Here is a 72089-nt window from a genome sequence, read left to right as displayed (position 1 = left end):
ACAGGAACCGTCCGGTTGAAATATTACTGAATCTTCACATTCTAAAGGCCCTAAAGATTGATGTTTTACAACGTTTGACATGTTTGAACGAACGTAAATACAACTTTTTTTTACTTTTCATCGTGACATTGCCCGCGCGCTTCCTACATTTGGAGTAGCTTACTGAACGCGCAAACGACAAGGAGTTATTTGGACATAAATTATGGACTTTATCGAACAAAACAACATTTGTTGTGGACCTGGGATTCCTGGAAGTGCCTTCTGATGAAGATCATCAAAGGTAAGGGAATATTTATGATTTTAGATGACTCCAAGATGGTGGCTATTTGTATAGCCTAGTGTATTTTTCTGAGCTCAGTACTCAGATTATTGCAAAGAGTGCTTTCCCCGTGAAGCTTTTTTGAAATCTTTCATAGCGTTTGCATAAAGGAGATGTTCATCTATAATTCTTTGAATGACAGTTTAATTTTGTATCAATGTTTTTGTATTTTTGTATATTGTGGCGCTGATTCACCGGCAGTATTTGAGGGAAAATGTTTTCTGAACGTCACGCGCCGATGTAAAATGCTGTTTTTATATATAAATATGAACTTTATCGAACAAAAAATGCATGTATTGTGTAACATGATGTCCTAGGAGTGTCATCTGATGAAGATCGTCAAAGGTTAGTGCTGCATTTAGCTGTGTTTTTATTTTTGTCGATGTACTCTCCTAACATAATCTAATGTTTTGAAGCCTTTTTGAAATCGGACAACGTGGTTCGATTCAGGAGAAGTATATCTATAAAATGGTGTAAAATAGTCCTATGTTTGAGAAATAGAAATTATTAGATTTGGTTTTGAATATGGCGCTCTGATTTTTCACTGGCTGTTGATCCCGCTAACGGGATCGGAGCTGTAATTTTAAATGTAAAAGGCTTTCAAAATAAAAAGATTGGGTGCGCTCAGTGCTTCCTTGACATTTCACAGAGATCCGCTTGATTTTGTGATAAGTCTTTGGAAAAATAACAGGAATTTTGCATTAATATGACTGCCGTATACTAAAATAGAAAAATACTACGTGTCTAAAAATCAATATCTATCTTACCTCTATATTGGATTCAAGAAGGAAGATTACAAGTTTAATAGTGAGCCTGTCAGGTAGACTTACTGACGTTATCCTATTTTCCTGATTCTTGACCACCTTTTTTCTCTGGCCTCCATTGATTTAGTCACCCTAATCTTGGCCATCCTACAATGGTAAAAACTCCAATAAGTTTTGAACGGGTTATGATAGAAACATGAGGTTTGGACTATTGGTTTTATTACAGGAGTATCTGCACAATTATTATTTCCACAATAAGTCAAAATATACATTTTGATTGGACACCCTATAGAGAGAGTGGAACCCACCTTTCAGCATTATAAGTGGTCAAATGACTCCTAAGCGGCTATGATAGAAGTAGGAAGAGAGATAAAGAACATTTATGAGATATCTTAACAATCAATCCTCCACTTTATACCCGGCTTCTGCCCTGTGGAACAGACAGATAGCAGACGGGAGACAGCAGATAGCGATTGGTAGTTAGCACAGGGTCTGTGGTGTTAGTGGACAGTAATGGGTCTCTCTGAGAAGCGTAGGGAGCTTGTCAGAATGGCCTAACGAAGACAAAGCCTAGGGCTGGGACTGGGTTATGGGGGAGGAGTGGGTTGGGGGGGCTAATGTGGTATTAATGGGGACCTCTACTGTCCTTGGCAAATCATGAGGTTTTGGTTGGCGCACAAACACACACACAGTAGTGTACACACACTAATCACACACACAATGAGAGAACACACACACACCCACCTACACAGTAGACCCGCAACAAGCCCCAAACTAAGCACTTGCCACCATGTACGAGTTTAGTAAGAGTAGTGACAAGCGGCATTAGTGGCTCTCATTTGCGTAACATCATCTATGTCTGTCTGTCTGTCTCTCCACATCACATTTAATAGCACTGGTAACGGTTCCATAATGGCAAATGAATGTCAAAATGGCACAGCGTACCCCCATTGCCTTGTATCAGGGGAATGTAGCGTGCCAACAACATCTGATGCTTTTAATGCTCTGCATCCCTAATGGCCATCTGGTCAAAAGTAGTGCACTACATAGGGAATAGGCAGCCATTTGGTACACAGCTTGAGTTTCCCCTCAGGATAAAACCCTGAGTGTACCGCGATCACTTTACAACCACAGACACAAAACAACAATCCTCTGACAGAATCAAAAATGTATGTTAATATGTGTTCAGCATGACGTTATTGGATGTGGATGTTGGCGTTGTGTTCAGCACTCCGGGTGGTCCAGCGTGACGTTATTGGATGTGGATGTTGGCGTTGTGTTCAGCACTCCGTGTGGTCCAGCGTGACGTTATTGGATGTGGATGTTGGCGTTGTGTTCAGCACTCCGGGTGGTCCAGCGTGACATTATTGGATGTGGATGTTGGCATTGTGTTCAGCACTCCGGGTGGTCCAGCGTGACGTTATTGGATGTGGATGTTGGCGTTGTGTTCAGCACTCCGGGTGGTCCAGCGTGACGTTATTGGATGTGGATGTTGGCGTTGTGTTCAGCACTCCGGGTGGTCCAGCATGACGTTATTGGATGTGGATGTTTGGCGTTGTGTTCAGTTCTTGTATCACAATAAAGGAGAAGTACTTTATTTAGATGCAATGACATACAATGGCATCAAGGGAAGTACTGAGCTCCCCCCCACTATCCATCTCTCTCCCTCCCTCCCAATTTCTCTCCCTCCCTCCCTGTAGTGGTACAGTCGCCCTCTGGTCCTGTGAAATGAGTTGTAAATTCCCGTCTGCCATGAAATGGCTCTAAAGAGCTCTGAGCGGTTGAGCGGAGCTATAAATTGAAGACAGTGGATCCTGGGGTAAGTAGTTGTACGCGACATGCATTACCCAACACCAGTTTAATGCACTTGGAGATTAATTGATTTAAAGCTATTTGAGAAGTTAATGTTTCAGGTATTATTCTGCTAAGTGGGTAGTAATGTCCCTGTGCTCTCCAGTGGTTAGAATGTAATTGTATAGATAGAGAGCATTGGAAAGGTATTGCAACTGATAGAGGATAATTGATTTTGGAGTCATACCATATTTCACACAGAAAAACACATTCTCACTCAGACGCACACACACACATACATGCACACACACACACACACACACACACACACACACACACACACACACACACACACACACACACACACACACACACACACACACACACACACACACACACACACACACACACACACACACAGCTCCTGGATGCACACGGACACACACACACACACACACAGAGTGAGGGATGCTGGATGCACGTATTCACACTCTCACACAAACACACACACACCACAAAAACACACACCGCCACTCCCAGCTTATCCTTGGCCCAGAGCAGAGGTAGAGGTAGAGTGATGGTTGTAAAGGAAAACAGACCATTAGCTTCATTGGCATCTGCCAAGAGGCTGACAGAGGAAACGCTGTCACAACGTTGTAAAGATGTACCTGAGACACCTCCAGCCCTCACAGTCTGACAGCACAGCATCACTCACCCTGTGTGTGTGTGTGTGTGTGTGTGTGTGTGTGTGTGTGTGTGTGTGTGTGTGTGTGTGTGTGTGTGTGTGTGTGTGTGTGTGTGTGTGTGTGTGTGTGTGTGTGTGTGTGTGTGTCAGGCCGTCATCATTCCCCCTGTCTTCCTCCTAGAAGTGGCCGTCACAGCCAATAACCCTGGCCTCTCTGTCACTGAGGACTGTGGGTGCCATGGGAATGAGCCAGGAGAGAACCAAGGAACTCCAACACCACACCCGTAACGAAAGTATAATTTGGAATTAGAAAAATACTCAAATTCTCTTGCAATCCAATGAGGGCTATGGAAAGAACTGAGTTTTCTTCAAAAAATACATGTTTAAATAAATAATTGAACAGTGCACCAGAAGTACTTGCTGCAGTGATTCCTGAAATGCAGAGCCTGTTAGAGTATTTTTCTAATCCCAAATTAAACTTTTGTTGTTTGCTAGCTCAGCAGGCTAGCTAGTTCAGTCTCATTGACCACCAAACGTTGCCAATGCTAGCTAGCTAGCCACTTAATGTCACTTGTTTTCTCAAAATGTATGTTAGCTACCTAAGTTATCCATGTTACTAATACAACTCCCATCTGCTGTCAACATCAGGATATGATTCGAGAGCATGAGTTACCTCCAAAAGTGTGTATAGCTTTGACTGCATGCTGACAGTGAATTCAGCACCATTCAGTGGCTAGCTAGCTACAGTACAAACATCATTTGACCAGGTTCCCATGAAGGAATTGTAATGACAGTCCACCACAACATACCCAAACGTTTCCTGATTAGCAAGCCATTGTGTATTAGAAACACAGTTTGAAATCATTGTGAGGGGATTTCGCCAGTGGTTCAATGGGGAATTGGGGAAAATGTTGTTTGAGGTTGCATCAGTAACCAAGGGGGGCAGGGCTTAGCGAAGGGTCGATGTTTACGCCAGGGATCATCAGCTAGACTTAGCCGCAGGCTGATTTTTCTTGTGTGGATAGTCAGGGGGCTTGAACATAATTACAAATCATTTGTAGACTGCAAATTGACCTCAAGAAACCCATGCAGACATAACATTTCACTAAAACATATTCATTTCAAACCTTGCTAACATTCGCATGGGATCACATATCTCTCTCTATTACGTATGGGAATACTTTGGAACAGATTTCCAAAAATAAAATCACTTGGAGCTGATTTGTTGGTGTTTTTACAGTCTCTTATGTCCAACAATATAAACAAAAATTAAATAAACTGTTATTTTGCTCATAAAACTTGGGGGGGAAATACAATCACCCGCAAGCAAAAATTCAGCCCACGGGCCACCAGTTGGGGAACGCTGGTTTATGGTATTCACCTTATGGTGCCCCACCCACTTGACCCAGTTCCTGATCGAAAGTGATTGTTTTCTTCCTTCCGCCCCATTCACAAACACTGCATGAAAAGCAGAGTTCCTGGGTGAAATCGGATCTTCTATTGTATATTGGAGTCTAGAGGAGTAGAACGAAAACAAGACGTTGAATTCCACCCACCGGAATTCCACCCACCTGAGTGGCTGCTAACCCCCGTAGTTCAATTAATCACTGATTGCTGTACTTTGTTGTAAACACTAATTGCTTCTGTAACTGCATGGACTGTTTCACTGAAAATAACAGTAATCATGAGCTTGGTACACGTTTTGGCACAAATTCTGTTTAATACTCTAGTCCACATGCCTGTAGCTCTGTGCACTGACAGTATCAAATGAAAAACTTGTAGCTGGTTTGATAATAATGACCTTTGGGTAGGTGTTTGTGGGAGATACATTGAGTGTATGTAGCCAAAGGCTTGTGGACTGTCTTCCAACCTGGTGGATGGAATTCAACTGTTGTTTTCACAGTAGTCCCATATTACTAATAAATACAGTAATTTCACAACATATTAAAAAGTGTTGGGGGAAATTCAAGGTTAGTGATAAAGGTCAAAGGTGAGAATTCCTCTTTACTATATCTCAATCTGTGGGTTGGATAAAGGTCCCGATTTTATATTAATTATATAAATATTCATGACTTGAGACTGATGCAAATGGTACCGTGTTCTATCGGTCGTAGATGCACGGTCGAGAGTGCCTGCAGAGAATGAGAGCGACATCTGGAGAGGAGTTCATGTGGACCTGATAGAGATGAGGAGGATGGCCTGCAAACCGGCAAACTAATGTGCCTTCAGAAAGCGTTCACACCCCTTGACTTTTTCCACATTTTGTTGTGTTACCACAGCCTAAATTTAAAATATACTGAACAAAAATAAACACAACATGTAAAGTGTTGGTCCCATGTTTCATGAGCTGAAATAAAAGATCCCAGAAATGTCCCTTATGCACAAAAAGTACATTTCTCTAAAGTACTGTGTACATACTGTGTACATATGTGTTTACAATATGTACAAAGGAGCATTTCTCCTTTGTCAAGATAATATATCCACCTGACAGGTGTGGCATATAAACAAGCAGATTTGAATATTTTACCTTTATTTAACTAGGCAAGTCAGTTAAGAACAAATTCTTATTTACAATGATGGCCTAAGAAAAGTGGATTAACGGCATTGTTCAGGGACAGAACAACAGATTTTTACCTTGTCAGCTTAGGGATTCAATCTTGCAACCTTTTAGGTTACTAGTCCAACGCTCTAACCACTAGGGTACCTGCCGCTACCTGTGGAGATTGATCATTACACTGGTGCACCGTGTGCTGGGGACAATAAAAGGCCACTCTAAAATCTGCAGTTTTGTCACACAACACAATGTCACTGATGTCTCAAGTTTTGAGGGAGCGTGCAATTGGCATGCTGACTGCAAGAATGTCCACCAGAGCTGTTGCCAGATCATTTAATGGTAATTTTTCTACCATAAGCCACCTCCAACGTAGTTTTAGAGAATTTGGCAGTACGTCCAACCGGCCTCCAAACCGCAGACCACGTGTAACCACACCAGCCCAGGACCTCCACATCTGGCTTCTTCACCTGCGGGATCATCTGAGATCAACCACCCGGACAGATGATGAAACTAAGGATTATTTCTGTCTGTAATAAAGCTCTTTTGTGAGGAAAAACAAATTCTGATTGGCTGGGCCTGACAAGCCAGTGGGTGGGCCTGGCATCTTCACCTGCGGGATCCATAGATTAGGGCCTAATGAATTTATTTAAATGTACTGATATCCTTATATGAACTGGAAATCAGTAAAATCATTGAAATTGTTGCATGTTGCGTTCATATTTTTGTTCAGTATATGTTGAGAAATATTTTGAAAAAATTGGCCAACCCCCCCCCCACAATCCCGCAGGTATTCTTTATATCGGACTTGTCTCAAGACAGCTATGCATATTCATGAAATGATGTTAGTAGCCTAGCATTTCTCTCCATTGAATACAGGCGGTTGACCTCACAACCCTCATCTAATATTACAATAATGAGATGTATCCACCAATCCAAAGAAATGACAGGCGGGACCTAGAAAGGCCGCCGTGCCGCTTTGTGGACAACGACTCCCATTGTTAGAGCGGAGAGACATATATCTTGTCAGTATAACCATAATCTTTGGTGATGTGAAGCTTGAGACAGGCATTTGTAGTTCTGCAGTTAATAAGCATTTAATTTGGGGGGGGGGGGGGGGGTAAATACAGGTGAATATATTGATAAAAGCCATCTTGTCCCAGAGAGATTTACAAGGTTACCAAAACGTCATGCCAGGGTGAGGCTACATGAAATACAGCCCTTATTTGAAATGTTTCAAAATCCCCTATGGAAAAAATGAATGGTGGAAAAACGATTGGAACCATTTCCGTGTTTGACCACTAGGTTTTATGGGTATTTCAACTCATACTGTGGTACTCTATTGTAGTGGCAGATATTGGCTAGGACCTCACCTCTTTGGTGTACTTACTGTAAATCCACTTTTGTATTGATTGGTGATGTACTATAATGTGAATTATTAAACTTTAAAATATCTGACGCAAAGCTGCAAAATCACTGTCAATTGGGGGGAATGATTGCATGAAAGAATCCAGAGTTGTAAAATAACCTCACAGACCAGTTATCTACCATGACACTACTTTTGAGAAGAGAGTGAAATATTGTTTTGTTCTGCAGCTGAGGATGTGTTCAGTGAATGTCAACAGGGACATGCTCACCAAGGAACAACATTAGCATTCATGTCAGGGTGAAGACACAGGTGTAACATTACTCGAACACGGCCACCATGTTGATAGCAGATTTTTCTCCGCTAACCACTCTAACTCATTCAAACAGACACACTGCCATCTTGTGGAGGTAGATATAATGGCCTGCAGGGGATTGTTGATTACAGGCTGAGCTCCAAGTCTGCATTCGTTATCTCCTTGGGGTGCATCTTAATAATTGTCTGTACTGGTTTCCTTTCCTGTTGCTTAGAATGACTATAAATGAAGGAGAGGAGACGAGGAGTGGAAATCACTTTATACTGTTGTGGGCTGGCTGGTAGCCTAGCTGTTAAGAGGTTTGGCTGGCAACCAAAAGGTTGCTGGTTCATATCCCCAAGCTGACTAAGAGTAATCTGTCAATGTGCCCTTGAGCAAGGCACTTAACTCTAGCTGCTCTGGATAAGAGCATCTGCTAAATATGTGAGATGGAACCAACCATCTAAGGTTCTTTTTTTAATGAGTCATCGCAATAGAGTGTTGGGTAAAGATAGATTTCAATTATTTAGATGTTTGAAAGTGAGTTCATGTGACATTCTACATTCTTGCCGTTCTATTTCTTTAGTACAGTACTGTTGTCTTAGGAGGTTAGGAGTGGTAAAATGTTAAATCATGAACACAGAGGTGTAGAAATGTAATGGCATTCGAAAGTACGCTGAGAATGATCCTTACCAGTTGGTGTCAGAGTAAGGCCCTGAAATAGACTCCAGCCACCCAAGTCATAGACTTGGGTGGCTGGTACCGATGCACCAAGTCTGGAACCAACAAGACCCTGTACAGCTTCTACCCCTAAGCCATAAGACTGCTAATAGTTAGTCCAGGTAGCTATTGGACTATCTGCATTGACCCTTTTTGCACTAGCTCTTTTGACTCATCACATACACTGCTGTTACTGTTTATTCTATATCCTGTTGCCTAGTCACTTTATCCCTACCTATATGTACTTATCTACCTCAATGACCTCATACCTGTCAACTTGGTACTGGTACCCCGTATATATAGCTATGTTATCATTACTCATTGTGGATTTATTCCATGTGTTATTATTTTTCTATTATTATTTGTTGGGAAGGATTTCACAGTTAGTCTTCTTTTTTTATATATATATATTTAACCTTTATTTAACTAGGCAAGTCAGTTAAGAACAAATTCTTATTTACAATGACAGCCTTGTTCAGGGGCAGAACAACATATTTTTACTTTGTCAGCTCAGGGATTCAATCCACCAACCTTTCAGGTAATGGCCCAACACTCTAACCACTAGGCTACCTGCCACCCCAGTCTACACCTGTTAGTTATGAAGCATTTGACAAAGACAATTTGATTTGACCTTGACTCCATGATTTCAGAGCAGTCTTTGATGTTATTGATCATAATTTGTCATTGAAAAAACTCCCTTGCTTTGGCTTTACATCACCTGCCACCACATGGTTGACAGTTACTTATCCAATAGAACTCAGAAAGTGTTCTTAAAAGGAAGCTTCTCTAACATCAGAAATGTACAGTGCGGTATCCCTCTGGGAAATTGTCTTGGGCCGTTACTCTTCTCTAGTTTTACAAATTATTTGCCACTGGTCTTACAGGAAGCTAAAATGACTGCATATGCTGATGATTGCACACGCTACACATCAGCACCTACAGCCAGTGAGCTCACTGAGACTCTTAGCAAGGAGTTACAGTGTCAGAATGGGTAATTAACAGTAAACTGGTCTTAAACCAAAAGCAGTGTATTTGGTTCAAAACATTCTCTAAGACATAAACCTCAACTGGAGTTGTACATAAAGGGTGTGACCATTGAACAAGTTGAAGAAGCTGAACTCCCAGGAGTAACATTGGATGGTCAGTTATCATGGTCAAGTCATATTGACAAAATTGTTGTGAAGATGGAGAGAGGTCTGTCTGTTGTAAAAACATGTTCTGTGTTTTTGACACTAAAATCAACTGGACTATTTGTTCAGGCTCTGGTCTTGTCCCATCTTGATTACTGTCCAGTAATATGGTCAGGTGCAGCAAAGAAAGACCTAGCAAAGCTGCAGCTGGCTCTAAACAGAGCAACACACCTTGCCCTTAACCGCACACAGAACTAACATCACAATAGTATTTCATGGTTAAGGGCTGAGGAGAAATGTACTTTTTTAAAGAAACATTTGTGTGTTGAAAGTGCCTTAACCACTTGTATAATCTATTTGAATACTCTTCAAACAGACATACAGTACAAGTCAAAAGTTTGGACACACCTACTCATTCAAGGGTTTTTCTTTATTTTGACTGTTTTCTACATTGCAGAATAATAGTGAAGACATCAAAACTATGAAATAACACATATGGAATCATGTAGTAACCAAAAAAGTGTTAAACAAATCCAAATATAGATTTTAGTTTTTAGATTCTTCAAAGTAGCCACTCCTTGCCTTGATGACAGCTTTGCACACTCTTGGCATTCTCTCAACCAGCTTCTTCTGGAATGCTTTTCCAACAGTCTTGAAGGAGTTCCCACACATGCTGAGAACTTGTTGGCTGCGTTTCCTTCACTCTGCGGTCCAACTCATCCCAAAACATCTCAATTTGGTTGAGGTCGGGTGATTGTGGAGACCAGGTCATGTTTTGGGTCATTTTCCAGTTGAAAAACAAATGATAGTTCCACTAAGTGCAAACCAAATTGTCACGTCCTGACCCTAGTAAGATGTCATTTTCTATAGTAGAGTAGGTCAGGGCGTGACAGGGGGTGTTTTGTGTTTTTCTATGTTTTCTATTTCTATGTTTAAGTTCTAGTTTTTCTATTTCTATGTTGTTGTTTTTTGGTTGATCTCCAATTGGAGGCAGCTGATCCACCATTGAGCACAAAAACAACACTTGTTACAGAATATTTTACATAGAAATAACATCTATGGTATCGTATACATCAATAAAAACAAAAGGAGGCTATTAAAATAACTATTTATTTTTAAATAGTCTGTCTGTCCCTCAGGTGTCTGTCTTCAGTGTTCCTGCCTTGACAATCACTCATTGCAAATATAAACAAGAACCTTGAACCTTGAACTTTTTCTTCCTGGGTTTTGTGGGTGATTATATTTTGAGTAGTGTGTTTTCTCTCTGCGTCACGGTTTGTTGTTTTGCTATTTCAAGTATTTGGTGTATTGCATTACGTTTCACGGATAAATAAATATGTGGAACTACAACCATGCTGCATTTTGGTCCGATCCTTTTGACAGCCGTGACAGAATCACCCACCACAAAAGGACCAAGCAGCGTGCCCAGGAGGAGCAGGGATCCTGGGCTCGGGAGAAAAGAGAATGGAGGACGTCCTGGACCTGGGAGGAGGTATTGGCAGGGGACAAGACCCTGCCATGGAAGCAGGTGGAAATGGCACAAGCGGAACAGCGATGCTATGAGGAGCTAGCCAAATGACGGAAGCCCGAGAGGCACCCCCTCAAAGAAATTGGGGGGGGGGAGGGCACACGGGGAGTTTGGCAGAGTCAGGGTGGAGACCTGAGCCAACTCCCCGTGCTTACCATGGGGAGCAAGTAACGGGGCAAGCACCGTGTTATGCGGTGATGCGCACTGTGTCGTCAGGGCGCACTCACGGGCCGGTGCGATCTGTGCCCGCGCCTTGCAGTTGTCAAGCTGGGTTGAGCATCCAGCAAAGACGGGTTGTGCCAGCCATAAGCTCCAGACCTCCAGTGCGCCTCCACGGCCTAGTATACCCTGTGCCGCCTCTCCGCACTCGCCCTGAGGTACATGTCATCAGCCCGGTGCCACCTGTACCGGTCCCACGCATCAGGCCTCCAGTGCGCCTCCACAGCCCAGTACGTCCTGTGCCTTCTCCCCGCACTCGCCCTGAGGTGTGTGTTACCAGTCTGGGGCCACCTATGCTAGTCCCACGCATCAGACCTCCAGGGCGCATCCCCAGTCAGGAGCCTTAAGCGACGCTCTCCAGCCCGGAACCTCCAGCAGCGGCCTGCAGCCCAGAACCTCCAGCGGCGGCCTGCAGCCCAGAACCTCCAGCAATGATCTACAGTCCGTTTCTTTCGACGACGATCCACGGTCAGGTGGTAATAAAGCAGAAGGATCAGTGGGTGGAGCGGGGAGTACGCCCCGAACCGGAGCCGCCTCCTATGCTGGAGGTTATGTGGACTGCATTTGAGCCGCCATAGACAATTGTCACCCTCCCTACCCTCCCTTTTGTTTTGTGGTTTATTTTGTTTTTGTTGCATTCGGAGTCTGCACCTTTGGGGGGGGGGTACTGTCACATCCTAACCCTAGTAAGATGTCATTTTCTATAGTAGAGTAGGTCAGGGCGTGACGGGGTGTTTTGTGTTTTTCTATGTTTTGTATTTCTATGTTTAAGTTCTAGTTTTTCTATGTTGTTTTTTTTGGGGTTGATCTCCAATTGGAGGCAGCTGGTCCTCGTTACCTCTGATTGGAGATCATATTTAAGTAGGGGTTTTTCTTCCTGGGTTTTGTGGGTGATTATATTTTGAGTAGTGTGTTTTCTCTCTGCGTCACGGTTTGTTTTGTTATTTCAAGTAATTGGTGTATTGCATTATGTTTCACGGATAAATAAATATGTGGAACTACAACCATGCTGCATTTTGGTCCGATCCTTTTGACAGCCATGACACAAATGGGATGGCGTATCGCTGCAGAATGCTGTGGTAGCCATGCTGGTTAAGTGTGCATTGAATGCTAAATAAATCACAGACAGTGTCAACAGCAAAGCACCCCCACACCATCACACCTCCTCCTCCCTGCTTCACGGTGAGAACCACACATGTGGAGATCATCTATTCACCTACTCTGCGTCTCACAAAGACACGGCGGTTGGAATCAAAAATCTCAAATTTGGACACATCAGACCAAAGGACAGATTTCCACCAGTGTAATGTCCATACTTCATGTTTGTTGGCCCAAGCAAGTCTCTTCTTATTATTGGTGTCCTTTAGTAGAGGTTTCTTTACAGCAATTCGACCATGAAGGCCTTATTCACGTAGTCTCCTCTGAAGAGTTGATGTTGTGATGTGTCAGTTACTTGAACTCTGTGAAGCATTTATTTTGGGCTGCAATCTGAGGTGTAGTTAACTCTAATGAGCTTATCCTCTGCAGCAAAGGTAACTCTGGGTCTTCCTTTCCTGTGCCGGTCATGAAAGCCAGTTTCATCATGGCGCTTCATGGTTTTTGCGACAGCACTTGAAGAATCCTGTTAACCTCACTAGTGGGTGTGGGACGCATGAAACATACAAGTGTTATACATGGGTTTAAAGAAACTTTTTATTAATCCAACCACAGTGTCAGATTTCAAAAAGGCTTTACGGCGAAAGCAAACCATGCGATTATCTGAAAACAGCGCCCAGCAGACAAATCATTACAATCAGTTAGCAGCCAAGAAGAGGAGTAACAAAAGTCAGAAATAACGATAAAATGTATCACTTACCTTTGATGATCTTCATATGGTTGCACTCCGAAGAGTCCATGTTGCACAATAAATGTTTGTTTTGTTCGATAATGTCCCTCTTTATGTCCAAAAACCTCCGTTTTGTTGGTGCATTTTGTTCAGCAATCCATTGGAAAAAAGCGCGGTCACAACAGACAGACGAAAAATCAAAAAAGTAGAATAAAATTTTGTAGAAACGTCAAACGATATTTAAAATCAATCCTCAGGTTGTTTTTGTCATAAATAATCAATACTATTTCAACTGGACAAAAGCTTCGTCAATAGAAAAGGAGAAACAAGAAAAGTGCGCTCCCGATCGCGCTCTGGACTCATGTCTGGAAATTTCCACTGTCCACTCATTGAAAGTGCTGTATCTCCCTCATTTTTCAGACTAAAAGCCTGAAACAATGCCTAAAGACTGGCCACATGTAGAAGAAGCCATAGAGATCGTGAACTGGGTCCTAGTCTTTGTATGGTGGATAGGCTTTCAATGGAAAAACAGCCTTTCAAAATAATAGTACATCCTGGATGGATTGTCCTCAGGTTTTCGCCTGCCATATCAGTTCTGTTATACTCATTATTTTAACAGTTTTGGAAACTTTAGAGTGTTTTCTATCCAAATCTACCAATTATATGCATATCCTAGCTTCTGGGCCTGAGTAGCAGGCAGTTTACTATGGGCACGCTTTTCATCCAAAATTCCGAATGCTGCCCCCTACCCTAGTGAAGTTAATTGAAATGGATTCCAGGTGACTACCTCATGAAGCTGGTTGAGAGAATGCAAAAAGTGTACAAAGCTGTCTTTAAGGCAACGTGCGGCTACTTTGAAGAATCTCAAATATAAATATATATATATTTGGGGGTTACTACATGATTCCATATGTGTTATTTCATTGTTTTGATGTCTTCACTATTATTCTACAATGTAGAAAAATAGTAAAAATAAAGAAAAACCCTTGAATGAGTAGGTGTGTTCAAGTGTTTGATTTGTAGTGTACATACCCCACCAGACACGATAGTATGGGTTTCTTCACTGTACCCAAACCAAAAATAGATTTAATGCGTCAGTCAGTTATGTATTCACACTGAAAAATGTTGGTTCCTCAAGGGTTCTTTGTGAAGGGTGATTGTTCTAAGTGGAACCATAATGACTCAAAGAACCCTTTGAGCTCTTCAATTGTTCTTTACATTTCACAAAAGGGTTCTTTGCTATTTTAGTGATAATTAAAATGTAGGGATGGCGGCTCATTCAAATATTTTGGGGGCGTGGTTTACGCACAGCTCTTTTTATACAACCGTGAGTGTTATCCAGTTTATCTAATACAGGTACTGCAATTTTGGAAAGGAAAGTCTTTACCATATTCTGAAATTGCATTTTTGGTCTGCCCAGTTTTGTCATTAGAATGTGATACAAAATCTGCTAAAATTGTGCTTTAGGACCATGAAAACGCCTGAGTGGTCAGGTATGCTGTTTGGAGTGTTAAACCGACTGAAAAAAATGATATATATGATTTTTTATGTCCCCCCTGTTATGCCATTCTATATGACTATGGCCAGCAATGGTGTCTGTGAAAGATGCACATGTGTCTTTTCTCAATTGTTTATGTTTGATTAGCTCAGTCAGTGGTTCTCAAGTCTCTCCTCAGTGACCCCCAGCTGTTCCAGAGGTAGCTCACTTGATTCAACTTGTCAATTAACACAGTAATACCTATGGAATTTTAACTATTATATGGCTGACCAGAATAAAAAAAACCTGTATGGTTCTTCAAAAGGATCTACAGATAACCTTTCAGATTGAGAAAGGTTCTTCATAGAAACATTTTCCATAAAGGTTCTATAAAGAATCATTAAAAAAAATCAATATAGCCCCAAAAAGGATAGTAAATTTAGCAGAACACTTTTATGGTGCTAAATATACTGAATAAAAATATAAACGCAACAGGCAACAATTTCAACGAGTTACAGTTCATATAAGGAAATCATCAATTTAAAGAAATTCCTTAGGCCCTAATCTAAGGATTTCACGACTGGGCAGGGGCGCAGCCATGGGTGGGCCTAGAAGGGTATAGGCCCACCCACTTGGAAGCCAGGCCCACCCACTGGGTTGTCAGGCCCAGCCAATCAGAATTTGTTTTTCCTCACAAAAGAGCTTTATTACAGACAGAAATAATCCTTAGTTTCATCATCTGTCCGGGTGATTGATCTCAGATGATCCCGCAGGTGAAGAAGCCAGATGTGGAGGTCCTGGGCTGGTGTGGTTACACGTGGTCTGTGGTTGTAAGGCCGGTTGGACGTACTGCCAAATTCTCTAAAATGACTTTGGTGGTGGCTTATGGTAGAGAAATTAACATTAAATTATCTGTCAACAGCTCTGGTGGACGTTCCTTCAGTCAGCATGCCAATTGCACACTCCCTCAAAACCTGAGACATCCGTGGCCTTGTGTTGTGTGATAAACCTGCGCATTTTTAGAGTGGCCTTTTATTGTCCCCAGCAAAAGGTGCAACTGTGTAATGATCATGCTGTTTAATCAGCATGATCACCTGTCAGGTGGATGGATTATCTTGGCAAATGAGAAATGCTCACTAACAGGGATGTAAAGAAATTTGTGCATATGGAACATTTCTGGGATCTTTTATTTCAGCTCATGAAACATGGGACCAACACTACATGTTGCGTTTATATTTTTGTTCAGTATAGAACCTTTTTTTAATGGTTCTTTATAGAACCTTACGAAAGGGTTCTTCATAGCACCATAAACATTCCATTTAGAACCTTGTGAGCATGGTTCTTTATTGAACCTTTAAAAAAGGGTTCTATATAGCACCGAAAAGGGATCTGCTGTGGTTACAAGCCAAATAACCCCTATCTGGTACTATTTACAACCATCATTTTTTTGTGTAGAGCCATGTCATCATGGAATAATCTGCCACCAGAAGTTACTCAATCACAAAGCAAGTTTATCTTGGAAAAAAAAGATTTTAAAAAACATACTGTATCACAGCAACTCCTCTTTCTAAATATCTAATTTAACTTTACTGTATATAAGAATATGAATATCAGTGGTGAAAAAAGTACTCAATTGTCATACTTGAGTAAAAGTAAAGATACCTTAATACAAAATGACTCAAGTAAAAGTGAAAGTCAACCAGTAAAATACTGCTTGAGTAAAAGTATTTGGTTTTAAATATATACTTAGGTATCAAAAGTAAAGGTAAAAGTATAAACCATTTCAAATTCCTTATATTAAGCAAACCAGATGGCACAATTGTCTTGTTTTTTTTATTGACGGACAGCCATGAGCACTCTCCAACATTCAGACATCATTTACAAATGAAGCATTTGTGTTTCGTGAGTCCGCCAGATCAGAGGCAGAAGGGATGACCAGAGATGTTCTCTTGATAAGTGTGTGAATTGGAGCATATTATGGAGTATATTATTTTATTTAGAAATATAGTGAAGTAAAAGTAAAAGTTGAAAAAATATATAAATAGCAAATTACAGATACGCCAAAAAACGACTTAAGTAGTACTTTAAAGTATTTTGACCTAAGTACTTTACACCACTGATGAATATGTATGGATACTGTGTAAATAGTATTTTTGTTGTCCCCTGGTGTCTTTCCAATATATAAATCTTAGAATTTTTTCATTTTTTGAATGTAATATCTTATGTTGTTCTTGTCTATAACTGTTCTGTACTTTGTCATGTATTTGTATGTTTTATGTGGACCCCAGGAAGAGTAGCTGCTGCATGTGCAGTAACTAATGAGGATCCTAATCAACTAAACTAAACTACGACCCTCAGTTTATGGTGATATTGTCGGAGTCACAGATCGAAGTAGGTGTGTGTGTGCGTGTGTGTGCGTGTGTGTGCGTGCGTGTGTGAGTGTCAGCGTGTGTGCTTACAAGGTCACTTCAGACAGCTTGAGAAATATTCACTGCACAAAACACTAAAAACTAAAACTAATTTGAACTGACAAGAAAACAGATCTCTCTCGACAAAGCTTGTTCAGCAATCTGTTAAATTATGGATTCATAAAACGCTGCATTTTCTGGGGGGAGGGGGGCTCTGCACTTTCGAGAGTACAGTACAGAGTTTGCTTACAAGGGGCAAATCACAATTTTGATCACACAGCAATCTCCTCTATTTTACAGTAGTGATCCCTGGCCTGCCAATCACCTCTCTTTTACAGTAGTGATCCCTGGTCTGCCTATCACCTCTCTTTTACAGTAGTGATCCCTGGCCTGCCAGTCACCTTTCTATAACAGTAGTGATTCCTGGCCTTGTAATAATCCACCTTGGACGGACAGAGTTGTTTGCGTATGCAGATTTCATAAAATGTTGTATTAATACTGGGCAACTCAATCAGGGAATAATGTATGTGTCCAACTGGATGTGCTGGCTGCTTCCACAGATTGAGTCTGGCCCCTTATCTGTTAAGATAACATAGAGGAGCTAGAGCTTCCTCCCAGGCACTTTAAATGTCACCTGTAATTTGTCATATAGACCTGCCAGATGATCTGCAACAACCATTAGGCCAACCTTTTCCCCCCGACAACTCCATATCTCTCAATTTCTCTATGGGTGAATGTTTGCTGTTCTCACCCTTCCTGTTATGAATAGTGATACCTTTGCTGTGGTATACAATGATCCCCCTACAGTATTAAAACAGAAACAACTCCCTGCTTACCCACAGTGCACCACATGCTCAATGAAAGATGAGCTCCACGTACAGAGACAGAGCCATACAAATCCCAAGGTGAAACACAATTAAATCCAATTACTCTTCACAGCAACTTCTCCAGTATAAAAAAAAATATATATAAAAAAATAACACTGAGTGTTAAACCAACAGAGAAATGGGTGTTGCAAATAAATCATCCTAGTCCTATGGACTTCACCAAGTGATATCCTAAGATAATATTTTATCATTAGAAAAATATATATTTAACACAATACCATACGTATTTCATAAGGCCTTATTTTGAGGTCCTATTTTTACTCTAATACAGGTAAAGGGGATATCTCATTCAACCAAAATATGTCTTCCACATTTAACCCAACCCCTCTGAATCAGAGAGGTGCGGGGACTGCCTTAATCAACTTCCATACACATCACTTTGAAACAAAACCACGTCCCTTATTATTATATTTCCGAGAGAGAGAAAAAGAGAGAGAAAAAGAGAGAGAAAAAGAGAGAGAAAGAAAAAGAGAAAAACAACACTCTAAAACATTCCATAAAGCTTATTCCACTTTCCCCAACGCACAAGTGGTTATCTCCACCCTGCCACCATACAGCCTCAAAACCTAATGTCTACCTGGACTTGAACAGCCTTTACAACCAGGTCTACAGGATTTCTGGTAAACCTGGGAATTTTCGGGAAAGTTAACGGAATTTTGCAACCCTAACTGCAAGTCACAAACTTCTTGCTTGCAAAGATGTGTTATTCCTATTGGAATCCAGCCAGAGTTAGTATATCCAACAGTTAAAATTTGTATTCACCTGCGACCACATTCAGAATGAGTGCCAGGGTTAGGAGCATTGTGAGGACACTACCTAAAGCATTTAAACTGGAACAAATAAAATAATAAAATAATAAAATCAATAAAATTAAATTAAATTGTATTTATCACATGCTTCGTAAACAACAAGTGTAGACTACCCGTGAAATGCTTACTTCCCAACATATACACAGAGGAACCAGTACCGAGTCGATGTGCAGGTATACGAGGTAATTGAGGTAGATATGTACATACAGTGCGTTTGGAAAGTACTCAGACCCCTTGACTTTTTCAACATTTTGTTACGTTAAAGCCTTATTCTAAAATGGATTAAATCGTTTTTTCCTTCATAAATCTACACACAATACCCCATAATGGTTTTTAGACATTGTTGCAAAAGAAAAACACATTTACAAGTATTCAGACCCTTTACTAAGTACTTTGTTGAAGCCCCTTTGCCAGCGACTACAGCCTCGAGTCTTCTTGGGTATGACACTACAAGCTTGGCACACTTGTATTTGGGTAGTTTCTCCCATTCTTCTCTGCAGATCCTCTCAAGCTCTGTCAGGTTGGATTAGGAGTGTCGCTGCACAGCTATTTTCAGGTCTCTCCAGAGATGTTCGATCGGGTTCAAGTCCGGGCTCTGGCTGGGCCACTAAAGGACATTCAGAGACTTGTCCCGAAGCCACTGCTGCGTTGTCTTGGTTGTGTGCCAAGTCCTGTTAGCACACAGCCAAGGTTCACCTGTTGGAAGGTGAACTTTTCCCCAGTCTGAGGTCCTGAGGCTTATGGAGCAGATTTTCATCAAGGATCTCTCTGTACTTTGCTCCGTTCATCTATCCCTCAATTCTGACTAGTCGCCCAGTCCCTGCTGTTGAAAAACATCCCTACAGCCACCACCAGGCTTCCCCGTAGGGATGGTGCCAGGTTTCCTCCATATGAGATGCTTGGCATTCAGGCCAAAGAGTTCAATCTTGGTTTCATCAAACCAGAGAATCTTGTTTCTCATGGTCTTTTAGGTGCCTTTTGGCAAACTCCAAGCGGGCTGCCTTGTGCCTTTTACTGAGGAGTGGCTTCCGACTGGCCACTCTACCATAAAGGCCTGTTGGTGGAGTGCTGAAGAGATGGTTGTCCTTCTGGAAGGTTCTCCCATCTCCACAGAGGAACTCTGGAGCTTTGTCAGAGTGACCGTCGGGTTCTTGGTCACCTCCCTGACCAAGGCCCTTCTCTCACGATTACTCAGTTTGGCTGGGCGGCCAGCTCTAGGAAGAGTCTTGGTGGTTCCAAATTTCTTCCATTTAAGAATGATGGAGGCCACTGTGTTTTTGGGGACCTTTCAATGCTGCAGACATTTTTCAGTACCCTCCCCCATATCTGCGCCTCGACACAATACTGTCTCGTTATATAGACAGGTGTGAGCCATTCCAAATCATGTCCAATCAATGGAATTTACCACAGGTAGACTCCAATCAAGTTGTAGAAACATCTCAAGGATGATCTATGCAAACAGGATGCACCTGAGATCCATTTTGAGTCTCATAGCAAAGGGTCTGAATAATTATGTAAATAAGATTTATATATATATTTTTTAATACATTTGCACAAATTCTAAAAACCTATTTTCGCTTTGTCATTATGGGGTATTGTGTGTAGATTGATGAGGAACAAAAATATATTTAACCTCTACACGATTGGTGGGTCCCCCACGGGACGGTTGAGCTAACATAGGCTAATGCGATTAGCATGAGGTTGTAAGTAACAAGAACATTTCCCAGGACATAGACATATCTGATATTGTCAGAAAGCTTAAATGCTTGTTAATCTAACTGCACTGTCCAATTTACAGTAGCTATTAGAGTGAAAGAATATCATACTATTGTTTGAGGAGAGTGCACAGTTATGAAATTGAAAATGTAGTAATAAACCAATTAGGCACATTTGGGCAGTCTTGTTACAAAATTGTGAACAGAAATGCAGTGGTTCATTAGATCAGTATAAAACTTTGCACATACACTGCGGCCATCTAGTGGCCAAAATCTATATTGCGGCTGGGCTGGAATAATACATTATGGCTTTTCTCTTGCATTACAAAAATTATGTTACAAAAAATATATATATGCATGTTTTTTTCATTGTATTATCTTTTACCAGATCTAATGTGTTACATTCTCCTACATTCATTTCAAATTTCCACAAATTTCAAAGTGTTTCCTTTCAAATGGTATCAATAATATGCATATCCTTGCTTCAGGTCCTGAGCTACAGGCAGTTAGATTTGGGTATGTAATTTTAGGCAAAGATTGAAAAAAAGGAGCGGATCCTTAAGAGGTTTTAGTCCATTTTAGAATAAGTCTGTAATGTAACAAAATGTGGAGAAAGTCGAAGGATCTGAATACTTTTCGAATGCACTGTATAGATAGGGGTAAAGGGACTAGGCAACAGGATCGATAATAACCAGTAGCAGCAGCGTATGTGATGATTTAAAAAATATATATATATTTCACCTTTATTTAACCAGGAAGGCTAGTTGAGAACAAGTTCTCATTAGCAACTGCGACCATGGCAAAGATAAAGCATAGCAATTCGACACATACAACAACACAGAGTTACACATGGAAGAAACAAAACATACAGTCAATAATACAGTAGAAAAAAGAAAACAAAAAGTCTATATACAGTGAGTGCAAATGAGGTAGGATAAGGGAGTTAAGGCAATAAATAGGCCATGATGACAAAGTAATTACAAAATAGCAATTAAACACTGGAATGGTAGACGTGCAGAAGATGACTGTGCAAGTAGAGATACTGGGGTGCAAAGGAGCAAGATAAATAAATAAATACAGTATGGGGATGAGGTAGTTGGATAGGCTGTTTACAGATGGGCTATGTAGGTGCAGTGATCTGTGAGCTGCTCTGACACCTGGTGCTTAAAGCTAGTGAGGGAGATATGAGTCTCCAGCTTCAGAGATTTTTGCAGTTCGTTCCAGTCATTGGCAGCAGAGAACTGGAAGGAAAGACGACCAAAGTTGGAATTGGCTTTGGGGGTGACCAGTGAGATATACTTGCTGGAGCGTGTGCTACGGGTGGGTGCTGCTATGGGGACCAGTAAGCTGAGATATGGCGGGGCTTTACCTAGCAGAGACTTGTAGATAACCTGTAGCCAGTGGGTTTGGCGACGAGTATGAAGCGAGGGCCAACCAACTAGAGCATACAGGTCGCAATGGTGGGTAGTGTATGGGGCTTTGGTGACAAAATAGATGGCACTGTGATAGACTGCATTCAATTTGTTGAGTAGAATGTTTGAGGCTATTTTATAGATGACATCGCCGAAGTTGAGGATCGGTAGGATGGTCAGTTTTACGAGGGTATGTTTGGCAGCATGAGTGAAGGATGCTTTGTTGCGATATAGGAAGCCGATTCTAGATTTAATTTTGGATTGGAGATGCTTAATGTGAGTCTGGAAGGAGAGTTTACAGTCTAACCAGACACCTAGGTATTTGTAGTTGTCCACGTATTCTAAGTCAGAGCCATCCAGAGTAGTGATGCTGGATGGGCGAGCAGGTGCGGGCAGTGATCGATTGAATAGCATGCATTTAGTTTTACTTGCGTTTAAGAGCAGTTGGAGGCCACGGAAGGAGAGTTGTATGGCATTGAAACTTGTCTGGAGGTTAGTTAACACAGTGTCCAAAGAGGGGCCAGAAGTATACAGAATGGTGTCCTCTGCGTAGAGGTGGATCAGAGAATCACCAGCAGCAAGAGCAACATCATTGATGTATACAGAGAAGAGAGTCGGCCTGAGAATTGAACCCTGTGGCACCCCCATAGAGACTGCCAGAGGTCCGGACAACAGGCCCTCCGATTTGACACACTGAACTCTATCAGAGAAGTAGTTGGTGAACCAGGCGAGGCAATCATTTCAGAAACCAAGGCTGTCGAGTCTGCCAATAAGAATGTGGTGATTGACAGAGTCGAAAGCCTTGGCCAGGTCGATGAATACGGCTGCACAGTAATGTCTCTTATTGATGGCGGTTATGATATCGTTTAGGACCTTGAGCGTGGCTGAGGTGCACCCATGACCAGCTCTGAAACCAGATTGCATAGCGGAGAAGGTACGGTGGGATTCGAAATGGTCGGTAATCTGTTTGTTAACTTGGCTTTCGAAGACCTTAGAAAGACAGGGTAGGATAGATATAGGTCTGTAGCAGTTTGGGTCTAGAGTGTCACCCCCTTTGAAGAGGGGGATAACTGCGACAGCTTTCCAATCTTTGGGAATCTCAGACGATACGAAAGAGAGGTTGAACAGGCTAGTAATAGGGGTTGCAACAATTTCGGCAGATTCTTTTTGAAAGAGAGGGTCCAGATTGTCTAGCCCGGCTGATTTGTAGGGGTCCAGATTTTGCAGCTCTTTCAGAACATCAGCTATCTGGATTTGAGTGAAGGAGAAATGGTGGGGGCTTTGGCGGGTTGCTGTGGAGGGTGCCGGGCAGTTGGCAGCTGGGAGGAGGTGCTCTTATTCTCCATAGACTTTACAGTGTCCCAGAACTTTTTTGAGTTAGTACTACAGGATGCAAATTTCTGTTTGAAAAAGCTAGCCTTAGCTTTCCTATCTGCCTGTGTATATTTGTTCCTAACTTCCCTGAAAAGTTGCATATCACGGGGGCTATTCGATGCTAATGCAGAATGCCACAGGATGTTTTTGTGCTGGTCAAGGGCAGACAGGTCTGGAGTGAACCAAGGACTATATCTATTCCTAGTTCAAAATTTTTTGAATGGGACATGCTTATTTAAGATGGTGAGGAAGGCACTTTTAAAGAATAGCCAGGCATCATCTACTGACGGGATGAGGTCAATGTCATTCCAGGATACCCCGGCCAGGTCGATTAGAAAGGCCTGCTCGCAGAAGTGTTTTAGGGTGCGTTTGACAGTGATGAGGGGTGGTCGTTTGGTCGCAGACCCATTACGGATGCAGGCAGTGAGGCAGTGATCGCTGAGACCTTGATTGAAAACAGCAGAGGTGTATTTGGAGGGAGAGTTAGTTTGGATGATATCTATGAGGGTGCCCGTGTTTACGGATTTGGGGTTGTACCTGGTAGGTTCATTGATAATTTGTGTGAGATTGAGGGCATCAAGCTTAGATTGTAGGATGGCCGGGGTGTTAAGCATGTCCCAGTTTAGGTCACCTAGTAGCATGAGCTCAGAAGATAGATGGGGGGCAATCAATTCACATATGGTATCGAGGGCACAGCTGGGGGCAGAGGGAGGTCTATAGCAAGCGGCAACAGTGAGAGACTTGTTTCTGGAAAGGTGAATTTTTAGAAGTAGAAGCTCGAATTGTTTGGGTATAGACTTGGATACTAATACAGAACTCTGCAGGCTATCTTTGCAGTAGATTGCAACACCGCCCCCTTTGGCAGTTCTATCTTGGCGGAAAATGTTATAGTTAGCGATGGAGATTTCAGGGTTTTTGGTGGTTTTCCTAAGCCAGGATTCAGACACGGCTAAGACATCCGGGTTGGCAGAGTGTGCTAAAGCAGTGAGTAAAGCAAACTTAGGGAGTAGGCTTCTAATGTTAACATGCATGAAACCAAGGCTTTTACGGTTACAGAAGTCAACAAATGAGAGCACCTGGGGAGTGGGAGTGGAGCTAGGCACTGCAGGACCTGGATTAACCTCTACATCACCAGAGGAACAGAGGAGAAGTAGGATAAGGCTACGACTAAAGGCTATACGAACTGGCCGTCTAGCACGTTCGGAACAGAGAGTAAAAGGAGCAGGTTTCTGGGCATGATAGCATAGATTCAAGGCATAGTGTACAGACAAAGGTAAGGTAGGATGTGAATACATTGGAGGTAAACCTAGGCATTGAGTAATGATGAGAGAGATATAGTCTCTAGAGACATTTAAACCAGGTGATGTCATCGCATACGTAGGAGGTGGAACAACATGGTTGGTTAAGGCATATTGAGCAGGGCTAGAGGCTCTACAGTGAAATAAGACAGTAATCACTAACCAGGACAGTAATGGACGAGGCATATTGATATTAGAGAGAGGCATGCGTAGCCAAGTGAACATATGGGTCCAGTGAGTGGTTGGGCTGACTGGAGACACGGCGATTCAGACAGTTAGCAGGCCGGTGCTAACAAGCTAACAGTTAGTAGGCCGGGGCTAAACAAGCTAACAGTTAGTAGACCGGGGCTGGCAAGCTAACAGTTAGCAGACCGGGTTAGCAAGCAAGCAGTTAGCAGACCGGGGCTAGCAGTTAGCAGACCGGGACAGGCAAGCTAGCAGTTAGCAGACCGGGGCAAGCAAGCTTGCAGTTAGCAGACCGAGGCTCGCAAGTTAGCCTTTGGGGGACGTCGCGATGGGGGTAAGTCTGTTTTTGCCTCATCGTGCGGTGACGTCGATAGACCAGTCGTAGAATTAGTAGGGTTCCAAGTAGCTCTAGGTAGCTAGCAGGCCGCGGTTAGCAGAATGGGCCTTCAGCGGACGTCGCGCCTGAGGGGCCTGTTGGAATCCTCAGGCAGATTATGTCGGTATTCCAGTCGTAGAGGATTGGCGGGGTTCCGTGCCCCGTACCGGCAGTAGAAGGGGTCCGGATATTGTAGCCCAGGAGTGGGCTTCGGTGGTAGCACAGGAGCCCTGGCTTCAGGCTAATTGGTGCTTGCTCTGGGATGGAAACGCTAGCCAGGAGTAGTCACCCGGGATTGCGGTTTGCTAGTTTCGAAGATCCAGATGAAAATGTTCAGAGTTTGCTGTAGGAATCTGGGGATATGGAGAAAAAATATTTATATTGGTCCGTTATGCTCTGGTTTGAGTCATGTTGTTCAGTCTGGCGAGAGCTTTCCGAGCTAAAGGTTAGCTGATGGCCGCTAGCAATGGTTTGCTGACTGATAGCTGATAGGTAGTTAGCTGACTAGCTTCAGTTGAGGGATTCCAGATCCAAAGTAAATAGAAATACTTTAGAAAAAAAACAGATCCACGCCACATTGGGTGAGGCGGGTTGCAGAAGAGTATTTAGAAGTGGAGGTTTAGGAAAATATTTAAAAAAGATATGCGAAGAAAAAGATGTAAAAAGATATATACAAGGGACACGACAGGACAAAGGACAAACGTCTGAATGCTATGCCATCTTGGATCAAAGTCATACCAGATACCATACAATTTCAGTAACGGGTGCAAAACATCTAAATATCTGGTTGGATTAGTTTATAAAATATGATATGTTATTTATCTTTGTGTACCCCAATCAATCAATAATGTACATGCACTAACATGACATTGAAACAAACAAATGATGGATGTAGTTTTGGTTCAAAGTGGTGTATGAGTTTCAGGCCCCTCTATTAGGGTAAACTTAGGCCCTGAAAATAAGGCCTTATGAAATATGTATGGTATTATATTAAATAAATAATATTTGCTTAGGATCTCACTTGGTGAATTCCATAGGACCGAAAATGGATGAATGTCTCTGTCACAACCATGTCTCCGTCACTAATAAATACAGTCATTTGTGCTAACTACAATTTTCTGTAAAGGCAAGGCACTCTGGGAAATATTTGAATAAGGCTTTACACTAAGTGTGTTAGTTTAACACTGTTCCGGTGTCTATATGGGTCCACAGACTGAACACTTTCAGTGTTGATTTATCCTAGTTTTTTGACACTGGAGAATTTGCTGTGTACCACTTAGTCTGCCTACTCCATCTCCCCAGGGGAGATTTATAGTAGTCCTAGAAGCCCCCCCCCGAGAAGTGTAACTAGATTTAAGGAGATGAATGAATAACAATTACGATAAACAGGCGCTCCGGAATAGAACCTCACTTAAACATGGGTATTAAACAGTACCACTTGGCTGCAGAGGCTCCTAATCCTGGCCTTAAACGCTGGTAAAAATAGGACTGGGAATAGCAGTCATCCAGGCAGCAGAGAGTCAGGAGATTAGGGGAAGGGATTAGCTATCCAATTGTTCTCTAAGTGCATCCGCTCGGTGAGCGCTGTGGATTGGGAAGGAGAGGTAAGAAAGAGAAAAGGCTTGGAGAGGTTCTGGCTGCTGGTGCTCTGTTCAGCTTGCCTCGCCTGCCTGGAAAGCTAATGCTTGCTATTCCATTAGACATAATGAGCTGAGAGAGAGAGGGAGCTTGAGGAGGAGTAGAGAAGCTGAAAGGGTGATGGTGAATCATGGTTTAGGGATGCAGAGAGACAAGGGAGTAGGAGGGAGGACAAGAAGGGGACTAGTGAGATTTCCACACATAGTTGTGTAGAGAATGGATGTATTTTATGTCACTCCAGGGGAGTGTGTCTGTGTGCACGTGTGTGTGTGTGTGCGTGTTTGTGAGTGTGTAGAACCTGTGTACTAACATCCAATGTTTTTGTATAATTGCACTTCCTCCATCCTCTACCTGTCTAATGACAATACTAAGAGCTCCTCTACCTGTCTAATGATAGCACCAAGGGAACTCCTCTACCTATCTAATGATCACAATAAGAGAGCTCCTCAACCTATCTAATGATCACAATAAGGGAGCTCCTCTACCTGTCTAATGACCATAATAACCACCAGGGAGCTCCTCTACCTGTCTAATGATCAGACAAAGGGATCTCCTCTACCTGTCTACTGATCACACTAACCACCAGGGAGCTCCTCTACCTGTCTAATGATAACACCAAGGGAGCTTGAAAATAAGGGAGAGCTGCACACTCTAGGAGCTCAGATGTAACATTTTTAATATCCAACGTTTCGACAGCCAAGCTGTCTTCATCAGAGCACCTCTACCTGTCTAATGATCACACTAAGGGAGCTCCTCTACCTGTCTAATGATAACACCTAGGGAGGTCCTCTACCTGTCTAATGATAACACTAACCACCAGGGAGCTCCTCTACCTGTCTAATGATAACACTAACCACCAGGGAGCTCCTCTACCTGTCTAATGATAACACTTACCACCAGGGAGCTCCTCTACCTGTCTAATGATAACACTAACCACCAGGGAGCTCCTCTACCTGTCTAATGATCACACTAACCACCAGGGAGCTCCTCTACCTGTCTAATGATAACACTAACCACCAGGGAGCTCCTCTACCTGTCTAATGATAACACTAACCACCAGGGAGCTCCTCTACCTGTCTAATGATAACACTAACCACCAGGGAGCTCCTCTATAAATACTCCCGTCTGCAGAAGCTGCCTTCCTTGTTTAACAGTCAGCCAGCCTGCAGAGAGAGAGAGAGACTGGTCTTAGTAGACATTAGATTACTGACTTGGATGCAAGCCAAGAGCTGGGATGAAAACTTAATGTTTAAAAGTAGATTCCATCTAAGGGGGGGATTTGAGTCAGTATTGAGATATCTAATATTTTTATACTAAAAAACCTCAGGGGAGCTGCTCGACAATACTCAGTCCATTTCCACAGAATTAAGTTTAAGTTACAAGGAGAGGAGATGTGTGTAGATTAATGTAGATCCTATGTAGATCTCATCAAATCTGTGATTAGACTGTTTCATAAGAGGCAGCTTATGAGGATTTCCATCAGTGAAATGTTATTCAATGAGAAATGTAATGACATCATAACTCTTCATAGATTAAATGTCTCTGCACTGAAGCGAGAAATGTCAGATGCCACAAGATTAAATTCCATAAGATTAAAAGCGGTACCCATTTTATGCAGCATTACAGCCTTATATGAAACTAAACTGTATTAAAAACATGTTATAAAATGTAATAAACATGTGATGAACATCATGTAATATGTTTAAAAGTATACATTCTCAGGTGGTGAGTCTGTTTTAGTCAATTCACTTTTAACCATAGAGGACCATCTTTGGAAACAAGTGTTTTAATTAATATTTCTAAGTGATGTCCCCTGGGAATACAATGTACATCTTCCTGTATATGTTTTTAACCAAATAAATTACATTCAATTCACACCATCACCTGACTGAAGTCAGAGAGGTCATTACCTTACAGGATAGCATGGGATGTCTAGCAGGGATCCATTTCAATAGTCTACAATGGCCTCCCTGATTTCACCTGTCCAGCTCTTTCAAACCATTGTAATGTACTTTTACTTAGGAGAGGAGATGAGGAGAGGATGCCACATTAGACTATTGAGATGCAGACATTAGCATCCTGCCAGACTGAGACAGCCCGGTTGGTGACCTAGGCCAGTATCTACAAAGCATCTCAGAGTAGGTATGCTGATCTAGGATCAGGTTCCATCTGTCCATATAGTCTTATTCATTATGATATAAACAGCTAAACTGATCCTACACTCTTAGAAAAAAGGGTTCCAAAAGGTTTCTATGGTTGTCCCCATAGGATAACCCTTTTTGTTCTGGGTAGAACCCTTTTTTGGTTCCAGGTAGAACTGATTTTGATTCGACATAGAACCTTAGGTCAATACAAGTCTGCCTTGGACACATAGTCTTACTGTCCGTAGACTACCTATTTTCCTTGCCTGAGAGTTCATTTTTACCTTCATTTTAATTTAATGCAACATTTTCACCCAATCATGTTTGACTCAAGTCAGTTTGTTTACCTGTGTAATCTATTGTAAAAACATTATAAAGATTGAGTCAAACATTTAGCCTGTTAAAATAATTAATTAATTGGATATCAACACTGGTAGTGGTGCCAAAATGCACCATGGCTTACATGAGACACACATTAAACAATTAGGGTTCCTCAAAGGTTATTGGCCCTTCAATGGTTCTTTCTTCTTTTAGTGATAATTAAAAGGTTAGTGCTATCCGGGATCATTGGGATGTCCCTACCCTAAACCCTAACCCTATCCTTCCCCTAACCTTAACCATAACCCTTACCTAATCCTAACATTAACCCTTACCTTAACCATATTACATTTAAACTTTAATTGGATAAGGTCTCAAGGATCCCATTTAGACTTAAAATGTAGGGACGGCGACTCATTCAAATATTTTGGGTCATAGTTTGTTCACAGCTCTTTTTGTGCAACCGTGAGTGAGAGTGTCATTCCAGTTTATCTAATCTGTTGTGTTATGCTATTAATTATTGTGTATGACTACAGCCAGTGATAGTGTCTTGTGAAAGACTCATGTATGACCTTGTGCTAATTGAGAACTGCTGAATAAGGCAGTAGTTCTCAATTGTCTCCTCAGGGACCCAGCTGTTTTAGAGCTTGCACACCTGATTTAATTTGTTAATATAACACAATCAAACCTATGGAATTTTTTACAATATATGGATACTAAACCAGAATAAAAACATGTTATGTTTCTACAAAGAACCTTTGAGATTTAGAAAGGTTCTTTATAGAACCATTCTCCATAAAGGTTTTATAAACAAAATATTAAAATGGTTCTATATAGCGTAAAAAAAGGGTTTAACAATAGTGGAACCCTTTTTTGGTGCTAATGAAGCTTTTTTTAATGGGTATTTATAGATCTTTAGGAAAGGGTTCTTTATAGCACCATACAGGTTCCATTTGAGCATGGTTATTCATAGAACATTGAAAAAAAAGGTTCCATATAGCACCAAAAAGGATTATGCTATGGTTACAAGCCACTTTAGTATAGAAACATTTGTTTTTAGCGTGTAGCATGCCACAGTTGTCACAATTTTTAAAGACTGCGCACGTAAAATGTGTAAATCGCTCTGGATAAGAGCGTCTGCTAAATGACTTAAATGTAAATGTAAAAGTAGGCTACTTGTTTCAATAATGTTCATATAATCTCAATACTCCCCATACCCATTAGGTTGTTACGACCCACATAAAGAGGGAGGTAGTACAACACGGATAAACAAACATTTATTCGTTATAACTAATGTATTTCGTTGAACCCCCACCTCCATGTATAAAACCAAGAGCCACTCCTAGAATCTGCCTTGGCTTACTGAAAGCACAGCATTAGCGGAAGTAACCCGCCTAGCTCACTGTCCGTCGCTAAGAGAGGCTCAGTCATCAAGGTATAGTACAACTATTTCATAGTCTATATGCTACCTCTTGCGAACAATTTCACTTTCAAATAAATGCCATATCTTCAACGGGTATATTTGAGACCTAATTCGTTTCTATTCAGTGTATATAATCGTTTAATATCGCGGCGAACATGTCGTAGGCTAGTTGTAGCTCTTATAGACAACCTTTACCCTCTCGAATGGCGATATGTCATCTAGCGTGAATGAATTCGGTGAATGATTTTTCCACATCGTTTTAACAGGTTTGCCATTCGGGATATTATCCTACAGAATATATGAATACATTGGTGTTTTTATGACATTCTATGACATTGTATTTGTTCAATGTTGTAAGACAATGTGTTGGAGCGAATCAGGGTGTATTGATGCTTTGATTTATTAGGATCTCATTAGCCGACGCCATAGTCTTACTGGGATCCGACACATAACTACAAATACATTAGTCAAAAGACTCTTGCGCTCATTTGAATGAGTTGCAACTTCCATTTGTAGGATTTTGCAAACATATTACATTGTGTTGTGTTATACAAGTGTTTAACATGAATTGAGCTCTAATACCGATTACAGAAGTGTATATTGAGGTCATAAAGCGAGTGCGCAGAAAGTAGCCTACTTGCTCTTCCTGGTTCATGGCACCACGTTGGGCTTTGGCGATGGTGGGACGAGGTGAGGGATAGCATATTCTGGCACTCCAGTTCAGTCACTTGTATAGGCTTGCACTGTAAAGGTGAGGGAGCGAATTTGACAGTAATTTACAGGCAGCTCAGTGGCAAGTAAGTTACTGTATTTCATATTGCATTACATCTACCCCAATCTAAATACAGTAACAAAGCAAATACTGTGTAATGGTACATTGTTCAAAACCTGAGAAATAACTATTTAACTATTGTTAAAAAAAATAATGCTAGTCGTAATTAATTCATTAATTCATGGATAAAGGAAGGAAATTCATTGAGGGGAAGGGTTTATGTTTCACAGCATTTTACTTTAATTACATAGCATCCAACCTGCTCGCACCAATCCTAAGTAATGTGTTTACACATTACATCATATCCCTGCTGTTTCATTACAATATCAATTAATATTTTGTGTTTTATATCACTTGCACTTGTATAAGCCTTAACCAAGGCTTCCAAACTGGTAGCAACTACAGGGCAAAACATGGCAAAGGACATGGCAAAATGCTCAACCAGTAAAGTTTAAGACTGACACTCCAATCTGTCCTCTAAATTGATGAGGCACTATAACAACAGGGGGTAAATTGGTAGGTATTCTCACTAACTGCTGGCACAAATGTAGCCTCTTACAAGGCACACCTCAAAACAATACTATGCACCCACTAGTGGTCAAAAGGTTTTTGGCTGTCCAAAAACGGTACACTACTGTATTCTGTGGGGTGGAATTACAGTACCATTTGAAATTCAGCAATTCTTTCCCCACCCACAACATTTTCCCAAAACGCACCATAATTGACAGTATGATGCAGTAAAATGTTTCACAGTATTTTTATGTTGATAAAACCTCAAATGACTATAAATTACAATTAAAAAAATTGTATTGTCATATACACCGTATAGGTGCAGTGAAATGTGTTGTTTTACACGGTCAGCCATAGTACTACAGCACCACTGGAGCAAATTAGGGTTAAGTGCCTTGCTGAAAGGCAACCATTTTTTCCCCGTTACAGTGTGGCTACTTCTTGGCGTAGCCAGTAGGTAGCTATTTAAATGTAAAGAGGATTATGTGCATACTGAGCGGCACACTTCTGGTCATGCGCAAATGTGATTTTGATGCAGGTGATTATGGAAGATTACCTTCTGGCAGCGAGTCAAAGACCTTACAGAGCATGACAGTTGTCAGACTTCAAATGCAAAGTTAGAGGGGTTACCTTGCAATGGGAGTCCGGTGTGCAGTGTCTGTGTCTCTATTCATGAGATTGTCCCGTGATGGGGTCGAGGGCCTCGGCACCGCGACTCAAAACCCAATGTGCCAAATGCACGTAAGTAACGTTGTTTGCACTGATATTCAGTGGAATTTGCTTGTTTATTTACTCTCTCTCCTCTACCCCCTCTTTCTCTCTTAACCCCCCTCTCTCTCATCACATTCTCTCTCTCTATTCTCTCTCCCATCACACGCTCCCTCTCTCTATTCTCTCTCTCCTCATCACTGTGTACCTCTCTCTCTTTCTACTGTCATGTTCTGTCCTTATAGCGCCATGTCAAACGAGGAGCGGACTTTCATTGCCATCAAGCCAGATGGAGTTCAGAGAAGGCTTGTCGGCGATATCATCAAGAGATTTGAGCTGAAGGGCTTCAAAATGGTGGGGATGAAATTCATCAAGGTACGTTATTCTACTGACTGTAATCTCTTTTATTTCAGATGTAAACCATATAATCCTTTTCACTTTCAGAACATTATTAACCAATAATTAGGACTGAATGGCAGGCCTGTCCATTATGTAAACCAGCTATCTGACAGATATTCTTTAAAAAAAAAACATGTGTCTTGAACCATGACAAAAGTCAACTATAGTTTGTGTGTATGCATTGATATGTAGGCTACATGTGCCTTTAAAAATATATATTTGTAGTGCTGTTCTTTTCTATTAATGTTCAGTATTATTTCATGTTTTGTGTGGACCCTAGGAAGAGTAGCTCCTGCTTTTGCAACAGTTAATGGGGATCCTAATAAAATACCAACTAAGCAAGAACTTGTGCCAATACACAATGATTGGACATACAATACAGTAGAGTACAGTAGGCTACAGTATAGTAGAGTACATTAGGGTAAAGTCGGGTACATTTGTACATTAGAGTAACTATAGAAAATATATTCACGTCACCAGATAATTGATTAAAATACACTGTTTTGCAATGAAGGTCTACAGTAGCTTCAACAGCACTCTGTATGTAGGGTAGCACCATGGTGTAGCCGGAGGACAGCTAGCTTCCATCCTCCTCTGGGTACATTGACTTCAATACAAAACCTAGGTGGCTCATGGTTCTTCCATCACCCCCTTCCGTAGACTTACACAGTAATTATGACAACTTCCGGAGGATGTCCTCCAACCTATCTGAGCTCTTGCAGCATGAACGGACATGTTGTTCACCCAATCAAAGGATCAGAGAATGAATCTAGTACTGAAAGCATAAGCTACAACGAGATAGCACTGCAGTACATGAAATGTGGTGAGTAGTTGACTCAAAGAGAGAGAAAGAAAATAGTTGAACAGTTTTGAGCAAAAATGAAGGAGAAGCGAGAGAGGGATATTTCGTTGTATTTTTCTTTCACTTAACTAGCGAATGCAGCTAGCTAGTTTAGCCTACTCAAACAGAGAGGGATGCTATGTTAGCTAGCTGGCTATGGCTATCCAACACTGGAACTCTTCCAAGGTAAGCTTTTGGTTTAATTAATTTATTGCCACCGGGGCCGCTGGTGTAACTGACTGTATTCATTCCACAGATTCTGTTGAAAAACTTTCTTAAACGGAAGCAAACAACAAAACGGGGATCAACCAGTGGAGGCTGGTGAGGGGAGGACGGCTCATAATAATGGCTAGAATGGAGTAAATGGAATGGCATCTAACACATGGTTTTCATATGTTTTATACCGTTCCATTCACTCCATTCAAGACATTATTATGAGCCGTTCTCCCCTCAGCAGCCTCCACTTGGATAAACATACCTGAATTTGTCCCTTATAAACTCTCTTATTTGAGACTGTTGGACTAATGATTACACACTGGATCAGCTAGATGCAGGCAAGAGTGTGCAAGGCGGTATTGAATATGTCGCTGTCTGTCACCTTGATTACTCAAATTTCTCTCGACCTGAGTGCACCTACATTGTAAACTTTCATTAACAGGCTAGGTTGTAGCAACCTCATCGTGGGTATAGGGAACATTAGAGTATCATGTAGTAGCCTAAACCTATCATTGTTATGTTGAACTGGGTGAATGGAATATGAATGACCGTCATCCAATATGGTGCATTTAGAAATAAAGCCATGCTCATAAAAACAATGATCGTCCTGCTTCATCTTAAACGACACCAACCACCACTGAGTGCAGTATGGGTACAGTGCAGTATGGGTACAGTAGGGTGCTGTACTGTAGGGTGCTGTACAGTAGGCTACAGTAGGGTGCTGTACAGTAGGGTGCTGTACAGTGGGGTAGACTACAGTGGGGTACTGTACAGTAGGGTAGGGTACTGTACAGTAGGCTACAGTGGGGTACAGTAGGGTAGGGTACTGTACAGTAGGCTACAGTAGGGTAGACTACAGTGGGGTACTGTACAGTAGGCTACAGTAGGGTATGTACAGTAGGGTAGGGTACTGTATAGTGGGTACTGTACAGTAGGGTGCTGTACAGTAGGCTACAGTTGGGTACTGTACAGTAGGGTTCTGTACTGTACAGTAGGCTACAGTGGGGTACTGTACAGTAGGCTACAGTGGGGTACTGTACAGTAGGGTACTGTACTGTACAGTAGGCTACAGTGGGGTACTGTACAGTAGGCTACAGTAGGGTATGTACAGTAGGGTAGGGTACTGTACAGTGGGTACTGTACAGTAGGGTGCTGTACAGTAGGCTACAGTGGGGTACTGTACAGTAGGGTACTGTACTGTACATTAGGCTACTGTGGGGTACTGTACAGTAGGGTGCAGTGGGGTACTGTACAGTAGGGTAGGGTGGGGTACTGTACAGTAGGGTACAGTGGGGTACTGTACAGTAGGGTACAGTGGGGTACTGTACAGTAGGCTACAGTAGGGTAATGTACAGTAGGGTACTGTACAGTAGGGTAATGTACAGTAGGCTACATTAGGGTGGAATACAGTATAGAGGATCTTGCTGACTATTCTTATCCACAGGTGTGATTAGCATTGAGTGTTGTCTCCTGATCCTCTGTGTGTTGGTCTGTGGCCAGGAAGGCTGCCTGTGACCCCCGAACCCAGGGATCAGGAGGGCCCACTGATAATAGTCTCTCTGTTTACGGTGGGCTATTTCAGGGTTAAGCACATGCAGTCAACTGGTTCCTAGTTATAAGCTCTGGTGACTTCCTGTGAATGTACAAAACATTAAGAACTCTTTCCATGACATAGACTGACCATGTGAATCCAGGTGAAAGCTTTTATCCTTTATTGATGTCGCTTGTTAAATCCACTTCAATCAGTGTAGATTAATGGGAGGAGACAGGTTAAAGAAGGATTTTTAAGCCTTGAGACAATTGAGATATGTATGTGTGCCATTCAGAGGGTGAATGGGCAAGACAAAATATTTCAGTGCCTTTGAACAGGGTATGGTAGTAGGTGCCAGGCGCACCAGTTTAAGTGTGTCAAGAACTGCATTGCTGCTGAATTTTTCATGCTTAACAGTTTTCCATTTGTGTCAAGAATGGTCCACTACCCAAAGGACATCCAGCCAACTTGACCCAACTGTGGGAAGCATTGGAGTCAACATGGGCCAGCATTCCTGTGGAATGCTTTCGACACCTTGTAGAGTCCATGCCCCGATGAGTTGAGGCTGTTCTGATGGCAAAAGGGGTACAACTCAATATTAGGAAGGTGTTCTTAATGTTTTGTACACTGGAGCTCTCCAGATATTGGCTGTAGCTTTACCGTATTGAGAGAGTCTGCTAAATCATGAAATAAATGTTGTCGACATGATTGTTACAGGATCCTTTGCTCCAATCGATTCTACAACTGATGTTCAACACAGCCCACTGTATTTTGCCGTGTTATGCCTTGTGTGTGTCACTATGGTTATGATGGGTTATTGACGGTTGTGGCTGTTGTTGTGTCTGACTAACCCAGGCCCCAGAGTCTCTGCTGAAGGAGCACTATGCCGACCTGAAGGACAGACCCTTCTTCCCTGGTCTCGTCAGCTACATGACCTCAGGCCCAGTGGTGGCTATGGTAAGACAAACATTCCTTGTTGTCTTCATTGACATGATGTGTCTAGTTTCTCCTACAAGAAGACAGAGAAGCCTACACATTGTAATGCTGTGGTTCCTAATACCTCCTGCAACAGGGGACTGTGGTTCCTAATACCTCCTGCAACAGGGAACTGTGGTTCCTAATACCTCCTGCAACAGGGAACTGTGGTTCCTAATACCTCCTGCAACAGGGAACTGTGGTTCCTAATACCTCCTGCAACAGGGAACTGTGGTTCCTAATACCTCCTGCAACAGGGAACTGTGGTTCCTATTACCTCCTGCAACAGGGAACTGTGGTTCCTAATACCTCCTGCAACAGGGAACTGTGGTTCCTAATTCCTCCTGCAACAGGGAACTGTGGTTCCTAATTCCTCCTGCAACAGGGAACTGTGGTTCCTAATACCTCCTGCAACAGGGAACTGTGGTTCCTAATACCTCCTGCAACAGGGAACTGTGGTTCCTAATACCTCCTGCAACAGGGAACTGTGGTTCCTATTACCTCCTGCAACAGGGAACTGTGGTTCCTAATACCTCCTTCAACAGGGAACTGTGGTTCCTAATACCTCCTTCAACAGGGAACTGTGGTTCCTAATACCTCCTGCAACAGGGAACTGTGGTTCCTATTACCTCCTGCAACAGGGAACTGTGGTTCCTAATACCTCCTGCAACAGGGAACTGTGGTTCCTAATACCTCCTGCAACAGGGAACTGTGGTTCCTAATACCTCCTGTAACAGGGAACTGCACCATAAATTTCACCATAAACACATTCGCTACCTGTACCAATGTCCGATCATAACTTTGATCCTCCAGGCGTCAACATATTAACCCTCCTGTTGTGTTCGTTTCATGTTAATTCATTCTGTGTTTCCGGTCCAAAATGACCGCCCTATTATAGCTGATTATAAATCCATAATAATACATATATTATCACCTAATGTTGTGTTAGATCTTCTTATCAACTGAAGTTCTTGTGAACATTACAAGTTTTGAACTTCTATTTGCTATTTATGGCCTGTAGGCCTCATTGACCTGAGCTCATACAACTCGTTTTTGAGTTAAAAAAGCATAACGTATGGATTATTTTGACTAACAAATACTCAGATGAAACATATTGTGCCATTTATCACAGACGACTTTGTGTCAAAGTTTAACAAGGACTCTCTCCTCCTCACCAGTGTCATGATCAAAGATATGATCAAGAGCCTCACATACAGTATATCGTTTGGTCATTGTGCTGCCACAGAATGAATTGTGAGCAAGGCCTTAAAAAAGCTTTATATACCAGGGCTGTGAGAAAAGTTCTATATATTATTGAAACAATGTTGTGATTGTTTGTGAGAATGCCAGCAGGTGTGGTTCCCGTGGGGGAATGATTCTGTTGGAGAAAGGTTCCCGTGGGGGTTGCCATGGAAGCCAAGAAGGGGAGTGAGGTGTGTGCTCAAACACACATGCATGTGGGGGTCTGGGAGAGGAAGTGTGTCCATCTGATGAATGGGCATGTGCCTGAACTAAATTTTATACACTAATTGTAGTCTCACCCATTCATTTCTAATGTCTGGTCATTTTTGACCGGGAACACCACATTTGAACAAAAGTTAAATAAAACACCCAAAATGTAATGAAAATCATAAAAATGTATTTTGTGTGTTCAGATGCCCTGCTGGGACAAAGTCATGGAACCTTATGACAATTAGATTAAATGAACTACATTTTTCAGAGAGAACTTGTGAATCGGTCCAATTCGACAGGAACACAACAGGAGGGTTAAGATTTAGTACTTATATTTTGAAATGTTTTTGACCGCTGTGCATAGAAATGGAAGATCAGAAAGAATAATGGGTTAATAAAGTGTTATCCCTCTGTGTGTGGTGGCAGGTGTGGGAAGGGTTCAATGTGGTGAAGACAGGCCGAGTGATGCTCGGAGAGACCAACCCTGCTGACTCCAAACCCGGCACCATCCGAGGAGACTTCTGCATCCAAGTGGGCAGGTGAGAATCAATCGCAGGCCTGTGCGAGACATAACACAATGATCTATAATGTAAAGATTCTATGAAGCTTCAACTTTATGATGGATAATCGGATTATCATCAGGGCCAGGACGATACCAGTATCGCGATACACACTTTATGGGGTATTTTCACATTAGACAGACAGAGAGAGATTTGAAATGAGAGGGGAGACCGAGAGAGCGAGGGAGATGCAGAGCGGTGGCTGGGACAGGATTCGTACCCATTCTGAGGGTGTAGTATTTGTGCTGCAGGGCGGTGGCGTTATCCGTGCAGGTTGACGCTTATTGTCATACGTCTTATCCTGGAGGCAGAATTGAGCCATTTCTCCTTAAATAGGCCGGCTGCAAGGTCAAAATAGTTTATATTGTAAAAATTAATGAAAACATAAATGTGCTTTTTGGTCTTAATGTAAACAGTGTCGTTAAGGTTAGGGTTCAAATCAAATTGTATTTGTCACATGCGCCGAATACAACAGGTGTAGACCTTACAGTGAAATGCTTACAAGCCCTTAACCAACAATGCAGTTTTAAGAAAATAAACTGAAGTAAAATAAAAAATAAAAAAAAAACGAATTTAAGGAGGAAGAATAAAATAACAGTAGTGAGGCTCTATACAGGGGGTACCGGTACAGAGTCAATGTGCGGGGGCACCGGTTAGTCCAGGTAATATGTACATGTAGGTAGAAGTAAAGTGACTATGCATGGATAATAAACAGAGTAGCAGCAGCGTAAAAATGGGGGGTGGGGTGGGGACAATGCAACTAGTCCGGGTAGCCATTTGATTAGCTGTTCAGCAGTCTCATGGCTTGGGGGTAAAAGCTGTTAAGAAGCCTTTTGGACCTAGACTTGGCGCTTCGGTACCGCTTGCCGTGTGGTAGCAGAGAGAACAGTCTATGACTAGGGTGGCTGGAGTCTTTGACAATTTTTTTGGGCCTTCCTCTAACACCGCCTGAAATAGAGGTCCTGGATGGCAGGAAGCTTGGCCCCAGTGATGTACTGGGCCCTATGCACTACCCCATGTAGTGCCTTGCGGTTGGAGGCCGAGCAGTTTCCATACCAGGCGGTGATCCAACCAGTCAGGATGCTGTTGATGTTGCAGCTGTAGAACTTTTTGAGGATCTGAGGACCCATGCAACCGGTCTCCTGAGGGAGTAAAGGTGTTGTCGTGCCCTCTTCACGACTGTCTTGGTGTGTTTGGACAATGATAGTTTGTTGGTGATGTGGACACCAAGGAACTTGAAGCTATCAACCATCTCCACTACAGCCCTATCGATGAGAATGGGGGCGTGCTCGGTCCTCCTTTTCCTGCAGTCCACAATCATCTCCTTTGTCTTGATCACGTTGAGAGAGAGGATGTTATCTTGGCACCACACTGCCATGTCTCTGACCTCCTCCCTATAGGCTGTCTCATCATTGTCGGTGATCAGGCCTATCACTGTTGTGTCATCGGCAAACTTGATAATGGTGTTGGAGTCGTGCCTGGCCATGCAGTCGTGAGTCAACAGGGAACACAGGAGGGGAATGAGCACGGTCCCCTGAGGGGCCCCCATGTTGAGGATCAGTGTGGCAGATGTTGTTACCTACCCTCACCACCTGGGGGCGTCCCATCAGGAAGTCCAGGATCCAGTTGCAGAGAGAGGTGTTTAGTCCCAGGGTCCTTAGCTTAGTAATGAGCTTTAAGGGCACTGATCCTAGACCTGTGTCTGGGGTTATGGTTAGGTTTAAAAACCAGATGTTATGACTTTGTGGCTGTGCCAGCTAGTGCCCACTCTCTGCAGCGCTGCCTTCAGAACAAGCTCTCCTGCGTTATCAGCTATCAGGCACTATTTACATCACTTTGACAACTACAGTACTTTCAAACTCTCCATAGGCCCTAAAGTTAAATATCTGTTTCCTTATGTCATTAAACGATAATAATCGTTCTTTCCTTATTGTTTCAGGAACATCATCCATGGCAGTGACTCAGTAGAGAGTGCTAACACAGAGATCAATCTGTGGTTCAAACCTGAGGAGCTGTGCAGTTACACTAGCTGCTCCAGCAGCTGGCTCTACTGAGGAGCTAAAGGCTACAAGTTGCCCCCAGGCACAGGTCTAGGACCAGTTTACCATCCACAAACCATTAGCATTAGAAGGGGGAATATAAATCTCTTCCTGGCCACTCTGGACCACACCACTTCCCGTTCATCTTCTGTACCCATCTGTAATTGGTCCATCGCTGATTCCATTCATTCCTCTGCACGTACAGTTGTCATAGTGAATATGTTTTTTATTGTCATTTGTTCAACTTTCCAATAAAAAAATAATCACAAGCCCTTATTTTTCCTTGTTGCTGATTATAACACACAATTTTCTATAGATTATATTGTTATTGTACGTTTAATCATGAACATAAACTTTTCTTTGAACATAGACGGTTTAATAGTGCATCCATGTCTTGTGTGCCTCAGTGCTGTGACCAGATTGACATTTCAAACATTAGCAGGCAGGCCTCGTCACTGCCAACATTAAGAGGGATTAGCCGGCTCCATAATCTCAGATTGGGATTAACTGTAGATCTGCTGCTTTGCTCAGTTGAGCTAATGGTGGAGGAGCGGGTGGGACCTGGGATGACACTAAGGTTGGAAGCATCACGCATGCACACAGAGAACAGAGAATATGCTTAGAATAGTGCTGGTGTCATTGGGAAGGTTTGACCTGAGATGCCTATTGTGTGAGTGAGAGTGCTGGAAACACCTGAACCCAGCAGGGTCTTAAAATCATCTGGCGGATCTCCGTAGTCCGTCTCATTGCAGGGGTCTCTAGAGACGCACTGGGTGTCCACTACAGGCTGCAGTGACCTCAGAGCTCCAATCCTCAGGTCTGGCGCTCATCTCCAGGACGGTGCCCACAAGTCCCAACCCCATTTTGTCTGTCTTATCGGCCCGGGAACATCTTCTCATCAATGGCCTTCTCGGCGTTCTGTTGAACCGACTCAAGTTGATGCACGTGTCCATTTCTGATGGATTTATAATGACGAGGCGAAGCCGTAGTTTAAAAGATTTTGGAGTGTGTGCTTCATAATGGACAGTGGTGTAAAGTACTTAAGTAAAAATACTTGAAAGTACTACTTAAGTAGTTTTTTGGGGTATCTGTACTTTAATATTTATATTTTCAACAACTTTTATTTCACTACCTTCCTAAAGAAAATTGTACTTTTTACGACATACATTTTCCTTACGCATTACATTTTGAATGCTTAGCAGGAGAGGAAATGGTCCAATTTGTATACTTAAAGAGAACATCCCTGGTCATTCCTACTGCCTCTGATCTGGCACTCACTAAACACAAACGCTTTGTTTTTAAATTATGTTGGAGTGTTGGAGTGTGCCCCTGGCTATCCGTAAATAAATAAACTGGTTTGCTTAATATAAGGAATTTTAAGTTATTCATACTTTTACTTTTGATATTTAAGTATATTTTAGCAACTACATTTAGTTTTGATACTTAAGTATATTTAAAATCAAATACTTTTACTTTTACTCAAGTATTATTTTACTGGGTAACATTCACTTTTCCTTGAGTCAATTTCTATTAAAGGTATATTTACTTTTACTCAAGAATGAGAATTTAGTACTTTTTCCACCACTGAATTACCTCATTCTACTTCATACGACTTTTCGACCACATCTTTTCATGGCGTCTTTATAGTTTTTCCCAATTGCTAAAACACAATTCTGCAAACTAGGCTGGTTTTATCAAAATACTTAACACAATTCACAAAACCACACACCCAAACTGCAAAATACCTCATATATCCTTCAAAATGAAGCACTGCAACCAAAACTACTACATATAGCATTATCAAAATCAAACATTTGCACGAAATGGCACACACTTCATTCATATTACCAGATTTTTGTCTAACCAACTACACACTGTTGGGCATAATGAAAAGCACTCTCATCTTTAGTATGCTTTGCCATAATACTAAAATAGTTGAAATTGTAGAAAATTATTCAGATGCACAGAAATATTTGCAGATACACACACACATGCTGTTGAAACTTTTTATTTTAAATTTTTCACCAAACAAGTCAGTGCAACATATGCACAGCAGATATATTTACATTGGACTGAACAAAAATATGCTCACAAAAAAACAGTAAACTGAAAAAGAAAAGTGCAGAAAAAAAATATAGAAAACAAAAGAGGCAAGAAAAATAATTAGGCAGCATCTTGCCGCACAGCTGGGTCTGGCCACAACGCCTCGTCCACATCACAGGCAATATCTTCCCTTGCCAGACATCGAGGGAAGAAGCGCATTGAGTGCCTTATCCATCCCTGAATCGCACCCATATCAATCTCATCACATGCCTCTTCCATAGCCTGCACAAGAGGCATGCGCACAAAGGGCTGCCGGTCATATACCTTCTTCCACCGCCATGCCGAAAATAACTCTTCTATGGGGTTCAGAAATGGTGAGTATGGTGGGAGGTATTGCACGAGAAATGGTGGGTGGTCAGCAAACCAGTTTTGGACTGGGGCTGCACGATGAAAGCTCACGTTGTCCCATACTACAACATACCAGGTTCTTTGATGGTCTGCATCATTCATACGCTCTGGTGGTGTGAGAATGTTGTGGAGTCTGTCCAGAAATGTGAGAATATGGGCTGTGTTGTATGGTCCAAGGTTGGCATGACGGTGGAGGACACTATGCGTATTGGAGATGGCAGCGCACATTGTGATGTTCCCACCACGTTGGCCAGGAACATCTATAATGGCTCTGTGGCCAATGACGTTTCTCCCCCTTCTGGTCTTTGCTAGGTTGAACCCAGCCTCATCTATAAAGATGAACTCATGTGGGATTGCATGAGCATCCATTTCCAGTACTCCCTGAAAACAAAGAACAAAAGCAGTCAATATGGTGTTATCCAGTACACTGGGAAACAATGTTGCGTGTAGTGTACTGCAGTCAATATTGTACTTACGTCCACATATGCTCGTCTGACCTCTTTGTTTCTTTGAGAGTTTCTCACAAACGGCACCTTATAAAGTTGTTTCATTCTGATTTGGTTTCGCTTGAGAATGTGAGCCAATGTGGACAGACTGACTTGTTGAATGTTGTTGAATATGATGTTGTCTTGGATGATGTGGCTTTGGATTTCTCGTAATCTGATTTCATTATTTTCCAAAACCAAGTTTACAATGGCAGCTTCCTGTACCCCGGTGAACATTTAGCCCCTTCCTCCACCATGGTTGCGTCTCTCAGTCCTTTAGAAAAACAAAAAAAATAGGGCTTGGACAATGCAGCCTAAAGATATTTCCCCCACAGTAGAGTAAATTCTACAGGAAATTTGTGCAGTTAGTGTATGACAGCCATTCATGAAGTAAACAGGTGTCACCCAACTGATACTCTATGACATTGGGTGTACTACATAGTGTGAAAGAAATGTTGGTTACATACCTGTACTCCAGTCTAAATGTCCAGATGACACAGGCGACAGTAAAACGGCTCAAGTTGGGCTGCACTCTATGTCCAGCCTCTCGCATTGTCAGCCCATGGTTGATGACATGATCAACTAAGGTTGCTCTGATTTCATTTGAAAGTTGTCTTCTGTGGCCATGAACTCCTCTACCAGCTCTACCCCTACCTCTCACCCTCCCTCTCCCTCTCTCAGCAACAGCTTCCATTGTTGTTGTAAAACAAAAGGTGCTCACCTGTGGTCTTTTCATAGTGCTTACTTCCTGATTGAAGTGGTAACAACTAACCATTGAGGTGTTTGGCCAGGTGGCACATGTATTGGCCAATTAGCTCATGTAGTGTCATTTTGAATGGCAGTGTTTTGAAATGGCAAACATGTGACTTTATGTCAGATTGTTGTGTCTTATGCAGAGAACCGTGTGCAGTGCATTTAAAAAGTGCCATGTTGAATTGCAAAATGTGTGTAAAGCAGAAAATGTGTTGACTTTTGGAGACTTGAGAAGAGGTTTTGCTCTCTGTGTGTCAGTTTAAATAATTGTGCTGTGCATGTCATTTTAGTGTGTTAGCAATTGGAAAAAACTAATTTCCTGTGGTGTTTAAACCAAAGGAGGCTGGTGGGAGGAGCTATAGGAGGACAGGCTCATTGTAATAATGGCTGAAATGGAATACACGGAACAGAGTCAAACGTGGTTTTCATGTGTTTAATGTGTTGGAATAAACAGAACGGTATCAATTACTATAGTTTCTCCCACCAGCCTCCTCTGGTTCAAACAGCATAGAGGTGAAGTAACCTATAGAACTACAAAGACAGATAAAAAATAAAAAAAATAAAAAATCGGCATTGACAAATATGGTAATTTATAAGTATCATTTTAATCAGCGTAAAAAAATGTGTTTCTTACAAAAATTGTTAACAGATACCTTTTCACAGCCATGCGGAAACAGTTTGCAATACTTGGAAACAAAAGACAAAAATAATACAACCAATATTATGTCCCCAAACATTTGGTTTATTTACAAATTCAAGGTATTGTCTATCAAACCTCAATCACAGCACAAAATGACCAGAAGAAAGAACGGAAACCTCATGTATCTAGATAGAGATGTACAAACCACATTGCAACCAAATTTCTACCACAAGGGTGTGTTAATAATTTCAATATTATACATTTTTAACAAATCATTGTTATTTGTATCCAAAATAAAACACCAAAACATAACTTAAGCCCCTCCATTCATAATTACAGTTAATGAGAATTATTTCCCCAATAAAATAACTAATAATCACTTTATCAAATATATATGTAGCACCATGATATATAACGGTTGAATATAGAGGGGTTGTCACATACAAAAAGAGACCCGTGTTAGTATTCAAAGAACAAACAGACACATTCTAGATTGACTCACCGCCCCCTACTTCCACTAGACATTTAAGATACGAAAGGTTTGGATAGGTGTAAGCAATATGCCTCAAAATGCCAATAAGCCTATCAAAAGGGCAAAATGGAGCTAGTACCATCTTTCTCATACCCATCCAATCCTTTCGGATCTATAGGATACGTAAGGTTAGTGGCAGGGGTCGATTTAGAGTGAGCGGTAGGACAACCAAAGACCATAACAGCAAAACAAGCTCAGTGTTGATCCACAGAAAGACCTTACAATTTTGCATGCACTAACTCGATTGATCCGGTCCCAAATCAGCCCCTCCCTCTACACACTTCCTGAATCGCCCATTGTATATCTGAACAAATAGGTGTGAGCCTATAATGGCATCCTGTTCTTTCAGGTCTCTAAGGGGGGATTCAGAGGTGTTGATTTTGGATTGGGCATCTCGGTGACATTGGGATATTTCTAAGAATAAAGAGTCATAGTATCACTGAAAAAGAAACCGCTCTCTCCAAAATGTGATTGTGCATTACGAATTATTTGGGTTATTTGGAAGGTAGCAGCAAAGTTAGTCTATAAACAGTTGTGTCTTTTTGTTTTTCTAAGATACGTAATTTGATCAGTTAATTGGTTAAGATTACCACAATCCTTTAACGCTTTCTTCATTCTCATCTAGTTAGTCATAGTCTGTGCCAGATCTGATTTCTTGAGGTTAACAAAAACCAAATCCTGAACTCCAAACCTTTTCCACATAAGAGGATAGTGACACACTACATTTAATTATTCTGCTGGACATTGTATATAACCTTAATTAATATTAACAATTCAATCTAAAATCCAGAGAGAGGAAACGGTAGAAACTATTGATCGTACATCCTTTGGAAAAGGAACTACACATGGAAACAATAATTGGGGGTAAAACCTAGCTACACAAAGCATGGCGTCAAACTGAACACTGATCAAGGGGTTCTCAATGCATTGTTAAATCATTAGAACATGAAGGGTTTATGTAAAATACCTCACCAAATCAACAGAACAATAATTATTGAATACAAGAAACCATATAAAAAACGGGAGAAATCAACATTCAGACATGGACAAGAAGAAACATTAATTTGTGAGCAAGTTATTCCATTAAGACTTTCCTTTGAATAACTTTATGCAATGTCATTCTGTTTAATTTTGACTGTAATGCACTTTGCTTGACCCTTGCAGCCAAGAAAACACCGTAGAGAAAAATGCAAACATTTCCTGAGAAGTTAATTGTCAACCTTACTGGTATAGAAAGAGAGATTCTAGGTAATTTCCCATCCACTGCAACAATAACTGAGCTAGATCAACTTTTCTGTACTATTCTATTTATACATAGTGGGTTCAAATGACATCTATTATATTCTGTTTATAGACCATAGTTCACATAGTTGCCATAGTTAAGCAATAGAATGTAGGTCAATTGAAGCCAGTAAAATATATTGCATGTACCTTAATATCACTTCAGGGTGTTGTAATTCAGCGATCTGACATAGCAAAATACAGAAAACATTATTGCATATTATTCCATTTCGAGGACTACCTCAAAATGTGCTGTTACAAATATCTGTGTTCGGTGTCTAGTCAAACATATGAGGATATCATTATTTTTATTTGCATATGGTATATCAAGTTGCCCAAACCGGCATCTAGGATTAGAGACAGGTTATGATGTCACCATGACCCCCAACCCTGTCTCTATTTGACTGCCAAGCTCATCAGGAGGTAGTACAACAATATAACATATCACTGCGAGGGAAGAGAGGAAGTCTAGATATAATTGTCACCACTCACTACCAGCTGCAATGCACAAGCAGATTCAGGAAGTCGGGAGGATCTCCAACCAATCAGGAATCTAGCAAAAATGTATGCGGTCTAATTGGTGAATAAAGAAGCCAATGGGAAAGGTTTTCTCCTGCTATAGCCTACTCCAATCAGATCCCATTGGTTTTGTGAACGTACACTTACAAAGGCTATCAACAAAGCAATGTTTAATAAATGGAGACATTAACACCGACAAAGTTGTCATCCAGTGGCTCAGTTGAATACTTAACCAGTACACATCCATTTGGCTCTGAAATAAAGAATGACCCATAAACAAGAGGGGGGGATCCCTAACCAAACGGTTTTGCAAACCTTGATGTCATTCTTGACATGTAGTCTACATTGTTTTATTTCTGATTGACATCATTTTAGGATTAAACTTTGCTCGATTGATAGAAATTCTCTCTCTTTTAAGAGACAGATTTATGAAGAGTTTGCACTTGTTTTCTTAGAAGAAAATAGGTTATGACAAGGAATAAGACATTATGGTTGAGTCTAATAACGAGTATCTAATGTGGTTTAGCTTTGTTTCTGGAGTTGTTTCCCTAGTAAAAAAAACAGATGCAAACACTAGATAAGTCTGGTCTTTCTATTCTAAAGCTGCTGACATGCTAGAGGTAAGGATGGTTTCAACAAGCCAAAGAGACTGGCTGTTTGTTCCTGTAGTGCAATCTGTGACCGTGTTTATCTAGTGTATCCCAATACACACACTAGCATACTACATAGTATGCATAGCCAATACTAAGTAGTATGTCAGTTAGACTAGATGGGGTTTGTGCCCCAATAGGTTAAGAGATTCAGTCCTTTCACAAGGTTTCAAAACCCACTCAGGCCAAATCACAATCCTTATTATCGATATTGAATAGGTCTCGTCTATGAATATGTATCCTTATTATAATATCCACACCACTCCCCCAAAGAGCTGTTGATAACAAATCAGCATTTAAGACAAAATAACAACCCTCCAATTTAAAAGTACAAAAACTAACAAAAACAGAAACTCTACCAAAACTTCAAGTACTATTAGCAAATCAAAGCAAGTCCACCTGGCAAAACTGTTGGGAAAACAATTCCTGTTTTATACAGCTCTTTCTTTCCCTCCCTCCCTCCCTCCCTCCCTCCCTCCCTCCCTCCCTCCCTCCCTCCCTCCCTCCCTCCCTCCCTCGCTCGCTCGCTTTCAAGACCGCGTGAAATAAAATCCCTCCCAAGACCAAGTGAAATTCAATCCCTCCTTCCTTAGCTCTCTTACCTGAAAGAAATAAACCAAGACCTATATATCTGTCACAGTTAGTGCAGGTGTCTGTGTGTGTGTCCCCGAGTTGTGTCAGAGGTCCTGCCTGGCCTACGGCAGGGTGGTGGGAGAGACAGAGTACCCAGAGAACAGGCTTCTGTTGTGGGCATCCAGAGCTCCAAGGCCCCCTGCCTAGATGCATTTATGGAGGAAGACAGAAAGCCATGGTCGTATCCAATCATTCAGGGATGTGGGATTCTGATCAGGTTGTCCAGGTATCATAGCCCTCTTCTGGGCCAGTGGCTTTAGGAAGTGTCCAGTTACCCGTTGTTTATATGGTATGTCGGTCTGACTGAATGAGTGACTGTCCATCAGGGCTCCAGGGTTTGATGTTGTAGCTTCTCAGAAGTGTTCTTCTCCCCTGGATGGTTTTGGGGAGACCTAAGTAGCTCCCTGTCTTGATTTTGTGGAGTAAGGGTTTGGGTTTCAGGGCATGTAGTCACTTAGTGTTTTTGGGGTACCAAGTCCCCCAGCAGTATTCTCCCCTAATTGCAGTGTTAGAGGCCATATTTTCTGGATGAGGTTTTTTAGAGCTCTCCATGCTCCCTGCCCTGTTGCTCTTGTCTTGGTTTAGGGATGTGTCTTGTCCTAGTTGGGGGTTGTAGGCAGTGTCTCTCTGGATGTTGGATTTCAGGGGTTTCTATTGTCCGGCTCCCCATACCCTTCCAGGCTTAGCCCCCGATCCCCTGTCCCCCCTGTCAACAGGGCTCCTGTTTGATGTAGTAGCTGCCAGAGCCGTTGCTCTCCTGGTCTGAGACGCCCTGGGAGAAGGTGAACTCATCCACCTCAGCCTGTTCCTCCTTAAGACGTAATAGAGACTCTAGGGTGAGGGAGAGAGAGGGGGAGTTAGCAAAATAGAGGGTTACATAATTTTGAAAGAAACTGTCAAAACCCTGTCCAGCATACCAAGACAGATAATAAATGTTTAACACCAAGACAGAACAAAATAGCTAAACAACCATTATATTTTTATTTATTATTTATCTTCGGGGGTAAACAACCATTTTTAGTCACAAAACGTTTTTCAGCACAGGAACAGCTATCCTTGTTAATACCTAGCCCTCCATCTGAGCCTGTAGTTCCTGTAATGAAACCAGACTTCTACAGTATATCACCACTTTTCCTCCTTCCTGCAGACGTCCTGCTCACCTACTATGCATCATGAGGTGAGAGGAGAAATTGCCATTTCTCACATTAGTACTTTAACTTCAATAACATGACACAGAAACAGGTGAATAGAACTTGCTTTCATGATGGTGTATCCAACACACTGCGATCGCCCAGCAGGGTCAGCACCTACAGTGGCTGAGGACTGAGCCCTGTTAGTCCCTCTGTCTGTGTGGAGGTCTCAGTGGTTATTTATTGGTAGTGTTACCTGGTTTGTGGGTGTGATGGTGGTGGTGGTAGTGGTGGTGGGTGCGGGACCGGGGGGCCAGAGTGGGGGCCTGGCTGGAGTAAGGGGGCGGACTCTGCTCTTCGTCCTCCCCTGATAGGCTCCTCCTCCTGCCTGCCTGACTGAAGAGCCGACGACCAACCGGAACCTTCCGCTCTAGACACCAAGTTAGACTCAGGTAAGCTGCTAAGGGTGCTTTCAGGTTGCTACCGTTCCCAACAGTGTTCATTTGAATGTTCGGTTGCATAGGGTTACTTTATATGTATTTTGAATAATAAAATAAATGCTAACTTATTAATTAATTATAGATCCTATTGAGTGTGTATATAAAGGTAAATGACCTAGATAATCACATGATTTAATGAATTATAAAGCATGTACAGTTTAAGTGGGAAGTTTACATACACCATAGCCAAATACATTTAAACTCAGTTTTTCACAATTCCTGACATTTAATCCTGGTAAGAATTCCCTGTCTTAGGGAAGTTAGGATCACCACTTTATTTTAAGAATGTGAAATGTCAGAATAATAGTAGAGAATGATTTATTTCAGCTTTTATTTCTTTCATCACATTCCCAGTGGGTCAGATGTTAACATACACTCAATTAGTATTTGGTAGCATTGCCTTTAAATTGTTTAACTTGGGTCTAACGTTTCGGGTAGCCTTCCACAAGCTTCCCACAATAAATTGGGTGAATTGTGGCCCATTCCTCCTGACAGAGCTGGTGTAACTGAGTCAGGTTTGTAGGCCTTCTTGCTCGCACACGCTTTTTCAGTTTTGCCCACAAATTTTCTATAGGATTGAGGTCAGGGCTTTGTGATGGCCACTCCAATACCTAGACTTGGTTGTCCTTAAGCAATTTTGTCACAACTTTGGAAGTATGCTTGGGGTCAATGTCCATTTGGAAGACCCATTTGCAACCAAGCTTTAACTTCCTGATTGATGTCTTGCGATGTTGCTTCAATATATCCACATAATTATCCTGCCTCATGATGCCATCTATTTTGTGAAGTGCACCAGTCCCTCCTGCAGCAAAGCACCCCCACAACATGATGCTGCCACCCCCGTGCTTCACAGTTGGGATGGTGTTCTTCGGCTTGCAAGCATCCCCCTTTTTCCTTCAAACATAACGATGGTCATTATGGCCAAACAGTTCTATTTTTGTTTCATCAGACCAGAGGACATTTATCCAAAAAGTACGATCTTTGTCCCCATGTGCAGTTTCAAACCATAGTCTGGCTTTTTTTTATAATGGTTTTGGAGCAGTTGCTTCTTCCTTGCTGAGCGGCCTTTCAGGTTATGTCGATATAGGACTCGTTTTACTGTGGATGTAGATACTTTTGTACCCGTTTCCTCCAGCATCTTCACAAGGTCCGTTGCTGTTGTTCTGGAATTGATTTGCACTTTTCGAACCAAAGTACATTAATCTCTAGGAGACAGAACGCGTCTCCTTCCTGAGCGGTATGACGGCTGCGTGGTACCATGGTGTTTATACTTGCGTACTATTGTTCGTATAGATGAACGTGGTACCTTCAGGCGTTTGGAAATTGCTCCCAAGGATGAACCAGACTTGTGGAGGTCTACCATTTATTTTCTGAGGTCTTGGCTGATTTCTTTTGATTTTCCCATGATGTCAAGCAAAGAGGCACTGAGTTTGAAGGTAGGCCTTGAAATACATCCACAGGTACACCTCCAATTGACTCAAATTATGTCAATTAGCCTTTCAGAAGCTTCTAAAGCCATGCCATCATTTTCTGGAATTTCCCAAGCTGTTTAAAGGCACAGTCAACTTAGTGTATGTAAACCTCTGACACACTGGAATTGTGATACAGTGAATTAAAAGTGAAATAATCTGTCTGTAAACAATTGTTGGAAAAATGACTTGTGTCATGTACACAGTAGATATCCTAACTGACTTGCCAAAACTATAGTTTGTTAACAAGAAATTTGTGGAGTGATTGAAAAACGAGTTTTAATGACTCCAACCTAAGTGTATGTAAACTTCCGACTTCAACTGTACATATTCAAGTTATTTTATTCTGTTGAAATAGGATATTTCAAAAACCCCAATCATGTTTCAAACGGTTCAGAAGAATGACCTCTGATCCATTGTGAAATGTTCTAAAACATTGAATACACCCAAGGTAAGCCAGACTCAAGTAAACCAGCTAGCGTTGGTGTGTGACCACATGTCTGCACATAGCCCTGCTAAACCACTTCCTAAGACGTGAAACAAGCTGTGCTTGGAACATAGAGGTACACGGATGGCTCTAGAGGGATAGAACCAGTTTCACCATGGACATTGCCATCGAGGCCTTCCACCATTTTAAAGTGGTCAACTGGGTGGGGATTCCTATGGGTTGGGAGTGATCAGCCAAATATTTAGGCTTTAAGCTATATCACTGCCATTTAGTGGCCACAAATGAATAACACAGAAGAAGACTCCAGCACAGCAGGGGACGATAAATCAACAATATTATCTTTATGCTTTTTCAAACAAAACAGAAGAACATTCACTACTTTAAAATGGAGAGAGCCCCAATGGCACTGCCCATGTTGTCACGGACACCATAATGGTACAGATTTAAAAATAGGACATATCTTTCTCTCTATGGTTTGGACCATCACACCCAGAGTTACAACACCCTCGCCACCTTTTTGGCCCTCACCCAGAGTACCACAGCTTCCTGTCATGGGACTCATGCCAACCAATCAGATCTCAAGGAACAGACAAGAAAGAAAAAACTAAACATTAACATAAATTCTAAGCTAGATAGATTTCCCCCCACTAGAGTGTGGAACAGTGGAGGCTGGTGGGAGGCGCTTAGGGAGGACAGAGTCATTGCAATGGCTGGAATGGAATCAATGGAACAGTATCAAACACACGGAAACCACGTTTGACTCCGTTGCACTGAATCCATTCCAGCCATTATTACAATGAGCCCATCCTCCTATAGATCCTCCCACCAGCCTCCACTGGTGTGGACCAACGAAAGGAGGGAAAGAGGGAAGCAAGTGATGATGAAAGAGAAGAGAACTCACTTTTCTTTTGTCCTTTGTATTGTTGGGCTTTCTTCTTGTGCTTAGGTACAGCTGCTGGGATTTCTCTGGCCACTGAAATGACAGAAAATAGAGGAGAGAATAAACAGTGGCCTATTGTTTTACACAAATGTACATTTCTACCTGTTAGTTTGGGACTCCAATCGCATGTTATCAAGTAATTGGTCACGTATTAGCTGGAACTTAATCCAATCCATGAATGAGAGCCTAAGTGGTAGTTGTTTGGTTTATGATTGTGCATGTTGGTGTGTTACATGTTGGTGTGTTACATGTTGGTGTGTTAGTGTGTTACATGTTGGTGTGTTACATGTTGGTGTGTTACGTGTTGGTGTGTTACATGTTGGTGTGTTACGTGTTGGTGTGTTACATGTTGGTGTGTTACATGTTGGTGTGTTAGTGTGTTACATGTTGGTGTGTTAGTGTGTTACATGTTGGTGTGTTACATGTTGGTGTGTTACATGTTGGTGTGTTACATGTTGGTGTGTTACATGTTGGTGTGTTACATGTTGGTGTGTTAGTGTGTTACATGTTGGTGTGTTACATGTTGGTGTGTTACATGTTGGTGTGTTACATGTTGGTGTGTTACATGTTGGTGTGTTTGTGTGTTACATGTTGGTGTGTTTGTGTGTTACATGTTGGTGTGTTTGTGTGTTACATGTTGGTGTGTTTGTGTGTTACATGTTGGTGTGTTACATGTTGGTGTGTTACATGTTGGTGTGTTACATGTTGGTGTGTTACATGTTGGTGTGTTAGTGTGTTACATGTTGGTGTGTTAGTGTGTTACATATTGGTGTGTTACATGTTGGTGTGTTAGTGTGTTACATGTTGGTGTGTTAGTGTGTTACATATTGGTGTGTTAGTGTGTTACATATTGGTGTGTTACATGTTGGTGTGTTACATGTTGGTGTGTTAGTGTGTTACATGTTAGTGTGTAACATGTTGGTGTGTTAGTGTGTTACATGTTGGTGTGTTAGTGTGTTACATGTTAGTGTGTTACATGTTGGTGTGTTAGTGTGTTACATGTTAGTGTGTTACATGTTGGTGTGTTAGTGTGTTACATGTTGGTGTGTTAGTGTGTTACATGTTGGTGTGTTAGTGTGTTACATGTTAGTGTGTTACATGTTAATGTGTTACATTTGGGTAGAACTGTGGTGTTTGATCTCACTCTGTGCGGCGGGGGGCTGTAGCTGGTAGCCGGTCAGCTGACACCAGCCCACGGGGTAGAGGTCAGACGACTGACAGTCCACCCATTGGTCGTACTCGTCCTCCCAGCCGTCAAAGTGGATGCGCAACAGGCGGTGGACGATCCGAGTCACCGTGGCAACACACACCAACCTGGGCTCCATCAGGTCCACGGCCTCCAGCTTCATACCCTGACGGAACCCGTGGTTTGGAACATCCTGGGCAGGGGCAACAAGATGGCGGAGGCAAATACGAGAGACATTTTAGGTTCGTGGTCAATAGTGTTTTTTCCATAATTTTCGAAAAATGTCTTACATCAAACATGTATGTAAGCGAAAAATAGATAAATAATTTGCCTTGTAGGTAATGCCTGCTTGTAGTCGTTTTTATTTGAAGGATAATTTTCGTGTGATCATAGAAAGACAGAACTACAGGACTGCGCTAACCAACAAAACAACACAGCCACGATGTCAGGAATCAGTCCTACCTTGTTAAAGAGCTTCACAGGAGCGGCTATTGAACTTGTTTCTCTGAGGTAGTCAAACCATTTAAATGGCAGTTTAGTGTACCCTGTGGGGCAGAGTCAGTGGTAAGGCTGGGTTAACACACAACCCTTGACCAGAGAGGCCAAAGAGGAAGAGGAACAAGAGCTACCTTCAACAATTGGGACAAAGAGATACTATCTCAATGAGACTATCCTTAATTAAATAAACAACGGTTTAAAAAAAAATACCTGAGTGAGGGAATCTTGCAGTCTGTAAAAGAAGGAAAAGAAAGATGGGGTAAGAAGTGTACCTCTAGGGTGTGTGAGTTCGATGTTGTTGATTTCACAGAAGCCGGCAGGGAAGATGGAGGGAGAGGTGGAGTGGTAGCAGAACCAGTCTGAGCCGTTCGTCACCTCCGACCCGTCGACGCCGATCATGAGGTACCCGTCTGCCAACACCTGAAACAGACAGCAAACATCAATCTAAGATGTATACAACTCAAAACCTTAACAGGTGACCGGGGGCCGAAGGTAAGTAGAGGGAAACCCCAATCCAGGGGAGCCAACAGCGGAGTAGTATGACCCTTGAATTTTACCATGGAAACGACCCAAACTGTTGCCATGCCTTTATTACAGTATCTACACAGAAAGTGGAGAAGTGAGACAGTTACCTTTCTTACAGTGGCTACACTTATAGCTGAGAGGTTTAGAGGGTCGATGGCCTCTAGTTTCATCCTGTCCCTGAACCATTCACCACTCTGGTCCACGTCTTTCACCTGAGGAGATATCACAGATTCATTCATCATTCTGGATACGTACATTGGAAAATATCCATACAAACCACAGAGGCACAAAGACTTGGGTCATTGTAAACACGTGGTGTATTTACATTACCTTGGCAAACAGCTGGGCGGGGGCGTCCATTTGACCATCGATTTTCTTTGACACATCTGGGAAACAAACATTGTCAGCAGAGTCCGAAAACAAACACATTGGACTAACTACCTATCTAGGCCTAACTCACTAACAAATGAACTACCCAAAACCAACTAACTTGACTGACCGGATCGTTTGAAGCGGTGTCCGATGCTCCGGGACCATCCGATGGAGTGTATGAGCGGGGAGTACATGTGACACCAGAAGTCGTCAGAGCCCTCCTCGTAGACGAGCCTCAGCCGCCCCCCAATCACCTGCTCCACCAGAGCCACCCGTGTCCGGCACAGGTGGCTCTTATCCACCACCTCCACACGCATCAGCTTCTTAAAGGGGAACTGCATGTTCTCATGGACCTGGGTAGAGAGGGGGGAATGAAAGGAAGCACTAAGAGTAGGTGCTTTTAGAGAACTAGGTAGAGTTTAAGCCATCGTCCTTACCAGTGTTTACGTCTTGCAGCTCAAAATTATGAAATCTTACCTTGGTGGCAAAGTCCGGTGGTAGTGTTTTGGCTCCAGTGAGACGCTTCACAAGGAAAGCTTTCCAGTTAGAGTACTTTAGCTGTATCGCTGAGAGAGAAACCAAAAACATAATCCATCATCAGTCATTCAATCTGTTTTCTATCTTCTGTTAAGATCAAGGCATGTTAAAAGGCATGTTAAAAAAGGCATGTTAAAAAGGAAAGCGTGTTACTATGATCATGATTATGGAGTGATGTTTACATTTGGGAGGTACGAGCGGTTTCCCGCTGGATGCGCACCACCCTACGTGGTGAATCTCTGGAACACAGAGGTTGCACCAGAAGTCCCTGCTGGTGTCGTTGTCAAAACCCTCGTACCGCAGCAGAGCCTTGAACCCTGGGGAAGAGAACACAAATAGAAAGAGCCTTTCATGGGACATCTTTACAACCCCATTACTGTGCATTCTTCTAAGAAATATTAAGAATAGTCTGCTCATTATGGCAAACAAAATAAAAAATACTTTTAAAATGTTAAAAATTGTTTGGTTACACAGATAAAATTCCCCAAGTGGTTAGATGTGTTCTTACCTGACAGTTTGACGATCCCTGCTACCCAGTAGACTTTAGTAGAGAGGTTAGTATCAGAGTTGAGCACCTCCACCCTCACTCCTTCAGCTAGGTCTCCCCAGCACGTACCCATAGGGACCTGAGACACCGAAAAATAATGAAATGTAACATAAGTTCATAATATATGCCACAAGGTACAATTGTGTTGATCAAAACAAGGTGGATTTACAGATATATAACCTTAGTATCTGCAATAGACTTCAATACAGGACAATTTGAATGCCTAGCTGTTGTTTAAACGTACGTGCTTGAAGCAGCTGACTGGTGCTCCAACCAAGTTATTGCTACAGATGTACCGCCCCCAGTCAAAGCCTTCAACAGGAACCACTGTAGGGGAGAAGGAACAAGGTCAACATCACCTTCACTATACTGGGTCAGGACAGAGAATGTGTGTTCTTATGACTAAAACCATCTTCCATTCAAGGCCATTATTCTGCATGACAACAATATGAGAGATTGTGTGTTCTGTCTACAATATAATATATGCCATTTAGCAGAAGCTTTTAACCAAAGCGACTTAGTCATGCATGCATACATTTTACATATAGACGGTCCCGGGAATCGAACTCACTATCCTGGCTTTGAAGCGCCATGCTCTACAAACTGAACTACAGGTGGACTCGCCTGCTTTCGACTTAGCCTGGTTCTGTTGTTGTTGACTTGCTTGGTACTGGGCGTAAGCTGCCAACTTTGCCATGAGAGGCTGTTTCTGTAAGACCTTGGCCTTTTTCGTAGGTGGTTTACCCTTCAGTAACAAGCACAAAACATTAACAGTGAGATTAGATTGAAGAAACAAAAGAACAAAATATGCCCACACTTTTTACTGGTTATGTTCTCTTGCATTTCCAAAGGAAATAGAAGAAGATGTTCTAATTCTACTATCTGGCTACAACAAATAACATACAGAACATAGTATGGGATTATATGGTTACCTGGAGTCTAGCCAAGATGCTGGCTTTCTTAGAGTTGGAGGAGTAACTTCTAGAGCAGGAGACGCTGCAGAAGCGTTTAGTTTTGGAGTAGAAGGCGTCTCGCACTCCGACCATCCCACACATCTCACACGTGGCTGGAAAACAAGGAAACACAAACATTTCCTGGAAACTCAGAATAAAGCAGGAAATTCCAATTCATTCAAAGCAATGTATTCTTCTTTCATTAGTTATTTTTCTCAACTATATTGTATGAAATGACAGGATAGCTATGACAGTAGCAGGCCGGGATCTATGTCAATCACAGACAGCCACTTAATTCACGTGCTCAACCGGTTTTGTGCAATCACCCCAGAGACACTGACTGACCCATAGGATTCTTAACTGATTTATATCTATGGATTCTATATCAATATTTCCCTGTACTGACCCATGCCGGTCTTGCCGTCGGGATAGGTGTAGACCTGTCCATTGTTTTTGATGATGGGCAGGCTGGCGGGGATGGATGGCACCTCGTCCTCACTGTCCTCTGAGCTGGAGCTACTGGTGCTCTCCTCACTGCAGCTGTCGTACCGGTCAAACATCCCAAACGAGTCCTGGCGCTTACGCTCCGAACGCGGGGTGCGTTCAGCCTGGAAGGAGCAGAGAGAGGGAACGCATGACGCCTACTGACACCAATTCTACAGTGAGAGGGATATAATATAATTTCTTATTGACAATTGTTTTTCTTTCAACAAGTGAATAATCACAACTTAAATAACATGTTTTATTATGGCATATTAGTCCTAATAGAAGATCGGTATACTTGGAAACCGTGTACGGTAAACAATGTGATACAACAGCCACACTGATATGTAGCAGATAAAACTACCATGGCTAGGCATATGTACATGGCTACAGACAATGAGATGAGAAACATCCATACCAATACAGTTACTAGCATCGGATAACAAAATTTAACTGAGCAATAACTGAGTCTTACATATATATAAAATATAATACCAGTTTCCTTGCTATATAATCACAAAGCCGCCTAAAAGTGTTCATTTATTTACCATCACTGCACATGATAGTAGCTGGTAGCTAACGCTAGCTTGCTAACTTAGCTGTCTGGAGAAACACCTCCAGCTAAACGATCCTTTCTCCATCTTATTCGCACTAACGTTACTGGCTAGCTATTAATGTTATCGTTAACACTTAGCTAGCTAACATTGTTAAAACGGATTGTACAGAATGAATGTGAGAGACATGGGCTGGGCCTTAGCTAGCAAACCTGTTTTTCCAGTTTTAAGCGTTAGTTACTTGGCTAGCTGACCTAGCTACCGTCAGTTACAAGACACCGCTTGCAATAAATTATTTAAATGAGTAGCCATTTACCATGTAAAAACCGAATAAAGTATCCACATATTCACTTTCCAATAAAATAAGGGCTGTTGGATATTGCTATTTTGTAGTTTAGGGGATTCAATCAGCTGTTACTACAATCCGATAACGAAAGGGGAGCGCTAGCTAAGGCTAAAGTTAGCAAGCTTGCTACACAACAAATCGGATACGGACGGACCACATCACGAACATTAACTCACCAAATCCCTTGTGTTCTCCATCAGCCCTTCATATAGTTCGAGTATTTTATTGGCTCAATTAGAATAGTAAACCCCCCAAAGTAGGGGGTTTAATAGCTTGAAAAAGCTAAACTCAGAGCCCCGAAAGGAACTCAAGCAGGATAGTATCAACAAAAATACCATGTATCAAATGAGCATGCGCGATCAGAACCCACTTTGATGTGATTGGTCAGTGCTGAACGACAAGACACAGAAACAAAACAAAGTGTACATAATGAAAGTAGGGTTGACTAAATATATTAGTAAATGACAATTTTCGATAGTAAAAGTAAAAAGATCAAAGTGACCTGCCAAAATGTTCGTAGTCAAAAAGACAAGGCACAGCTATACTTTGAATTCAAATCAGCAAAGCATTTGACATATTTAAGTGTAATATATCTTTATTCTCACAACATAAAACTGAAGTACAATATTACAGAGGCTTACATTTGAATATACAGATTGATTTTGTTCTAACAGCCACAATCACCTAATATAGGGCTCGAATGGCTCATATCACAGTGCTTTATCTTAAACAATACTGGCATTAGGCTTCTTTTTCTCCATCTCGTCTCCTCAGCAACTTAAACAATAAACACATAGCAGCACAAGGCATAACTGCATGAAAGGCATAAGGGAATTACCAAAAATCAACCCGTATTGGGGAAAGACAACAGTTCAATGAAATTGGCTGGGAGAACTGCTGCACAGTCTGCATTCCAAATCGACCTCTAACCATTCCAGTAGATCAGTAGTGATCGGATAGGTTCAGACCACATGGTAAGTGGTTCACCTTGCCCACTGAGGTTATGCAAAAATTGTTATCATCCAATTGTTTCAAATAAACATAAAATGCCAAGGAGTATGGGGCTAATGGTCCATTTGGGATTCAGCATTAGTCAAGTAAGGCTTCTTGAAGAGGGTGAGGGGGGTTGGTGACGTGGGGGTGGGGGTTGGTGTCCACTTCATAACATGGAGTTGATGCAGAGTGGATGGTCAGTGCTGAAATAAATCTAAGGTGAGAGGGAAAAAAAAAAAAGTTAGTGGGATGTGTCTTGCACTATACACTTCCAATATTAATAGACATGTTAACAAAAAGTGAATCGTTTTGAATTTGTATCCATTCATCATTCAAATAAATAGATAAATTACATCAGCGCATATCTAACAAAAACATTACACTACAAAAACCAGGGAAGGGTATACGGAACTTGACATGTCTGTCTTTGGTCTCAGACAAACTCGTCCTCTAGAACATCATCAACACTTCCTGAGATTGAGGCCACTTCTGTAACAAAAATATAAAAAGACGCATTAGGTTAAGTAATAAATAAGCATCGTCATTCTGGCTTCAAATTTAATTCACCACCACATCAGTGAATTGTCCAGAATGTTCCACGCGACCCCTGATGAACGACAGGAAGTGCCTTGGTGATTCAGAGGAGTGACACAGGCCCAAAGACACAATAGCCATGTGACAAATCAACCCTCGTTGTGAAAAGTGGAGTCCCTCTGAAATTCAGCTTTACCTGTTTGGGATAGACTCCTTCATAGGTCATAATTCCTGAGGGCTCACTCTGTCATTTGCTTCAGTGCAGTTGGGCTCCTCGTTGAATTGCTCTGAGGTTTGCAGACCACTCCTCTGATGCGGTGGCCGCTCAGCAATACCCAATCTTCCACTCTCCGTCCTAACCTCCTCTGGTGAAAGGAATCCCGCTGAGGGTTCGTTCCTGTGTTCAGACCCTGCCTCCTTCCCAAGTGGACTCTTCACTTCCTCCATCTCATGTTCGTCCAGTCGGTTTCTCTGTTCCTCAGTCTTCTCATTCATTCCAGCTTGGCTTTCCAGGGTATTCATGTCCATTGCCTCCTCAGAGAGGTGGAATTGTAGTCTTGTTGCTTTCCTCTTCCTCTGTGGGTTGCCACCATCAACATTAGGGTAGGATACAGCCTGACCCTTCACCCAAGCAGGCGCCACTGACCCTATATAGATAATATCACTCCCACTGCTACTGAAACTACTGCTGCCAACTACAACCACACTAGGACTTTCAGTGCCATCTTCGCCACCCCCATGCCTGCCCTCTTCCAGCCACACATGCCTCTGTGTGGAGGAGGTAGGAGTGGAACCAATGCTGATGGCCCCCTCAATTTTCTGCTCCTCGTCCACTTCCTCCTCCAGACTGTCACCTCTAGTCGACCACCAAGTTGAATTTCCCCCAGTTGTCTCCACTTCTCCGGAAGACGAGGTTATGTCACATTCCTCATCCCCGTCATAACTGGAGCCCTCCAGGAAGACGTTGTCACTCAGCGTGACCGAATCCAACACAGAGGTCACAACCTCCAGAGGCAACGAGGAAGTAGATGAAGAGGTACAGGAGGACATAGGAAGTGTGTGTGTGAGTTGCAGCTGGGGCACTGAGAAGCTGTAGAGGTTGGTGGTTCGGTTGAGTGTGTGAGAGCGCTCACCCGGGACCTGGTGGTCTGGGGAGAGGGGGTGTTCAGAGGGGCTGGGGGACTCCAGGATGTGGGAGACCAGGTCCACCAGGGCTCGCTGGGCAGGGGTGGAGTGGATCAGCCCAAAGCCAAACCCCGAGGGGCCGTCATCAACATCAGCCCGCTGCAGCTCCAGAGGGCTCAGAGAGCCTGAGAATGAGCTGGCCACACCATCAAACACCCACTCATCATTCTGATGGCCTGTAACTTAAGACGTGTCGCCAAAAGGAGTTGGTCACACTGCGAATAGAGAAAACACCTGGGGACAACGGTTTGATTTTCTAGAGCCGTGTTTAGGGCCTTGGCGGTCACGGAATTTCATCAGCCGGTGACTGTCAAGCAAATAAGTGTCAGTCTCAAGGTAATTGACATACACATTTAGCATCTCCTGGCTTCCACACAGCCTACAAGCCATTTTAAAAACTAATAAATCCATGTAATATAGCCTACACCTTCACAATACATCCATTATTATAGACATGCCTAAAGAAGCATGACATGAAGAAAATGTCTATTTCAGAAGAACAGAATAGCATACTCTTAGTTGTCCTTATGTTAGGTCCTGATGTGGCTATGCCAAATGGCTGTGGGCTACACTAGTTCATTTACCACACAAGATTTGCTTAGAATTCTGTGGCATTATTTTATAGTATGAAGAATACAATTTAACAGAGCTGAATAAAATATTAATATTTTCTCCAAACGATGAGGGAGTGTGCACATTCTGTGTTGAGCGGTTAACAAAGAAATAGGTATTCCTATATGCTTAAACTTAGTTAATGTAACTTTCTACAAATGTTGGGCTGTGTTTTAGTACATTGTAAGGCTGCATGAGACTAATCATGATTTGAAAGAAGTCACTTGAAAGGCATGAGCTCTGCTTTGTTTTTTGCTCAGGCTGTAACACAATCCAGTAGTCTCTCATAATTTGATAAGCACTTGCTAATGCCTTGAATTTCCTGGCGGAATCCCCCTTGGTGGCCGTAATCCACCCCCAAAAAATAAAAACATGCATTTCGCGGCCCGGCGTGACCTTCTCCCCATGTGTGCTGCACAATCCAAATTCGTCTCTCACACGGCTCTCTGTCATGTGAAAATTACTTGTCATGCACAAAATAGATATCCTAACCGACTTGCCAAAACAACAGTTTGTTAACAGGAAATTTGTGGAATGGTTGAAAATGAGTTAATGACTCCAACCTTAGAGTACGCAAACTTCCGACTTCAACTGCATCTATGCACTTAAATAGCAAATGGAGGACGCTTTCCCCGTGGATATTTTTCATGCCTGCCAGGTAGGCTATACTCCTGTTGTAAAGAAGCATGTGCTTAATATTTGGAAAGTTGATAAATAAATATAGTAGGCCTAGCCTATAGAAAGCTGATGGGGTCCTCTTTATATTAGCAGCCATCACTGTTTTTTCCTCAATTGCACAGCCTATAGAAATGTTGAGCAACATGAGCTCTCATGAAGTATTTGATTAGATTTGCAAATACATTTGCATTGATGTCACAGTGATTCGAGGGACAATAGAGTGCTGCGTACCAGGCAGTTAGTAGCCTACCAAACTTGCTAATGACCAGCAGCAGCATCAGAGCTTAGAGAAGCCTAATTACGTGTGGAATTTGACTGCCTTCATGACCGCCAAATAAACAGTCACCGCAACAGCCCTAGTCGTGTTCAATAAAGCGAATAAATGCATTGAAAAGGAACATGAAAGTAAGTTATTTCACTCAGGTAGAACATAATCCATTGAAATGTTTTTGTTGATTTACCTACTGAATGGAACCCTCAGTGTATACCCACCTGATAAGCTGATGCAGGACAGGCTTAGCTCCGACGTGGCTCCAGTCACGTCATCCTAAAAGGATGACAGTTAGAAAGTCAGTTCTGTACTTGAAATCGTCATCTCTAATTGATGGTCCCTCTCCTCTGCCTGGTGTTCTTACCAGCATCCTCTGTAGTGTTCCTGGGTCGTCCCTGTCGCCACTCCCGTTCCCATTAACCTGGCTAGGTACAGCATGGCCCAGACTCACCATCTCCCCTCCTAGATCTACAGCCTGACAGAGACACCACCAGATCAGGAAGTTCAAATGTTGACAATCATAGGGGGAGAAAAAAGTATGACAAAGAGAGAGAGAGTTAAGAGCCTGAGAGGGAAAGAAAGTGAGTGAATGAGTGATAGTTGAGACAGACATTTCCACAGACATTTCCATCCTAGTCCAGTACTGACCTTGCCCTCGGTGTTGTCGTAGAGCTGTACACTTGGCCAAGAGGAGACCTCAGAGTGGGTGTAACTGCACAGTTTGGCCAGCAGGGGTCTCCACTCGGCAACATACGTCAGGCGCTCAAAGTCGTCCAGGGCTTGGTCGCTCCACACCTCACCTACCGGGTTGACTCCAGCTAAGCTGCACTCAATGGCCTGGAATGGTAGGCTGAGAAAGTCACTTCTAGAAGGGGCACGAGAGAAGACAAAACATTAGCCAAAGAACTAAGAGCCATTAGAGAAAGCTTTCATCTATTATTTATTAAGTCCTAAATACAACGAGTGCTGGACTGTATTGTCCAGCTCTTTCTGACCCCTCACCTCATACTCCGGAGACTATCCCTGGGTAGTTCTCCATTGTCCCCAAAGTCGACATAGTAGAGGTCCACCAGTCCAGAGCCAATCATCCCCAGGACCCTGGCCCTGTTCCAGGTGCCATAGTCCCGGTACGGAGCTGCCACGATGTCCCCCACCACGATGGTCTCCACTCGCTGCTCCTGGAGGAGTAACAAGGGGCTCAACACTACAGACAATCCTATAGAAAGTGTAAAAACATTTCTCTGCAATGTAGAATAATAGAATGGTGTTTAGAGAGGACTATTTCAAGCGGGATCTAGACAGTCGTGTTCATTGGGGCACGCAACGGGAAACAAATGTGCATGTCTTATTGGACAAGACAAAATAGTCCTTTCCTGTTTTCACCTGTTTGGCATCTAAAGAACACAAGCAATGACTGACCTGCAGGGTGCCGTTGTTGTAGAAGCGGCTCATCTCGGCAGTAAGTTTGTCCAGCTGGAGGGAGCGGACCCCCAGGATCTGGATCCAGAAGTGGTGGGGGTTCTCTGACGCTGATACATACACCTCCAGGTGCTCATCTGGCTGGAAGCTCAGGTCTGGACTGGGGACTGGATGAGATATATATTTGAGAGAAAATATGAACACCACTACATAGTCTGTGTTGCAGAGAATAGGAAAACTCATTCCGCAGTCAATGATTTAGGAAAATAGCAGTGTCAATGGGAGAGCACCTGTATTCATCTCAGTATTGTACAGCCAATTGGCTACAACTATCCCAAAAGTCAGAACATCAAAACTTACTTTCAAACTTAGAAACATCTGATAGAGAGTCAGGCGACAGAAGATCATCCTCCTCTCGTGCCTCTGTAGCCAGCTGTACCGCCTCTCCTCTAGCCTGGGCAAGGGCTCCCACTGCGGTCTGGACACCATTAGCATGGACTATCCCCCCTTCCTCCATCCAGAGAGGTCGTGGAGCCTCCTCCAGCTTCAGCTCCTGTGTGGGTTTGATCTCAGTGACAACTTTATAGTGACAGTAGAGTCCATACAGCCAGATGCTCTAATACACCCCTATACAGGTTAACCATTATAGGAATGTGTTAGAGCATCAGGGTGTATGGGCCACTACATGACTACTATAGCAGGACTTCTGCAGTCCAGAAAAGTGACATGTTGGACCTTTACCTCTGACCTCTGACCCTGGGGCTCAAAGGGTCTTCGTTTCTGGCGCAGGGCCGAGGACTGGGTAATCCTCCTCCTTACAGCCTCATCCTCAAATACCTTCTCTAGGATGAGCTCCTATGAGAAGAATTAACATGACATTGTTTAAGTGTTAGGTACATAGCTGGTTATAACACTGCAGAAGATACGCATTCTTGCCCACACCTTGGCCTGTCTGACCTCCAGTCTCGTCCCTGTGACAGACACCTTGCCCTTCTCTAGGCCCCGCCCCCTCTCCCTGGGACATACGACTCTTGCTCCTGTTGTCCTGGTAATGAGCTTCAGAGACTCCCCTCCACGACCTGAAGCACAGAGCAATATAATTCAATCATTCATATGATTTATATCTATGAAACGGTGTGAAATGGAACATAAGTCTTTTAACCTACACATGGCAGTTTTCTACAGACATCTAGAAAATCCTCTTTACCTATGATGCGTCCGAAGGCGGTCTGGGGCACCTCCATGACGTCAGTGGTGGTCTCCCAGTCTGTGGCCAGGTTCTCCAGGGCACACCTGGCCAGCAGCACCTGCTGAGGTGAGCCCTGCAGCAGGAAACACACTGAATTCTGGTAACTTTGCTCCCCCTCCCCTGCCTGCGAAGACTCAGAGAGCACCCTCACGCGGGCACTGGACTTCTGCATCACCTGGATGCAGGGAGAAAGAGGGACAGGTGAGAAGAGACCCTCCACAAGGCATTACAGAATACTGTATCACACAGAGCCTGACAACAATTTGCCTGTTACGGCAATTGCTCGGCCTCTGACCGCAAGGCACTACAGAGGGTAGTGCGTACGGCCCAGTACATCACTGGGGCTAAGCTGCCTGCCATCCAGGACCTCTACACCAGGCGGTGTCAGAGGAAGGCCCTAAAAATTGTCAAAGACCCCAGCCATAGAATGTTCTCTCTACTACCGCATGGCAAGCGGTACCGGAGTGCCAAGTCTAGGACAAAAAGGCTTCTCAACAGTTTTTACCCCCAAGCCATAAGACTCCTGAACAGGTAATCAAATGGCTACCCGGACTATTTGCATTGTGTCCCCCCCCTTTACGCTGCTGTTACTCTGTTTATCATACATGCATAGTCACTTTAACTATACATTCATGTACATACTACCTCAATTAGCCTGACTAACTGGTGTTTGTATGTAGCCTGGCTACTGTATATAGCCTGTCTTTTTACTGTTGTTTTATTTCTTTACCTACCTATTGTTCACCTAATACCTTTTTTGCACTATTGGTTAGAGCCTGTAAGTAAGCATTTCACTGTAAGGTCTACACCTGTTGTATTCGGCGCATGTGACAAATAAACTGATTTGAAATAGTAAGACAGCTGGGTCAAGCGGGCTGGTAGGACACTGACCAGGTCCAGGAAGGAGGCTTGGTACTTGGTAATGTTCCTGTACACCTCCAGAGGTACTGACATCCTGGACTCGGTGTTAGCCAGCGGAGCTGTAAATAAATAAAAAAGACACCCCTTCCATAATCCATAGTGTAATAGAGAAGGTTATCTAGTACCAACGAGACACAAGACTCACGGCTGGTGCTTTTGATTTGTCGGTAGACGATGTATCCCACCGTCGCTCCTACAGAGAGCCCCGCTGCCAGAGCCACAACTTTACCAGAGCTCAGGGTGCTCTTAGGCCCCTCCCTCACTGCCTCCATCACACGCCGCGTGCCCAGGGAGAGACTCCACCTACACAAGGCATGTTACGTCAGACAACACGTCATAATTCAGAATACCTAGACAGGCACATCAGATTCCACCTGAAAAACATGTGTTAAAATCTCCTGACAGTGGCATCCATTCCCACATGACACATTCGCTGTTGGAAACTGCACATCCTGAAAGCTCCATAGAAGCCATGCAGTGAAAATGCGAGCGCACAAGCCAGTTGGCTAAATGATATTTACCGTTGAAATTTTTAAAATAAAAAGAGTTCTTCCAAAGCAAGAGAACAGGTAATAACACCATTTTCCTGGAGATAGGAATGTGAAGCTATCGCCCCGCTAGTCTGATCCCTGATGTAGACTACTGCATTCTTTCAGATCCAACCAACACACACAATAGTAACCGATGTGATTAGCCGCTGAGCACGAACACACACAAAGCACTGTTCAGCCATAGGGCAGAGAGCATAACTGCCTTTGCCTCAGCCCAGAGTGGTGGCTGCAGACAGAAGCTAACCTAGACGTGCTGTTAGCTGTGCAACAAACACCACAGTTGGGCCAGCTCAACTCCTACCATTAGAAGTAGACTACATGGGGCCCGAAACACTATACAGAAAAATATGTCCATCGTTCTAATCTTCATAACTGGTCCAGGTCCATTAATGTTAATGCGTTTGCTGCAATAGGACAGGACTGGGGAGGAGACTATACTGTAGAACTGAAAGGATTTGGAGTCGGTTTTGGGGCATACGTAACCCAACAGTGTGGTGTATATGACCCACTCAGGCCTGAGGCAGCTGTAGCGGTCCCACCATGCAGACTGAGGCGTGTGTGTCGTCTCACTGTGACAGGATGGCCCGCGGGCTGTAGTTCAGAAACACCTGGGACTGAGAGATCCCCAGGTTCCCCACGTCCATCTTGGCAACCCAAACAATGTCACTCCTCTAGAATTTGGGTTCTTTTGAGTTCACCAACAAGGAGAATTGACAGACAGGTAAGAGGTTATCAGAGAGTGGCTCATTTTACAGAAAAAATAATGTATGAGGGACCATCTAGAGCGGTAGAGACCTGCTTGCAACTGTGGAAAGGACAAAATTTGATCATAAACTCATGCTGAGCTGGACCATTGGTTGGAATTTGGCTGAATGTCAGTGACCCTGCTGTATGCAGGAAGCTAGCTTGCCTAATAAAAAAATTATTTAAAAAAATAAAAAAGACTGATGGTAATTGGTATATAGTCTGAAACAAAGCACTTACAAGCCAGAATGTTGAATAAAATTACATTTGTACTTACTCTACTGGCTCTCTGCGGGGTTGGTCCTTCAGCTGGTCAAAATCTGAGACAATATCCACAGGAAACTTTTTAGAGCACCAGTACTGATGTTGAAATGTCTATCACCTGACATGGGTAATACCATGCAAGACATTAGTATGCATGCACATCCAAATTGTGCACGTGCCTTAGGTCATGAGAAAACATCTTGAGTACCACAGAGACCGGCATATTGAAGTGGGTCCAACCTCACGGACAATCGGCAGAGTATGTTCAAATATAATTGTATTCAGAATTAAAAATAGCTAAACGTAACTTGTCTTTGTAAAATGTGCGTGACTACGCTGTACAGGCAACGGAAAGCATCGCCACTAGGTACCGCTGCAGCAATTAATTCGTAGTACTCAAATGTACTGCGTCGTGTAAAACTAACTCCGGAGCCCACAAGCGAAGATGCTAGCGTAGAGAACCTGGTTTTCCAACCAGGACGTTCAAAATAAGCAAACATTCTTTACATTTCCTATGAGACATGCTCAAGTTACATGCGGATGCAACGAATTATTTCCTTTCAGGCGGCAGTCATTCATTGCAAAGGAGAAGTCCGCAACGCTACGTTTGGAGTGCCGCACTAGGCTGCGATGCGTTCTGTGTACCACATGCGTTCAATATTTTCAACTCGTGCGTTGCTTTATGGTGCGGTGGTAAACGGAAGTACAGACACCAACTAGCTAGCTTTTAACTAGTTGAAAAGCGAAACACATGTACGGCAAATGCGGACTACACATCCGTCAAAACAAAAAACGCATATACATCGAGCAGTGACCGTTAAGAACGCAGTGTACCGACGTTCGCTAGCTAGCTTGTTCGCTCACTCAGAATGAGGTCCCAAGTCATTTGGTACAAGCGGAGTCGCAGTGACATTGTCTAGCAGCATTCGATATGTCAAACATGATCATTAAAAGCAATCAAAACTAGTGTTAGTTATCGCTGACACTTACAAAAACACCTTCTCTCGTCGTTTGACCGCTCTGCAAAAATCTTCCCCGTTCCAAATCGACGCATGGACGAACGTACGTAATGTTATTTCAAAGAACACTCAATGCTTTTGGTTAAGAATCCGAATACTGGTAATTTCAGCCAATCACAGCCGAGGTTCTCGGTTGGTCATGCTTTGGGGGAAGAGCTGTGGCCTAAAGTAACCAATCACCAATCAAATATATAAATTGTCCTCAACAACGTGAATTGATGTTGCAGAAAAAACAATGAAACAAATATATTGTACATACAGCGCACGCTGTTGCACGTGTACAGTCAGGTCCAAAATTATTGCCACCCTTGATAAAGATGATCAAAAAATACTGTATTAAATAACAAATACTGAGCTATATTGTATGCAAAAAAAAGGGGGAATTATATTATTTTATACTAATACAATTGCTCAGATAGATTTTGTTTAACAAGTGATATTTATTCTCTAATAGAAAAGTGTCAAAATTATTTTCACCCCTGTTTTCAATACCTCAACTTCCGAGAATAATGCCACTGAGCCTTTTTCCTAAATGTTTTATGAGTTGGAGAACACATTGGGAGGGATCTTGACCATTCATCCATACAGAATCTTTCCAGATCCTTGATATCCTTCATCTGCTCTTCAATTCAAACCACAGGTTTTGAATGGGGTTTAAGTTAGGAGACTGAGATGGCCAATCAAAAATATTGATTTTGTGGTCAATTAACCATTTCTTTCTTGATTTTTATGTGTGCTTGGGGTTATTGCCTTGCTGGAAGATCCACTCATGGGCAAGTTTTAGCCTCCTGGCAGAGGTAACCGAGGCTAAAATGTCCTGATGCTGGGTAAAGTGCACAAACAAAATCTCTTTCTCTGAGCAATTGTAGTAGTATAAAATCAGTATTTTTTTTGCATACAATATAGCTCAATATTTGTGTTATTTATTTTTGTATTTTTTGCTCATTTTTTATCAAGGGTGACAATTTTTGACCTGACTGTAGGATGATTGGGCAGTGATGGCCTTTAATTTTCATCCAAGACCTTTAAATCATGAGGTTTCAGTGGCTATTTTAGATTTTATTTTGGTGGGGCAAAATAAAACAAATGTGGGATGCATGCCATCAAAGCCACAACACAACACTAAACAATACATTAATTGCACTATAACGGTGACAAATGGTGTCCACAAACTGTTAGAGCCTACATAAAGCTGTCCCAATAGCAGAGTCCCACAGCAGTCCCAACACCTTACCACTGCTACACCTGGCTATCAGAGGAGCCTTATCTGTCAGCGAACAGTTAATTCAGCCTCATTTACTGCCTTTAAAAAAAACATAGATGAAATGGCTGACTTGCTTAAAAACAAATGTGGTTTCTGCTGACAATTGAGATGTACAAACTATGGCATAAGGGGACAACAAGCAGATAAGAGGCAATCTATAATTCCGATTAAGACATTAATGAGCGAGCTAGGACAGACATAGCCAATATAACTATTTGTTCAGCACTTTTGAAATGTACAGCGCCAGAACATGGGCCATTCTTACAGTGTTCTCCCTGAACACCAAGTCAGAACCGGAAGATAAATAAAGGGGGCATATAAGCAGACAATGAAAGCTCTTACAATATTCAATGATTACATTTCTCAAAAACAGGTTATAGGCTACATGTGCACCACCAGGTCAGAACAGTAGGCAAAATTAAGAGGTGAAAATAGACCAAATTATTAGGGTGAGGCACATAGGCTACTAATAGAGTACTACACAACATACACTTAGAATTACTTTCTTAGCTACAGTATACATATCTCCCTGGCATATTACATCATTTATGCAGCAGCATACAATACATTTTTGGACTCACCTTGTTGTGCTGTGCTCACTTGAACAGGAAGGTGGCGCGGCGGTCCTTCGTGGGAACATTTTGTCGTCAAACTTTGTCATCAAAGTCTGGCATTCTCTGGATTTATTGTGCTTTCAAGTGAACTCAAGAAAAAAAAGGTTGAATCATGATGACGTCAGTTCCCAGTTGTCTTGAACTCACTAAAGTCCGATTTTGCAGTTCCGAGCAAAGTTGTTTTGAGCCTGGCACAAATCATGCTTCATTGACAGCATGGCCAATGTTGAATGTTTATAATTTTAAACTAGGAAAAGAGACCCTTAATCTTAGACTTGGGACCACACAGCCACTCCACTGAATAGCAGGCTAATGATTGCTTTGCAATGCTTGCAGTTAGCCGCTGATTCCTTCCAAACTACTCATTGTTGAATTTGCGATTTCCGACTTGTGTAATTTTTATGTCCAATGGCCGATGAGCACCGATACGTTTTATCTATAATTTATTTTCATTATTTCTCTTCATATGACAAGGATTAAAAAGGATTTGCCAGTAGCTTGTCGACTTGATGATGGACAGCTAACTAAGATTTTAAAGGTATGATTTTGACATGATCAGTCCCATCAAAGCTACTGTAGATATAACGTGATCTGACAATTTTATCTGTGGCCAATGACCTGGAGCCTTCTTGGATGGGCACTTCTAATGTAACTCTATGGCAGCCCCCAAGGGGCTTGAAT

At 42.4% G+C, this 72089-nt stretch overlaps 3 protein-coding genes across 10 annotated transcripts; 1 reads left to right on the top strand and 2 right to left on the bottom strand.

The window, feature by feature from the left end:
- Positions 1-32890: 32890 nt before the first annotated feature.
- Positions 32891-40913, top strand: LOC100136353 (nucleoside diphosphate kinase; the record flags this gene model as incomplete). The annotated part of the gene is given in 4 exon segments (NM_001123526.1): positions 32891-33020; positions 36488-36589; positions 38486-38598; positions 40559-40913. Coding segments are annotated over 4 exon segments (456 nt in total). The 3' UTR covers positions 40674-40913.
- A 7570-nt stretch (positions 40914-48483) lies between these two features.
- On the bottom strand, positions 48484-59436 carry LOC106578892 (MBT domain-containing protein 1). Its single transcript, XM_014158130.2, has 17 exons — positions 59267-59436; positions 58114-58315; positions 57687-57820; positions 57379-57499; positions 56999-57081; positions 56716-56833; positions 56390-56524; positions 56148-56236; positions 55798-56023; positions 55629-55684; positions 55406-55510; positions 55046-55193; positions 54738-54820; positions 54234-54468; positions 53051-53122; positions 49989-50162; positions 48484-49433 (listed from the first exon to the last, which is right to left on the bottom strand). Exons 1-17 carry the CDS (start codon positions 59285-59287, stop codon positions 49312-49314), a joined length of 2124 nt encoding a protein of 707 aa, XP_014013605.1. The 5' UTR covers positions 59288-59436; the 3' UTR covers positions 48484-49311.
- Positions 59437-59667: 231 nt separating this feature from the next.
- Positions 59668-69645, bottom strand: tdrkh (tudor and KH domain containing). Of its 8 annotated transcripts, none has more exons than XR_006760724.1 (17): positions 69502-69624; positions 68525-68629; positions 68074-68188; positions 67098-67255; positions 66923-67011; positions 65990-66206; positions 65725-65861; positions 65524-65637; positions 65143-65335; positions 64783-64949; positions 64366-64541; positions 64012-64228; positions 63728-63838; positions 63585-63639; positions 60814-61984; positions 60496-60572; positions 59668-60297 (listed from the first exon to the last, which is right to left on the bottom strand). XR_006760724.1 is itself a non-coding variant. In XM_014158129.2 (16 exons), the coding sequence occupies exons 3-15, from the start codon at positions 68145-68147 to the stop codon at positions 60517-60519; spliced, it is 1764 nt and encodes a 587-aa protein (XP_014013604.1). In that variant the 5' UTR covers positions 68148-68188; positions 68525-68629; positions 69502-69624; the 3' UTR covers positions 59668-60297; positions 60496-60516. The 8 variants fall into 8 exon arrangements, 2 of the variants coding, with proteins under 2 accessions (XP_014013604.1, XP_014013603.1); XR_006760725.1 differs by having other exon boundaries at positions 68525-68567; positions 69502-69618; XR_001322541.2 differs by lacking the exon at positions 68074-68188 and having other exon boundaries at positions 68525-68567; positions 69502-69645.
- Positions 69646-72089: the final 2444 nt, after the last annotated feature.

The sequence above is a fragment of the Salmo salar genome, chromosome ssa19, assembly GCF_905237065.1.
Source record: "Salmo salar chromosome ssa19, Ssal_v3.1, whole genome shotgun sequence".
NCBI classification, from domain to species: Eukaryota; Metazoa; Chordata; class Actinopteri; order Salmoniformes; family Salmonidae; genus Salmo; species Salmo salar.
This window is presented reverse-complemented; position numbering and strand designations above follow the sequence as displayed.

Bases quoted from the DNA above. Each gene is read 5' to 3' on its own strand.
- tdrkh (XM_014158128.2), bottom strand. From the start codon at position 69,565: ATGCGTCGATTTGGAACGGGGAAGATTTTTGCAGAGCGGTCAAACGAC. The intron at 65,638-65,724 runs GTGTGGGCAAGA...TTCTTCTCATAG, and splicing joins TGGAGGTCAGACAGGCCAAG to GAGCTCATCCTAGAGAAGGT. The intron at 64,542-64,782 runs GTCAGTCATTGC...TTACTCCTCCAG, and splicing joins ACAACAACGGCACCCTGCAG to GAGCAGCGAGTGGAGACCAT.
- LOC106578892 (XM_014158130.2), bottom strand. From the start codon at position 59,287: ATGGAGAACACAAGGGATTTG. The intron at 57,821-58,113 runs GTCAGTACAGGG...CTTGTTTTCCAG, and splicing joins CGACGGCAAGACCGGCATGG to CCACGTGTGAGATGTGTGGG. The intron at 56,525-56,715 runs GTAAGAACACAT...TCTCTTCCCCAG, and splicing joins AGGGATCGTCAAACTGTCAG to GGTTCAAGGCTCTGCTGCGG.